Source organism: Mesoplodon densirostris, chromosome 10 (assembly GCF_025265405.1).
Source record: "Mesoplodon densirostris isolate mMesDen1 chromosome 10, mMesDen1 primary haplotype, whole genome shotgun sequence".
In the NCBI taxonomy this organism is placed as follows: domain Eukaryota; kingdom Metazoa; phylum Chordata; class Mammalia; order Artiodactyla; family Ziphiidae; genus Mesoplodon; species Mesoplodon densirostris.
The window spans coordinates 49,419,316-49,491,404 of NC_082670.1; positions in this window are offsets into that span (position 1 = coordinate 49,419,316).

A 72,089-nucleotide genomic window follows, 5' to 3' on the forward strand; every position below is an offset into this window, starting at 1 on the left:
TTAGGTTGCTTCCATTACCTGGCTATTGTAAATAGTGCTGCAATGAACATTGTGGTGAATGTGTGTTTTTGATTTATGGTTTTCTCTGGGTATATGCCCAGAAGTGGGATTGCTGGATTCTATGGTAATTCTATTTCTAGTTTCTTTAAGGAAACTCCATACTGTTCTCCATAGTGACTGTATCAATTTACCTTCCCACCAATAGTGGAAGAGGCTTCCTTTTGTCCACACCCTCCCCAGAATTTGTTGTTTGTAGATTTTCTGATGACGCCGATTCTAACAGGTGTGAGGTGATACCTCATTGTCGTTTTGATTTGCATTTCTCTAATAATTAGTGGTGTTGAGCAGCTTTTCATGTGCGTCTTGGCCGTCTCTGTGACTTCTTTGAAGAAACGTCTATTTAGATCTTCTGCCCATTTTTGTATTGGGTTGTTTGTTTTATTAATATTAAGCTGCGTGAGCTGTTTATATATATTTGAGATTAAACCTTTGTCCATTGATTCGTTTGCGAATGTTTTCGCCCATTCTGAGGGTTGCCTTTTTCCATTCCCGTTTTTTTTAACCAAAAAAGAAAGAAAGCAAAAGAAGCAGAACACTAATGTGCGTGAAATATTCCTCTTGAAACTGTCGTTTTGAAATATGGACGTCTTTTGAACTTTTTGGTCGATATATGACCCCAGGATTTGTTTTCAGGGCAGGTGTCATTTACAGGCCTGCAAGGATTTGGAATATCCACTGACCATTAGCGCTGGGATTAAAGCTGCTGTTGTGTGAAACGGCCACAAGGTGGCAGCAGTTCTCCCTTAGCAAATCTGGTTACTAGGGCAACAGAGCCTCAATGGAAGCCGTGTTCTAGATTGGAATTTAGAATGGAATGTGCCAGGAGAAAGCCCCTCAAGTTTGTCTCACTACTTCTTGTTCGTGTTTTCAATTTAATTTTTTATTTTTTATTGCAGCAAGTTTGATGACAACGTTTGGCTTGTTGTAGGTGTGCAAGATGTGGTTCTTTTAAACATATACATATGTCTGTTCTTCCTGGGACCCTTTTCCCATGTACGTTATGACAGAATGTTGAGTAGTCTTCTCTTGTCATTCTGTAGGTCTTTGGTGATTATATATTTCACCTGTGTTTGTATATGTCTCTTAACCCCAATATCATAATGATCCAATCCTCACACCTTTCCATTGGTGAACCATAAGTTTGTTTAATGAATCTGTGATTGCCCTTCTCCGTGGAAATATCTGCCCTGGTATCCGTTTTTAGGTAACACCTATAAGTGATATCCTACGATATGTGTCTTTCACTTTCTGACTTACTACAAGTCACGTGATTACGTGTAGACTCATCTACGGTGCTGCAAATGGCATTGTGCCCTTTTTTTCCTTGTCTAATATTCTGTCTTAGCGAGGTCCATTTTCTGCAATGTGATTCCCTGAGGGCTGAGGATTAGCTGACCTGGGCAGCCTGACCCTGCCGGCAAGCCCTCCCCAGGTGTGCCTGGGTTGAGGTCAAGAGAAACAGCACTCCAGGCAGCAATAGCCCCTGCAGCTGTGCCTGACTCCATATTCTCTGCCCCGTCAGCAGTCTCGGGGCTGTGCTGGTGGGAGGGTGTGAGGGTCCACGGCTTTGTTGGTGGCCCGGTGTGAGTGGGGCTCTGCTGGACTTTCTGCAGGAGTTGCCAGGCTGCCACCTGTAAAGAAGAGGATGTGTCACCCATAACCTCCGCTGGAATTTCTCTCTGGGCTGAGGTGAGGAAGGAAAACAAGGAGTGGTGGCCGGGACAGGAGGGGTATCTCAGCCAGGGAAATGGAAAGCTTCCAGAAGAGCGCCCGGGGCCAGGACCATCCTGGCTGGCCTGCAGGCACCAAGTTGGCCTGCGTGCTGTCACTGGTGTGGCTCCACGGCCCTTCCTCTAGGCTTTCAAGCCCTTGTACATATTCAGGTGTTTTACCTGGGAAGGGTGGGAACAGTTCAGCAGCAGCTGGCCTGGGGCTCAGCTCACGTTTACTCACAGAGGCCTCGGCACGGTCCCCCAGCTTTGCAATGAGGACGCTCCTTGCGTGGGGGGGGCAGGGCTGCTGGCTGTATGGGAGATGATTCCCCACCTCTGACCAATTTCAGAATTGTTTACCACTGGAGCAAGTGCCCTGATAGGGTTTTCCTCTGTATAACTGCTGGGTTCAGGTTTTTTTTTTCTTTTTTGGTTCAAGTTAGAATTTATTCATCTTTTATGTATTTATTGATATAAGCATGGAAATAATTCATTCATAGAAATACATCTGTGTGAAGGGAAGAACTTTTTTCTGTTTTATTTTTAAATTTTACTTCTAAAAATTTTGAAGTTTAATTATATTTATTTTTCTATACAGCAGGTTATTATTAGTTATCTATTTTATTCATATACATATATACAGGTCAATACCTATCTCCCAACTCATCTGACCACCAACACCCCATGGCTTCCCCGACTTGGTGTCCATACGTTTGTTCTCTACCTCTGTTTCTCTATTTCTGCCCTGCACACCTGTTCATCTGTACCATATATCTAGGTTCCACATACATGCATTAAGACAGAATATTTGTTTTGCTCATTCTGAGTTACTTCATTCTGTATGACAGTCTCTAGATCCACCGACTTCTCTACAAATAACATAGTTTCCTTCCTTTTCATGGCTGAGTCATATCCCATTTTATATATGTACCACATCTTTATCCATTCTTCTCTCTGTGGGCATTTAGGTTGCTTCCATTACCTGGCTATTGTAAATAGTGCTGCAATGAACATTGTGGTGAATGTGTGTTTTTGATTTATGGTTTTCTCTGGGTATATGCCCAGAAGTGGGATTGCTGGATTCTATGGTAATTCTATTTCTAGTTTCTTTAAGGAAACTCCATACTGTTCTCCATAGTGACTGTATCAATTTACCTTCCCACCAATAGTGGAAGAGGCTTCCTTTTGTCCACACCCTCCCCAGAATTTGTTGTTTGTAGATTTTCTGATGACGCCGATTCTAACAGGTGTGAGGTGATACCTCATTGTCGTTTTGATTTGCATTTCTCTAATAATTAGTGGTGTTGAGCAGCTTTTCATGTGCGTCTTGGCCGTCTCTGTGACTTCTTTGAAGAAACGTCTATTTAGATCTTCTGCCCATTTTTGTATTGGGTTGTTTGTTTTATTAATATTAAGCTGCGTGAGCTGTTTATATATATTTGAGATTAAACCTTTGTCCATTGATTCGTTTGCGAATCTTTTCGCCCATTCTGAGGGTTGCCTTTTTCCATTCCCGTTTTTTTTAACCAAAAATGAAAGAAAGCAAAAGAAGCAGAACACTAATGTGCGTGAAATATTCCTCTTGAAACTGTCGTTTTGAAATATGGACGTCTTTTGAACTTTTTGGTCGATATATGACCCCAGGATTTGTTTTCAGGGCAGGTGTCATTTACAGGCCTGCAAGGATTTGGAATATCCACTGACCATTAGCGCTGGGATTAAAGCTGCTGTTGTGTGAAACGGCCACAAGGTGGCAGCAGTTCTCCCTTAGCAAATCTGGTTACTAGGGCAACAGAGCCTCAATGGAAACCGTGTTCTAGATTGGAATTTAGAATGGAATGTGCCAGGAGAAAGCCCCTCAAGTTTGTCTCACTACTTCTTGTTCGTGTTTTCAATTTAATTTTTAATTTTTTATTGCAGCAAGTTTGATGACAACGTTTGGCTTGTTGTAGGTGTGCAAGATGTGGTTCTTTTAAACATATACATATGTCTGTTCTTCCTGGGACCCTTTTCCCATGTACGTTATGACAGAATGTTGAGTAGTCTTCTCTTGTCATTCTGTAGGTCTTTGGTGATTATATATTTCACCTGTGTTTGTATATGTCTCTTAACCCCAATATCATAATGATCCAATCCTCACACCTTTCCATTGGTGAACCATAAGTTTGTTTAATGAATCTGTGATTGCCCTTCTCCGTGGAAATATCTGCCCTGGTATCCGTTTTTAGGTAACACCTATAAGTGATATCCTACGATATGTGTCTTTCACTTTCTGACTTACTACAAGTCACGTGATTACGTGTAGACTCATCTACGGTGCTGCAAATGGCATTGTGCCCTTTTTTTCCTTGTCTAATATTCTGTCTTAGCGAGGTCCATTTTCTGCAATGTGATTCCCTGAGGGCTGAGGATTAGCTGACCTGGGCAGCCTGACCCTGCCGGCAAGCCCTCCCCAGGTGTGCCTGGGTTGAGGTCAATAGAAACAGCACTCCAGGCAGCAATAGCCCCTGCAGCTGTGCCTGACTCCATATTCTCTGCCCCGTCAGCAGTCTCGGGGCTGTGCTGGTGGGAGGGTGTGAGGGTCCACGGCTTTGTTGGTGGCCCGGTGTGAGTGGGGCTCTGCTGGACTTTCTGCAGGAGTTGCCAGGCTGCCACCTGTAAAGAAGAGGATGTGTCACCCATAACCTCTGCTGGAATTTCTCTCCGGGCTGAGGTGAGGAAGGAAAACAAGGAGTGGTGGCCGGGACAGGAGGGGTATCTCAGCCAGGGAAATGGAAAGCTTCCAGAAGAGCGCCCGGGGCCAGGACCATCCTGGCTGGCCTGCAGGCACCAAGTTGGCCTGCGTGCTGTCACTGGTGTGGCTCCACGGCCCTTCCTCTAGGCTTTCAAGCCCTTGTACATATTCAGGTGTTTTACCTGGGAAGGGTGGGAACAGTTCAGCAGCAGCTGGCCTGGGGCTCAGCTCACGTTTACTCACAGAGGCCTCGGCACGGTCCCCCAGCTTTGCAATGAGGACGCTCCTTGCGTGGGGGGGGCAGGGCTGCTGGCTGTATGGGAGATGATTCCCCACCTCTGACCAATTTCAGAATTGTTTACCGCTGGAGCAAGTGCCCTGATAGGGTTTTCCTCTGTATAACTGCTGGGTTCAGGTTTTTTCTTTCTTTTTTGGTTCAAGTTAGAATTTATTCATCTTTTATGTATTTATTGATATAAGCATGGAAATAATTCATTCATAGAAATACATCTGTGTGAAGGGAAGAACTTTTTTCTGTTTTATTTTTAAATTTTACTTCTAAAAATTTTGAAGTTTAATTATATTTATTTTTCTATACAGCAGGTTATTATTAGTTATCTATTTTATTCATATACATATATACAGGTCAATACCTATCTCCCAACTCATCTGACCACCAACACCCCATGGCTTCCCCGACTTGGTGTCCATACGTTTGTTCTCTACCTCTGTTTCTCTAATTCTGCCCTGCACACCTGTTCATCTGTACCATATATCTAGGTTCCACATACATGCATTAAGACAGAATATTTGTTTTGCTCATTCTGAGTTACTTCATTCTGTATGACAGTCTCTAGATCCACCGACTTCTCTACAAATAACATAGTTTCCTTCCTTTTCATGGCTGAGTCATATCCCATTTTATATATGTACCACATCTTTATCCATTCTTCTGTCTGTGGGCATTTAGGTTGCTTCCATTACCTGGCTATTGTAAATAGTGCTGCAATGAACATTGTGGTGAATGTGTGTTTTTGATTTATGGTTTTCTCTGGGTATATGCCCAGAAGTGGGATTGCTGGATTCTATGGTAATTCTATTTCTAGTTTCTTTAAGGAAACTCCATACTGTTCTCCATAGTGACTGTATCAATTTACCTTCCCACCAATAGTGGAAGAGGCTTCCTTTTGTCCACACCCTCCCCAGAATTTGTTGTTTGTAGATTTTCTGATGACGCCGATTCTAACAGGTGTGAGGTGATACCTCATTGTCGTTTTGATTTGCATTTCTCTAATAATTAGTGGTGTTGAGCAGCTTTTCATGTGCGTCTTGGCCGTCTCTGTGACTTCTTTGAAGAAACGTCTATTTAGATCTTCTGCCCATTTTTGTATTGGGTTGTTTGTTTTATTAATATTAAGCTGCGTGAGCTGTTTATATATATTTGAGATTAAACCTTTGTCCATTGATTCGTTTGCGAATCTTTTCGCCCATTCTGAGGGTTGCCTTTTTCCATTCCCGTTTTTTTTAACCAAAAAAGAAAGAAAGCAAAAGAAGCAGAACACTAATGTGCGTGAAATATTCCTCTTGAAACTGTCGTTTTGAAATATGGACGTCTTTTGAACTTTTTGGTCGATATATGACCCCAGGATTTGTTTTCAGGGCAGGTGTCATTTACAGGCCTGCAAGGATTTGGAATATCCACTGACCATTAGCGCTGGGATTAAAGCTGCTGTTGTGTGAAACGGCCACAAGGTGGCAGCAGTTCTCCCTTAGCAAATCTGGTTACTAGGGCAACAGAGCCTCAATGGAAGCCGTGTTCTAGATTGGAATTTAGAATGGAATGTGCCAGGAGAAAGCCCCTCAAGTTTGTCTCACTACTTCTTGTTCGTGTTTTCAATTTAATTTTTTATTTTTTATTGCAGCAAGTTTGATGACAACGTTTGGCTTGTTGTAGGTGTGCAAGATGTGGTTCTTTTAAACATATACATATGTCTGTTCTTCCTGGGACCCTTTTCCCATGTATGTTATGACAGAATGTTGAGTAGTCTTCTCTTGTCATTCTGTAGGTCTTTGGTGATTATATATTTCACCTGTGTTTGTATATGTCTCTTAACCCCAATATCATAATGATCCAATCCTCACACCTTTCCATTGGTGAACCATAAGTTTGTTTAATGAATCTGTGATTGCCCTTCTCCGTGGAAATATCTGCCCTGGTATCCGTTTTTAGGTAACACCTATAAGTGATATCCTACGATATGTGTCTTTCACTTTCTGACTTACTACAAGTCACGTGATTACCTGTAGACTCATCTACGGTGCTGCAAATGGCATTGTGCCGTGTTTTTCCTTGGCTAATATTCTGTCTTAGCGAGGTCCATTTTCTGCAATGTGATTCCCTGAGGGCTGAGGATTAGCTGACCTGGGCAGCCTGACCCTGCCGGCAAGCCCTCCCCAGGTGTGCCTGGGTTGAGGTCAATAGAAACAGCACTCCAGGCAGCAATAGCCCCTGCAGCTGTGCCTGACTCCATATTCTCTGCCCCGTCAGCAGTCTCGGGGCTGTGCTGGTGGGAGGGTGTGAGCGTCCACGGCTTTGTTGTGGCCCGGTGTGAGTGGGGCTCTGCTGGACTTTCTGCAGGAGTTGCCAGGCTGCCACCTGTAAAGAAGAGGATGTGTCACCCATAACCTCCGCTGGAATTTCTCTCCGGGCTGAGGTGAGGAAGGAAAACAAGGAGTGGGGGCCGGGACAGGAGGGGTATCTCAGCCAGGGAAATGGAAAGCTTCCAGAAGAGCGCCCGGGGCCAGGACCATCCTGGCTGGCCTGCAGGCACCAAGTTGGCCTGCGTGCTGTCACTGGTGTGGCTCCACGGCCCTTCCTCTAGGCTTTCAAGCCCTTGTACATATTCAGGTGTTTTACCTGGGAAGGGTGGGAACAGTTCAGCAGCAGCTGGCCTGGGGCTCAGCTCACGTTTACTCACAGAGGCCTCGGCACGGTCCCCCAGCTTTGCAATGAGGACGCTCCTTGCGTGGGGGGGGCAGGGCTGCTGGCTGTATGGGAGATGATTCCCCACCTCTGACCAATTTCAGAATTGTTTACCGCTGGAGCAAGTGCCCTGATAGGGTTTTCCTCTGTATAACTGCTGGGTTCAGGTTTTTTTTTTCTTTTTTGGTTCAAGTTAGAATTTATTCATCTTTTATGTATTTATTGATATAAGCATGGAAATAATTCATTCATAGAAATACATCTGTGTGAAGGGAAGAACTTTTTTCTGTTTTATTTTTAAATTTTACTTCTAAAAATTTTGAAGTTTAATTATATTTATTTTTCTATACAGCAGGTTATTATTAGTTATCTCTTTTATTCATATACATATATACAGGTCAATACCTATCTCCCAACTCATCTGACCACCAACACCCCATGGCTTCCCCGACTTGGTGTCCATACGTTTGTTCTCTACCTCTGTTTCTCTAATTCTGCCCTGCAAACCTGTTCATCTGTACCATATATCTAGGTTCCACATACATGCATTAAGACAGAATATTTGTTTTGCTCATTCTGAGTTACTTCATTCTGTATGACAGTCTCTAGATCCACCGACTTCTCTACAAATAACATAGTTTCCTTCCTTTTCATGGCTGAGTCATATCCCATTTTATATATGTACCACATCTTTATCCATTCTTCTGTCTGTGGGCATTTAGGTTGCTTCCATTACCTGGCTATTGTAAATAGTGCTGCAATGAACATTGTGGTGAATGTGTGTTTTTGATTTATGGTTTTCTCTGGGTATATGCCCAGAAGTGGGATTGCTGGATTCTATGGTAATTCTATTTCTAGTTTCTTTAAGGAAACTCCATACTGTTCTCCATAGTGACTGTATCAATTTACCTTCCCACCAATAGTGGAAGAGGCTTCCTTTTGTCCACACCCTCCCCAGAATTTGTTGTTTGTAGATTTTCTGATGACGCCGATTCTAACAGGTGTGAGGTGATACCTCATTGTCGTTTTGATTTGCATTTCTCTAATAATTAGTGGTGTTGAGCAGCTTTTCATGTGCGTCTTGGCCGTCTCTGTGACTTCTTTGAAGAAACGTCTATTTAGATCTTCTGCCCATTTTTGTATTGGGTTGTTTGTTTTATTAATATTAAGCTGCGTGAGCTGTTTATATATATTTGAGATTAAACCTTTGTCCATTGATTCGTTTGCGAATGTTTTCGCCCATTCTGAGGGTTGCCTTTTTCCATTCCCGTTTTTTTTAACCAAAAAAGAAAGAAAGCAAAAGAAGCAGAACACTAATGTGCGTGAAATATTCCTCTTGAAACTGTCGTTTTGAAATATGGACGTCTTTTGAACTTTTTGGTCGATATATGACCCCAGGATTTGTTTTCAGGGCAGGTGTCATTTACAGGCCTGCAAGGATTTGGAATATCCACTGACCATTAGCGCTGGGATTAAAGCTGCTGTTGTGTGAAACGGCCACAAGGTGGCAGCAGTTCTCCCTTAGCAAATCTGGTTACTAGGGCAACAGAGCCTCAATGGAAGCCGTGTTCTAGATTGGAATTTAGAATGGAATGTGCCAGGAGAAAGCCCCTCAAGTTTGTCTCACTACTTCTTGTTCGTGTTTTCAATTTAATTTTTTATTTTTTATTGCAGCAAGTTTGATGACAACGTTTGGCTTGTTGTAGGTGTGCAAGATGTGGTTCTTTTAAACATATACATATGTCTGTTCTTCCTGGGACCCTTTTCCCATGTACGTTATGACAGAATGTTGAGTAGTCTTCTCTTGTCATTCTGTAGGTCTTTGGTGATTATATATTTCACCTGTGTTTGTATATGTCTCTTAACCCCAATATCATAATGATCCAATCCTCACACCTTTCCATTGGTGAACCATAAGTTTGTTTAATGAATCTGTGATTGCCCTTCTCCGTGGAAATATCTGCCCTGGTATCCGTTTTTAGGTAACACCTATAAGTGATATCCTACGATATGTGTCTTTCACTTTCTGACTTACTACAAGTCACGTGATTACGTTTAGACTCATCTACGGTGCTGCAAATGGCATTGTGCCCTTTTTTTCCTTGTCTAATATTCTGTCTTAGCGAGGTCCATTTTCTGCAATGTGATTCCCTGAGGGCTGAGGATTAGCTGACCTGGGCAGCCTGACCCTGCCGGCAAGCCCTCCCCAGGTGTGCCTGGGTTGAGGTCAAGAGAAACAGCACTCCAGGCAGCAATAGCCCCTGCAGCTGTGCCTGACTCCATATTCTCTGCCCCGTCAGCAGTCTCGGGGCTGTGCTGGTGGGAGGGTGTGAGGGTCCACGGCTTTGTTGGTGGCCCGGTGTGAGTGGGGCTCTGCTGGACTTTCTGCAGGAGTTGCCAGGCTGCCACCTGTAAAGAAGAGGATGTGTCACCCATAACCTCTGCTGGAATTTCTCTCCGGGCTGAGGTGAGGAAGGAAAACAAGGAGTGGTGGCCGGGACAGGAGGGGTATCTCAGCCAGGGAAATGGAAAGCTTCCAGAAGAGCGCCCGGGGCCAGGACCATCCTGGCTGGCCTGCAGGCACCAAGTTGGCCTGCGTGCTGTCACTGGTGTGGCTCCACGGCCCTTCCTCTAGGCTTTCAAGCCCTTGTACATATTCAGGTGTTTTACCTGGGAAGGGTGGGAACAGTTCAGCAGCAGCTGGCCTGGGGCTCAGCTCACGTTTACTCACAGAGGCCTCGGCACGGTCCCCCAGCTTTGCAATGAGGACGCTCCTTGCGTGGGGGGGGCAGGGCTGCTGGCTGTATGGGAGATGATTCCCCACCTCTGACCAATTTCAGAATTGTTTACCGCTGGAGCAAGTGCCCTGATAGGGTTTTCCTCTGTATAACTGCTGGGTTCAGGTTTTTTTTTTCTTTTTTGGTTCAAGTTAGAATTTATTCATCTTTTATGTATTTATTGATATAAGCATGGAAATAATTCATTCATAGAAATACATCTGTGTGAAGGGAAGAACTTTTTTCTGTTTTATTTTTAAATTTTACTTCTAAAAATTTTGAAGTTTAATTATATTTATTTTTCTATACAGCAGGTTATTATTAGTTATCTATTTTATTCATATACATATATACAGGTCAATACCTATCTCCCAACTCATCTGACCACCAACACCCCATGGCTTCCCCGACTTGGTGTCCATACGTTTGTTCTCTACCTCTGTTTCTCTATTTCTGCCCTGCACACCTGTTCATCTGTACCATATATCTAGGTTCCACATACATGCATTAAGACAGAATATTTGTTTTGCTCATTCTGAGTTACTTCATTCTGTATGACAGTCTCTAGATCCACCGACTTCTCTACAAATAACATAGTTTCCTTCCTTTTCATGGCTGAGTCATATCCCATTTTATATATGTACCACATCTTTATCCATTCTTCTCTCTGTGGGCATTTAGGTTGCTTCCATTACCTGGCTATTGTAAATAGTGCTGCAATGAACATTGTGGTGAATGTGTGTTTTTGATTTATGGTTTTCTCTGGGTATATGCCCAGAAGTGGGATTGCTGGATTCTATGGTAATTCTATTTCTAGTTTCTTTAAGGAAACTCCATACTGTTCTCCATAGTGACTGTATCAATTTACCTTCCCACCAATAGTGGAAGAGGCTTCCTTTTGTCCACACCCTCCCCAGAATTTGTTGTTTGTAGATTTTCTGATGACGCCGATTCTAACAGGTGTGAGGTGATACCTCATTGTCGTTTTGATTTGCATTTCTCTAATAATTAGTGGTGTTGAGCAGCTTTTCATGTGCGTCTTGGCCGTCTCTGTGACTTCTTTGAAGAAACGTCTATTTAGATCTTCTGCCCATTTTTGTATTGGGTTGTTTGTTTTATTAATATTAAGCTGCGTGAGCTGTTTATATATATTTGAGATTAAACCTTTGTCCATTGATTCGTTTGCGAATCTTTTCGCCCATTCTGAGGGTTGCCTTTTTCCATTCCCGTTTTTTTTAACCAAAAATGAAAGAAAGCAAAAGAAGCAGAACACTAATGTGCGTGAAATATTCCTCTTGAAACTGTCGTTTTGAAATATGGACGTCTTTTGAACTTTTTGGTCGATATATGACCCCAGGATTTGTTTTCAGGGCAGGTGTCATTTACAGGCCTGCAAGGATTTGGAATATCCACTGACCATTAGCGCTGGGATTAAAGCTGCTGTTGTGTGAAACGGCCACAAGGTGGCAGCAGTTCTCCCTTAGCAAATCTGGTTACTAGGGCAACAGAGCCTCAATGGAAACCGTGTTCTAGATTGGAATTTAGAATGGAATGTGCCAGGAGAAAGCCCCTCAAGTTTGTCTCACTACTTCTTGTTCGTGTTTTCAATTTAATTTTTAATTTTTTATTGCAGCAAGTTTGATGACAACGTTTGGCTTGTTGTAGGTGTGCAAGATGTGGTTCTTTTAAACATATACATATGTCTGTTCTTCCTGGGACCCTTTTCCCATGTACGTTATGACAGAATGTTGAGTAGTCTTCTCTTGTCATTCTGTAGGTCTTTGGTGATTATATATTTCACCTGTGTTTGTATATGTCTCTTAACCCCAATATCATAATGATCCAATCCTCACACCTTTCCATTGGTGAACCATAAGTTTGTTTAATGAATCTGTGATTGCCCTTCTCCGTGGAAATATCTGCCCTGGTATCCGTTTTTAGGTAACACCTATAAGTGATATCCTACGATATGTGTCTTTCACTTTCTGACTTACTACAAGTCACGTGATTACGTGTAGACTCATCTACGGTGCTGCAAATGGCATTGTGCCCTTTTTTTCCTTGTCTAATATTCTGTCTTAGCGAGGTCCATTTTCTGCAATGTGATTCCCTGAGGGCTGAGGATTAGCTGACCTGGGCAGCCTGACCCTGCCGGCAAGCCCTCCCCAGGTGTGCCTGGGTTGAGGTCAATAGAAACAACACTCCAGGCAGCAATAGCCCCTGCAGCTGTGCCTGACTCCATATTCTCTGCCCCGTCAGCAGTCTCGGGGCTGTGCTGGTGGGAGGGTGTGAGGGTCCACGGCTTTGTTGGTGGCCCGGTGTGAGTGGGGCTCTGCTGGACTTTCTGCAGGAGTTGCCAGGCTGCCACCTGTAAAGAAGAGGATGTGTCACCCATAACCTCTGCTGGAATTTCTCTCCGGGCTGAGGTGAGGAAGGAAAACAAGGAGTGGTGGCCGGGACAGGAGGGGTATCTCAGCCAGGGAAATGGAAAGCTTCCAGAAGAGCGCCCGGGGCCAGGACCATCCTGGCTGGCCTGCAGGCACCAAGTTGGCCTGCGTGCTGTCACTGGTGTGGCTCCACGGCCCTTCCTCTAGGCTTTCAAGCCCTTGTACATATTCAGGTGTTTTACCTGGGAAGGGTGGGAACAGTTCAGCAGCAGCTGGCCTGGGGCTCAGCTCACGTTTACTCACAGAGGCCTCGGCACGGTCCCCCAGCTTTGCAATGAGGACGCTCCTTGCGTGGGGGGGGCAGGGCTGCTGGCTGTATGGGAGATGATTCCCCACCTCTGACCAATTTCAGAATTGTTTACCGCTGGAGCAAGTGCCCTGATAGGGTTTTCCTCTGTATAACTGCTGGGTTCAGGTTTTTTCTTTCTTTTTTGGTTCAAGTTAGAATTTATTCATCTTTTATGTATTTATTGATATAAGCATGGAAATAATTCATTCATAGAAATACATCTGTGTGAAGGGAAGAACTTTTTTCTGTTTTATTTTTAAATTTTACTTCTAAAAATTTTGAAGTTTAATTATATTTATTTTTCTATACAGCAGGTTATTATTAGTTATCTATTTTATTCATATACATATATACAGGTCAATACCTATCTCCCAACTCATCTGACCACCAACACCCCATGGCTTCCCCGACTTGGTGTCCATACGTTTGTTCTCTACCTCTGTTTCTCTAATTCTGCCCTGCACACCTGTTCATCTGTACCATATATCTAGGTTCCACATACATGCATTAAGACAGAATATTTGTTTTGCTCATTCTGAGTTACTTCATTCTGTATGACAGTCTCTAGATCCACCGACTTCTCTACAAATAACATAGTTTCCTTCCTTTTCATGGCTGAGTCATATCCCATTTTATATATGTACCACATCTTTATCCATTCTTCTGTCTGTGGGCATTTAGGTTGCTTCCATTACCTGGCTATTGTAAATAGTGCTGCAATGAACATTGTGGTGAATGTGTGTTTTTGATTTATGGTTTTCTCTGGGTATATGCCCAGAAGTGGGATTGCTGGATTCTATGGTAATTCTATTTCTAGTTTCTTTAAGGAAACTCCATACTGTTCTCCATAGTGACTGTATCAATTTACCTTCCCACCAATAGTGGAAGAGGCTTCCTTTTGTCCACACCCTCCCCAGAATTTGTTGTTTGTAGATTTTCTGATGACGCCGATTCTAACAGGTGTGAGGTGATACCTCATTGTCGTTTTGATTTGCATTTCTCTAATAATTAGTGGTGTTGAGCAGCTTTTCATGTGCGTCTTGGCCGTCTCTGTGACTTCTTTGAAGAAACGTCTATTTAGATCTTCTGCCCATTTTTGTATTGGGTTGTTTGTTTTATTAATATTAAGCTGCGTGAGCTGTTTATATATATTTGAGATTAAACCTTTGTCCATTGATTCGTTTGCGAATCTTTTCGCCCATTCTGAGGGTTGCCTTTTTCCATTCCCGTTTTTTTTAACCAAAAATGAAAGAAAGCAAAAGAAGCAGAACACTAATGTGCGTGAAATATTCCTCTTGAAACTGTCGTTTTGAAATATGGACGTCTTTTGAACTTTTTGGTCGATATATGACCCCAGGATTTGTTTTCAGGGCAGGTGTCATTTACAGGCCTCAATGATTTGGAATATCCACTGACCATTAGCGCTGGGATTAAAGCTGCTGTTGTGTGAAACGGCCACAAGGTGGCAGCAGTTCTCCCTTAGCAAATCTGTTTACTAGGGCAACAGAGCCTCAATGGAAGCCGTGTTCTAGATTGGAATTTAGAATGGAATGTGCCAGGAGAAAGCCCCTCAAGTTTGTCTCACTACTTCTTGTTCGTGTTTTCAATTTAATTTTTAATTTTTTATTACAGCAAGTTTGATTACAACGTTTGGCTTGTTGTAGGTGTGCAAGATGTGGTTCTTTTACACATATACATATGTCTGTTCTTCCTGGGACCCTTTTCCCATGTTCGTTATGACAGAATGTTGAGTAGTCTTCTCTTGGCGTTCTGTAGGTCTTTCGTGATTATATATTTCACCTGTGTTTGTATATGTCTCTTAACCCCAATATCATAATGATCCAATCCTCACACCTTTCCATTGGTGAACCATAAGTTTGTTTAATGAATCTGTGATTGCCCTTCTCCGTGGAAATATCTGCCGTGGTATCCGTTTTTAGGTAACACCTATAAGTGATATCCTACGATATGTGTCTTTCACTTTCTGACTTACTACAAGTCACGTGATTACCTGTAGACTCATCTACGGTGCTGCAAATGGCATTGTGCCGTTTTTTTCCTTGGCTAATATTCTGTCTTAGCGAGGTCCATTTTCTGCAATGTGATTCCCTGAGGGCTGAGGATTAGCTGACCTGGGCAGCCTGACCCTGCCGGCAAGCCCTCCCCAGGTGTGCCTGGGTTGAGGTCAATAGAAACAGCACTCCAGGCAGCAATAGCCCCTGCAGCTGTGCCTGACTCCATATTCTCTGCCCCGTCAGCAGTCTCGGGGCTGTGCTGGTGGGAGGGTGTGAGCGTCCACGGCTTTGTTGTGGCCCGGTGTGAGTGGGGCTCTGCTGGACTTTCTGCAGGAGTTGCCAGGCTGCCACCTGTAAAGAAGAGGATGTGTCACCCATAACCTCCGCTGGAATTTCTCTCCGGGCTGAGGTGAGGAAGGAAAACAAGGAGTGGGGGCCGGGACAGGAGGGGTATCTCAGCCAGGGAAATGGAAAGCTTCCAGAAGAGCGCCCGGGGCCAGGACCATCCTGGCTGGCCTGCAGGCACCAAGTTGGCCTGCGTGCTGTCACTGGTGTGGCTCCACGGCCCTTCCTCTAGGCTTTCAAGCCCTTGTACATATTCAGGTGTTTTACCTGGGAAGGGTGGGAACAGTTCAGCAGCAGCTGGCCTGGGGCTCAGCTCACGTTTACTCACAGAGGCCTCGGCACGGTCCCCCAGCTTTGCAATGAGGACGCTCCTTGCGTGGGGGGGGCAGGGCTGCTGGCTGTATGGGAGATGATTCCCCACCTCTGACCAATTTCAGAATTGTTTACCGCTGGAGCAAGTGCCCTGATAGGGTTTTCCTCTGTATAACTCCTGGGTTCAGGTTTTTTTTTTTTCTTTTTTGGTTCAAGTTAGAATTTATTCATCTTTTATGTATTTATTGATATAAGCATGGAAATAATTCATTCATAGAAATACATCTGTGTGAAGGGAAGAACTTTTTTCTGTTTTATTTTTAAATTTTACTTCTAAAAATTTTGAAGTTTAATTATATTTATTTTTCTATACAGCAGGTTATTATTAGTTATCTCTTTTATTCATATACATATATACAGGTCAATACCTATCTCCCAACTCATCTGACCACCAACACCCCATGGCTTCCCCGACTTGGTGTCCATACGTTTGTTCTCTACCTCTGTTTCTCTAATTCTGCCCTGCAAACCTGTTCATCTGTACCATATATCTAGGTTCCACATACATGCATTAAGACAGAATATTTGTTTTGCTCATTCTGAGTTACTTCATTCTGTATGACAGTCTCTAGATCCACCGACTTCTCTACAAATAACATAGTTTCCTTCCTTTTCATGGCTGAGTCATATCCCATTTTATATATGTACCACATCTTTATCCATTCTTCTGTCTGTGGGCATTTAGGTTGCTTCCATTACCTGGCTATTGTAAATAGTGCTGCAATGAACATTGTGGTGAATGTGTGTTTTTGATTTATGGTTTTCTCTGGGTATATGCCCAGAAGTGGGATTGCTGGATTCTATGGTAATTCTATTTCTAGTTTCTTTAAGGAAACTCCATACTGTTCTCCATAGTGACTGTATCAATTTACCTTCCCACCAATAGTGGAAGAGGCTTCCTTTTGTCCACACCCTCCCCAGAATTTGTTGTTTGTAGATTTTCTGATGACGCCGATTCTAACAGGTGTGAGGTGATACCTCATTGTCGTTTTGATTTGCATTTCTCTAATAATTAGTGGTGTTGAGCAGCTTTTCATGTGCGTCTTGGCCGTCTCTGTGACTTCTTTGAAGAAACGTCTATTTAGATCTTCTGCCCATTTTTGTATTGGGTTGTTTGTTTTATTAATATTAAGCTGCGTGAGCTGTTTATATATATTTGAGATTAAACCTTTGTCCATTGATTCGTTTGCGAATGTTTTCGCCCATTCTGAGGGTTGCCTTTTTCCATTCCCGTTTTTTTTAACCAAAAAAGAAAGAAAGCAAAAGAAGCAGAACACTAATGTGCGTGAAATATTCCTCTTGAAACTGTCGTTTTGAAATATGGACGTCTTTTGAACTTTTTGGTCGATATATGACCCCAAGATTTGTTTTCAGGGCAGGTGTCATTTACAGGCCTGCAAGGATTTGGAATATCCACTGACCATTAGCGCTGGGATTAAAGCTGCTGTTGTGTGAAACGGCCACAAGGTGGCAGCAGTTCTCCCTTAGCAAATCTGGTTACTAGGGCAACAGAGCCTCAATGGAAGCCGTGTTCTAGATTGGAATTTAGAATGGAATGTGCCAGGAGAAAGCCCCTCAAGTTTGTCTCACTACTTCTTGTTCGTGTTTTCAATTTAATTTTTTATTTTTTATTGCAGCAAGTTTGATGACAACGTTTGGCTTGTTGTAGGTGTGCAAGATGTGGTTCTTTTAAACATATACATATGTCTGTTCTTCCTGGGACCCTTTTCCCATGTACGTTATGACAGAATGTTGAGTAGTCTTCTCTTGTCATTCTGTAGGTCTTTGGTGATTATATATTTCACCTGTGTTTGTATATGTCTCAACCCCAATATCATAATGATCCAATCCTCACACCTTTCCATTGGTGAACCATAAGTTTGTTTAATGAATCTGTGATTGCCCTTCTCCGTGGAAATATCTGCCCTGGTATCCGTTTTTAGGTAACACCTATAAGTGATATCCTACGATATGTGTCTTTCACTTTCTGACTTACTACAAGTCACGTGATTACGTGTAGACTCATCTACGGTGCTGCAAATGGCATTGTGCCCTTTTTTTCCTTGTCTAATATTCTGTCTTAGCGAGGTCCATTTTCTGCAATGTGATTCCCTGAGGGCTGAGGATTAGCTGACCTGGGCAGCCTGACCCTGCCGGCAAGCCCTCCCCAGGTGTGCCTGGGTTGAGGTCAATAGAAACAGCACTCCAGGCAGCAATAGCCCCTGCAGCTGTGCCTGACTCCATATTCTCTGCCCCGTCAGCAGTCTCGGGGCTGTGCTGCTGGGAGGGTGTGAGGGTCCACGGCTTTGTTGGTGGCCCGGTGTGAGTGGGGCTCTGCTGGACTTTCTGCAGGAGTTGCCAGGCTGCCACCTGTAAAGAAGAGGATGTGTCACCCATAACCTCCGCTGGAATTTCTCTCCGGGCTGAGGTGAGGAAGGAAAACAAGGAGTGGGGGCCGGGACAGGAGGGGTATCTCAGCCAGGGAAATGGAAAGCTTCCAGAAGAGCGCCCGGGGCCAGGACCATCCTGGCTGGCCTGCAGGCACCAAGTTGGCCTGCGTGCTGTCACTGGTGTGGCTCCACGGCCCTTCCTCTAGGCTTTCAATCCCTTGTACATATTCAGGTGTTTTACCTGGGAAGGGTGGGAACAGTTCAGCAGCAGCTGGCCTGGGGCTCAGCTCACGTTTACTCACAGAGGCCTCGGCACGGTCCCCCAGCTTTGCAATGAGGACGCTCCTTGCGTGGGGGGGGCAGGGCTGCTGGCTGTATGGGAGATGATTCCCCACCTCTGACCAATTTCAGAATTGTTTACCGCTGGAGCAAGTGCCCTGATAGGGTTTTCCTCTGTATAACTGCTGGGTTCAGGTTTTTTTTTTCTTTTTTGGTTCAAGTTAGAATTTATTCATCTTTTATGTATTTATTGATATAAGCATGGAAATAATTCATTCATAGAAATACATCTGTGTGAAGGGAAGAACGTTTTTCTGTTTTATTTTTAAATTTTACTTCTAAAAATTTTGAAGTTTAATTATATTTATTTTTCTATACAGCAGGTTATTATTAGTTATCTCTTTTATTCATATACATATATACAGGTCAATACCTATCTCCCAACTCATCTGACCACCAACACCCCATGGCTTCCCCGACTTGGTGTCCATACGTTTGTTCTCTACCTCTGTTTCTCTAATTCTGCCCTGCAAACCTGTTCATCTGTACCATATATCTAGGTTCCACATACATGCATTAAGACAGAATATTTGTTTTGCTCATTCTGAGTTACTTCATTCTGTATGACAGTCTCTAGATCCACCGACTTCTCTACAAATAACATAGTTTCCTTCCTTTTCATGGCTGAGTCATATCCCATTTTATATATGTACCACATCTTTATCCATTCTTCTGTCTGTGGGCATTTAGGTTGCTTCCATTACCTGGCTATTGTAAATAGTGCTGCAATGAACATTGTGGTGAATGTGTGTTTTTGATTTATGGTTTTCTCTGGGTATATGCCCAGAAGTGGGATTGCTGGATTCTATGGTAATTCTATTTCTAGTTTCTTTAAGGAAACTCCATACTGTTCTCCATAGTGACTGTATCAATTTACCTTCCCACCAATAGTGGAAGAGGCTTCCTTTTGTCCACACCCTCCCCAGAATTTGTTGTTTGTAGATTTTCTGATGACGCCGATTCTAACAGGTGTGAGGTGATACCTCATTGTCGTTTTGATTTGCATTTCTCTAATAATTAGTGGTGTTGAGCAGCTTTTCATGTGCGTCTTGGCCGTCTCTGTGACTTCTTTGAAGAAACGTCTATTTAGATCTTCTGCCCATTTTTGTATTGGGTTGTTTGTTTTATTAATATTAAGCTACGTGAGCTGTTTATATATATTGGAGATTAAACCATTGTCCATTGATTCGTTTGCGAATGTTTTCGCCCATTCTGAGGGTTGCCTTTTTCCATTCCCGTTTTTTTTTAACCAAAAAAGAAAGAAAGCAAAAGAAGCAGATCACTAATGTGCGTGAAATATTCCTCTTGAAACTGTCGTTTTGAAATATGGACGTCTTTTGAACTTTTTGGTCGATATATGACCCCAGGATTTGTTTTCAGGGTAGGTGTCATTTACAGGCCTCAATGATTTGGAATATCCACTGACCATTAGCGCTGGGATTAAAGCTGCTGTTGTGTGAAACGGCCACAAGGTGGCAGCAGTTCTCCCTTAGCAAATCTGTTTACTAGGGCAACAGAGCCTCAATGGAAGCCGTGTTCTAGATTGGAATTTAGAATGGAATGTGCCAGGAGAAAGCCCCTCAAGTTTGTCTCACAAATTCTTGTTCGTGTTTTCAATTTAATTTTTAATTTTTTATTACAGCAAGTTTGATTACAACGTTGGGCTTGCTGTAGGTGTGCAAGATGTGGTTCTTTTACACATATACATATGTCTGTTCTTTCTGGGACCCTTTTCCCATGTACGTTATGACAGAATGTTGAGTAGTCTTCTCTTGGCATTCCGTAGGTCTTTGGTGATTATATATATCACCTGTGTTTGTATATCTCTCTTAACCCCAATATCGTAATGAATCCAATCCTCACACCTTTCCATTGGTGAACCATAAGTTTGTTTAATGAATCTGTGATTGCCCTTCTCCGTGGAAATATCTGCCCTGGTATCCGTTTTTAGGTAACGCCTTTAAGTGATATCCTATGATATGTGTCTTTCACTTTCTGACTTACTACAAGTCACGTGATTACCTGTAGACTCATCTACGGTGCTGCAAATGGCATTGTGCCCTTTTTTTCCTTGGCTAATATTCTGTCTTAGCGAGGTCCATTTTCTACAATGTGATTACCTGAGGGCTGAGGATTAGCTGATCTGGGCAGCCTGACCCTGCCGGCAAGCCCTCCCCAGGTGTGCCTGGGTTGAGGTCAATAGAAACAGCACTCCAGGCAGCAATAGCCCCTGCAGCTGTGCCTGACTCCATATTCTCTGCCCCGTCAGCAGTCTCGGGGCTGTGCTAGTGGGAGGGTGTGAGGGTCCACGGCTTTGTTGGTGGCCCGGTGTGAGTGGGGCTCTGCTGGACTTTCTGCAGGAGTTGCCAGGCTGCCACCTGTAAAGAAGAGGATGTGTCACCCATAACCTCCGCTGGAATTTCTCTCCGGGCTGAGGTGAGGAAGGAAAACAAGGAGTGGGGGCCGGGACAGGAGGGGTATCTCAGCCAGGGAAATGGAAAGCTTCCAGAAGAGCGCCCGGGGCCAGGACCATCCTGGCTGGCCTGCAGGCACCAAGTTGGCCTGCGTGCTGTCACTGGTGTGGCTCCACGGCCCTTCCTCTAGGCTTTCAATCCCTTGTACATATTCAGGTGTTTTACCTGGGAAGGGTGGGAACAGTTCAGCAGCAGCTGGCCTGGGGCTCAGCTCACGTTTACTCACAGAGGCCTCGGCACGGTCCCCCAGCTTTGCAATGAGGACGCTCCTTGCGTGGGTGGGGCAGGGCTGCTGGCTGTATGGGAGATGATTCCCCACCTCTGACCAATTTCAGAATTCTTTACCGCTGGAGCAAGTGCCCTGATAGGGTTTTCCTCTGTATAACTGCTGGGTTCAGGTTTTTTTTTTCTTTTTTGGTTCAAGTTAGAATTTATTCATCTTTTATGTATTTATTGATATAAGCATGGAAATAATTCATTCATAGAAATACATCTGTGTGAAGGGAAGAACTTTTTTCTGTTTTATTTTTAAATTTTATTTCTAAAATTTTGAAGTTTAATTATATTTATTTTTCTATACAGCAGGTTATTATTAGTTATCTCTTTTATTCATATACATATATACAGGTCAATACCTATCTCCCAACTCATCTGACCACCAACACCCCATGGCTTCCCCGACTTGGTGTCCATACGTTTGTTCTCTACCTCTGTTTCTCTATTTCTGCCCTGCAAACCTGTTCATCTGTACCATATATCTAGGTTCCACATACATGCATGAAGACAGAATATTTGTTTTGCTCTTTCTGACTTACTTCATTCTGTATGACAGTCTCTAGATCCACCGACTTCTCTACAAATAACATAGTTTCCTTCCTTTTCATGGCTGAGTCATATCCCATTTTATATATGTACCACATCTTTATCCATTCGTCTGTCTGTGGGCATTTAGGTTTCTTCTCTTACCTGGCTATTGTAAATAGTGCTGCAATGAACATTGTGGTGAATGTGTGTTTTTGATTTATGGTTTTCTCTGGGTATATGCCCAGAAGTGGGATTGCTAGATCCTATGGTAATTCTATTTCTAGTTTCTTTAAGGAAACTCCATACTGTTCTCCATAGTGACTGTATCAATTTACCTTCCCACCAATAGTGGAAGAGGGTTCCTTTTGTCCACACCCTCCCCAGAATTTGTTGTTTGTAGATTTTCTGATGACGCCGATGCTAACAGGTGTGAGGTGATACCTCATTGTCGTTTTGATTTGCATTTCTCTAATAATTAGTGGTGTTGTGCAGCTTTTCATGTGCGTCTTGGCCGTCTCTGTGACTTCTTTGAAGAAACGTCTATTTAGATCTTCTGCCCATTTTTGTATTGGGTTGTTTGTTTTATTAATATTAAGCTGCGTGAGCTGTTTATATATATTGGAGATTAAACCTTTGTCCATTGATTCGTTTGCGAATGTTTTCGCCCATTCTGAGGGTTGCCTTTTTCCATTCCCGTTTTTTTTTAACCAAAAAAGAAAGAAAGCAAAAGAAGCAGAACACTAATGTGCGTGAAATATTCCTCTTGAAACTGTCGTTTTGAAATATGGACGTCTTTTGAACTTTTTGGTCGATATATGACCCCAGGATTTGTTTTCAGGGCAGGTGTCATTTACAGGCCTCAATGATTTGGAATATCCTCTGACCATTAGCACTGGGATTAAAGCTGCTGTTGTGTGAAACGGCCACAAGGTGGCAGCAGTTCTCCCTTAGCAAATCTGGTTACTAGGGCAACAGAGCCTCAATGGAAGCCGTGTTCTAGATTGAAATTTAGAATGGAATGTGCCAGGAGAAAGCCCCTCAAGTTTGTCTCACTACTTCTTGTTCGTGTTTTCAATTTAATTTTTAATTTTTTATTGCAGCAAGTTTGATTACAACGTTTGGCTTGTTGTAGGTGTGCAAGATGTGGTTCTTTTAAACATATACATAAGTCTGTTCTTCCTGGGACCCTTTTCCCATGTACGTTATGACAGAATGTTGAGTAGTCTTCTCTTGGCATTCTGTAGGTCTTTGGTGATTACATATTTCACCTGTGTTTGTATATGTCTCTTAACCCCAATATCATAATGATCCAATCCTCACACCTTTCCATTGGTGAACCATAAGTTTGTTTAATGAATCTGTGATTGCCCTTCTCCGTGGAAATATCTGCCCTGGTATCCGTTTTTAGGTAACACCTATAAGTGATATCCTATGATATGTGTCTTTCACTTTCTGACTTACTACAAGTCACGTGATTACCTGTAGACTCATCTACGGTGCTGCAAATGGCATTGTGCCCTTTTTTTCCTTGGCTAATATTCTGTCTTAGCGAGGTCCATTTTCTGCAATGTGATTCCCTGAGGGCTGAGGATTAGCTGACCTGGGCAGCCTGACCCTGCCGGCAAGCCCTCCCCAGGTGTGCCTGGGTTGAGGTCAATAGAAACAGCACTCCAGGCAGCAATAGCCCCTGCAGCTGTGCCTGACTCCATATTCTCTGCCCCGTCAGCAGTCTCGGGGCTGTGCTGGTGGGAGGGTGTGAGGGTCCACGGCTTTGTTGGTGGCCCGGTGTGAGTGGGGCTCTGCTGGACTTTCTGCAGGAGTTGCCAGGCTGCCACCTGTAAAGAAGAGGATGTGTCACCCATAACCTCCGCTGGAATTTCTCTCCGGGCTGAGGTGAGGAAGGAAAACAAGGAGTGGGGGCCGGGACAGGAGGGGTATCTCAGCCAGGGAAATGGAAAGCTTCCAGAAGAGCGCCCGGGGCCAGGACCATCCTTGCTGGCCTGCAGGCACCAAGTTGGCCTGCATGCTGTCACTGGTGTGGCTCCACGGCCCTTCCTCTAGGCTTTCAATCCCTTGTACATATTCAGGTGTTTTACCTGGGAAGGGTGGGAACAGTTCAGCAGCAGCTGGCCTGGGGCTCAGCTCACGTTTACTCACAGAGGCTTCGGCACGGTCCCCCAGCTTTGCAATGAGGACGCTCCTTGCGTGGGGTGGGCAGGGCTGCTGGCTGTATGGGAGATGATTCCCCACCTCTGACCAATTTCAGAATTGTTTACCGCTGGAGCAAGTGCACTGATAGGGTTTTCCTCTGTATAACTGCTGGGTTCAGGTTTTTTTTTCTTTTTTGGTTCAAGTTAGAATTTATTCATCTTTTATGTATTTATTGATATAAGCATGGAAATAATTCATTCATAGAAATACATCTGTGTGAAGGGAAGAACTTTTTTCTGTTTTATTTTTAAATTTTATTTCTAAAATTTTGAAGTTTAATTATATTTATTTTTCTATACAGCAGGTTATTATTAGTTATCTATTTTATTCATATACATATATACAGGTCAATACCTATCTCCCAACTCATCTGACCACCAACACCCCATGGCTTCCCCGACTTGGTGTCCATACGTTTGTTCTCTACCTCTGTTTCTCTATTTCTGCCCTGCAAACCTGTTCATCTGTACCATATATCTAGGTTCCACATACATGCATGAAGACAGAATATTTGTTTTGCTCTTTCTGACTTACTTCATTCTGTATGACAGTCTCTAGATCCACCGACTTCTCTACAAATAACATAGTTTCCTTCCTTTTCATGGCTGAGTCATATCCCATTTTATATATGTACCACATCTTTATCCATTCGTCTGTCTGTGGGCATTTAGGTTTCTTCTCTTACCTGGCTATTGTAAATAGTGCTGCAATGAACATTGTGGTGAATGTGTGTTTTTGATTTATGGTTTTCTCTGGGTATATGCCCAGAAGTGGGATTGCTGGATCCTATGGTAATTCTATTTCTAGTTTCTTTAAGGAAACTCCATACTGTTCTCCATAGTGACTGTATCAATTTACCTTCCCACCAATAGTGGAAGAGGGTTCCTTTTGTCCACACCCTCCCCAGAATTTGTTGTTTGTAGATTTTCTGATGACGCCGATGCTAACAGGTGTGAGGTGATACCTCATTGTCGTTTTGATTTGCATTTCTCTAATAATTAGTGGTGTTGTGCAGCTTTTCATGTGCGTCTTGGCCGTCTCTGTGACTTCTTTGAAGAAACGTCTATTTAGATCTTCTGCCCATTTTTGTATTGGGTTGTTTGTTTTATTAATATTAAGCTGCGTGAGCTGTTTATATATATTGGAGATTAAACCTTTGTCCATTGATTCGTTTGCGAATGTTTTCGCCCATTCTGAGGGTTGCCTTTTTCCATTCCCGTTTTTTTTTAACCAAAAAAGAAAGAAAGCAAAAGAAGCAGAACACTAATGTGCGTGAAATATTCCTCTTGAAACTGTCGTTTTGAAATATGGACGTCTTTTGAACTTTTTGGTCGATATATGACCCCAGAATTTGTTTTCAGGGCAGGTGTCATTTACAGGCCTCAATGATTTGGAATATCCTCTGACCATTAGCACTGGGATTAAAGCTGCTGTTGTGTGAAACGGCCACAAGGTGGCAGCAGTTCTCCCTTAGCAAATCTGTTTACTAGGGCAACAGAGCCTCAATGGAAGCCGTGTTCTAGATTGAAATTTAGAATGGAATGTGCCAGGAGAAAGCCCCTCAAGTTTGTCTCACTACTTCTTGTTCGTGTTTTCAATTTAATTTTTAATTTTTTATTGCAGCAAGTTTGATTACAACGTTTGGCTTGTTGTAGGTGTGCAAGATGTGGTTCTTTTAAACATATACATAAGTCTGTTCTTCCTGGGACCCTTTTCCCATGTACGTTATGACAGAATGTTGAGTAGTCTTCTCTTGGCATTCTGTAGGTCTTTGGTGATTACATATTTCACCTGTGTTTGTATATGTCTCTTAACCCCAATATCATAATGATCCAATCCTCACACCTTTCCATTGGTGAACCATAAGTTTGTTTAATGAATCTGTGATTGCCCTTCTCCGTGGAAATATCTGCCCTGGTATCCGTTTTTAGGTAACACCTATAAGTGATATCCTATGATATGTGTCTTTCACTTTCTGACTTACTACAAGTCACGTGATTACCTGTAGACTCATCTACGGTGCTGCAAATGGCATTGTGCCCTTTTTTTCCTTGGCTAATATTCTGTCTTAGCGAGGTCCATTTTCTGCAATGTGATTCCCTGAGGGCTGAGGATTAGCTGACCTGGGCAGCCTGACCCTGCCGGCAAGCCCTCCCCAGGTGTGCCTGGGTTGAGGTCAATAGAAACAGCACTCCAGGCAGCAATAGCCCCTGCAGCTGTGCCTGACTCCATATTCTCTGCCCCGTCAGCAGTCTCGGGGCTGTGCTGGTGGGAGGGTGTGAGGGTCCACGGCTTTGTTGGTGGCCCGGTGTGAGTGGGGCTCTGCTGGACTTTCTGCAGGAGTTGCCAGGCTGCCACCTGTAAAGAAGAGGATGTGTCACCCATAACCTCCGCTGGAATTTCTCTCCGGGCTGAGGTGAGGAAGGAAAACAAGGAGTGGGGGCCGGGACAGGAGGGGTATCTCAGGCAGGGAAATGGAAAGCTTCCAGAAGAGCGCCCGGGGCCAGGACCATCCTGGCTGGCCTGCAGGCACCAAGTTGGCCTGCGTGCTGTCACTGGTGTGGCTCCACGGCCCTTCCTCTAGGCTTTCAATCCCTTGTACATATTCAGGTGTTTTACCTGGGAAGGGTGGGAACAGTTCAGCAGCAGCTGGCCTGGGGCTCAGCTCACGTTTACTCACAGAGGCCTCGGCACGGTCCCCCAGCTTTGCAATGAGGACGCTCCTTGCGTGGGGTGGGCAGGGCTGCTGGCTGTATGGGAGATGATTCCCCACCTCTGACCAATTTCAGAATTGTTTACCGCTGGAGCAAGTGCACTGATAGGGTTTTCCTCTGTATAACTGCTGGGTTCAGGTTTTTTTTCTTTTTTGGTTCAAGTTAGAATTTATTCATCTTTTATGTATTTATTGATATAAGCATGGAAATAATTCATTCATAGAAATACATCTGTGTGAAGGGAAGAACTTTTTTCTGTTTTATTTTTAAATTTTACTTCTAAAAATTTTGAAGTTTAATTATATTTATTTTTCTATACAGCAGGTTATTATTAGTTATCTATTTTATTCATATACATATATACAGGTCAATACCTATCTCCCAACTCATCTGACCACCAACACCCCATGGCTTCCCCGACTTGGTGTCCATACGTTTGTTCTCTACCTCTGTTTCTCTATTTCTGCCCTGCAAACCTGTTCATCTGTACCATATATCTAGGTTCCACATACATGCATTAAGACAGAATATTTGTTTTGCTCATTCTGAGTTACTTCATTCTGTATGACAGTCTCTAGATCCACCGACTTCTCTACAAATAACATAGTTTCCTTCCTTTTCATGGCTGAGTCATATCCCATTTTATATATGTACCACATCTTTATCCATTCTTCTGTCTGTGGGCATTTAGGTTGCTTCCATTACCTGGCTATTGTAAATAGTGCTGCAATGAACATTGTGGTGAATGTGTGTTTTTGATTTATGGTTTTCTCTGGGTATATGCCCAGAAGTGGGATTGCTGGATTCTATGGTAATTCTATTTCTAGTTTCTTTAAGGAAACTCCATACTGTTCTCCATAGTGACTGTATCAATTTACCTTCCCACCAATAGTGGAAGAGGGTTCCTTTTGTCCACACCCTCCCCAGAATTTGTTGTTTGTAGATTTTCTGATGACGCCGATTCTAACAGGTGTGAGGTGATACCTCATTGTCGTTTTGATTTGCATTTCTCTAATAATTAGTGGTGTTGAGCAGCTTTTCATGTGCGTCTTGGCCGTCTCTGTGACTTCTTTGAAGAAACGTCTATTTAGATCTTCTGCCCATTTTTGTATTGGGTTGTTTGTTTTATTAATATTAAGCTGCGTGAGCTGTTTATATATATTGGAGATTAAACCTTTGTCCATTGATTCGTTTGCGAATGTTTTCGCCCATTCTGAGGGTTGCCTTTTTCCATTCCCGTTTTTTTTTTTAACCAAAAAAGAAAGAAAGCAAAAGAAGCAGAACACTAATGTGCGTGAAATATTCCTCTTGAAACTGTCGTTTTGAAATATGGACGTCTTTTGAACTTTTTGGTCGATATATGACCCCAGGATTTGTTTTCAGGGCAGGTGTCATTTACAGGCCTCAATGATTTGGAATATCCACTGACCATTAGCTCTGGGATTAAAGCTGCTGTTGTGTGAAACGGCCACAAGGTGGCAGCAGTTCTCCCTTAGCAAATCTGTTTACTAGGGCAACAGAGCCTCAATGGAAGCCGTGTTCTAGATTGTAATTTAGAATGGAATGTGCCAGGAGAAAGCCCCTCAAGTTTGTCTCACTACTTCTTGTTCGTGTTTTCAATTTAATTTTTAATTTTTTATTACAGCAAGTTTGATTACAACGTTTGGCTTGTTGTAGGTGTGCAAGATGTGGTTCTTTTACACATATACATATGTCTGTTCTTCCTGGGACCCTTTTCCCATGTTCGTTATGACAGAATGTTGAGTAGTCTTCTCTTGGCGTTCTGTAGGTCTTTGGTGATTATATATTTCACCTGTGTTTGTATATGTCTCTTAACCCCAATATCATAATGATCCAATCCTCACACCTTTCCATTGGTGAACCATAAGTTTGTTTAATGAATCTGTGATTGCCCTTCTCCGTGGAAATATCTGCCGTGGTATCCGTTTTTAGGTAACACCTATAAGTGATATCCTACGATATGTGTCTTTCACTTTCTGACTTACTACAAGTCACATGATTACCTGTAGACTCATCTACGGTGCTGCAAATGGCATTGTGCCGTTTTTTTCCTTGGCTAATATTCTGTCTTAGCGAGGTCCATTTTCTGCAATGTGATTCCCTGAGGGCTGAGGATTAGCTGACCTGGGCAGCCTGACCCTGCCGGCAAGCCCTCCCCAGGTGTGCCTGGGTTGAGGTCAATAGAAACAGCACTCCAGGCAGCAATAGCCCCTGCATCTGTGCCTGACTCCATATTCTCTGCCCCGTCAGCAGTCTCGGGGCTGTGCTGGTGGGAGGGTGTGAGCGTCCACGGCTTTGTTGTGGCCCGGTGTGAGTGGGGCTCTGCTGGACTTTCTGCAGGAGTTGCCAGGCTGCCACCTGTAAAGAAGAGGATGTGTCACCCATAACCTCCACTGGAATTTCTCTCCGGGCTGAGGTGAGGAAGGAAAACAAGGAGTGGGGGCCGGGACAGGAGGGGTATCTCAGCCAGGGAAATGGAAAGCTTCCAGAAGAGCGCCCGGGGCCAGGACCATCCTGGCTGGCCTGCAGGCACCAAGTTGGCCTGCGTGCTGTCACTGGTGTGGCTCCACGGCCCTTCCTCTAGGCTTTCAAGCCCTTGTACATATTCAGGTGTTTTACCTGGGAAGGGTGGGAACAGTTCAGCAGCAGCTGGCCTGGGGCTCAGCTCACGTTTACTCACAGAGGCCTCGGCACGGTCCCCCAGCTTTGCAATGAGGACGCTCCTTGCGTGGGGGGGGCAGGGCTGCTGGCTGTATGGGAGATGATTCCCCACCTCTGACCAATTTCAGAATTGTTTACCGCTGGAGCAAGTGCCCTGATAGGGTTTTCCTCTGTATAACTGCTGGGTTCAGGTTTTTTTTTTCTTTTTTGGTTCAAGTTAGAATTTATTCATCTTTTATGTATTTATTGATATAAGCATGGAAATAATTCATTCATAGAAATACATCTGTGTGAAGGGAAGAACTTTTTTCTGTTTTATTTTTAAATTTTACTTCTAAAAATTTTGAAGTTTAATTATATTTATTTTTCTATACAGCAGGTTATTATTAGTTATCTATTTTATTCATATACATATATACAGGTCAATACCTATCTCCCAACTCATCTGACCACCAACACCCCATGGCTTCCCCGACTTGGTGTCCATACGTTTGTTCTCTACCTCTGTTTCTCTATTTCTGCCCTGCACACCTGTTCATCTGTACCATATATCTAGGTTCCACATACATGCATTAAGACAGAATATTTGTTTTGCTCATTCTGAGTTACTTCATTCTGTATGACAGTCTCTAGATCCACCGACTTCTCTACAAATAACATAGTTTCCTTCCTTTTCATGGCTGAGTCATATCCCATTTTATATATGTACCACATCTTTATCCATTCTTCTGTCTGTGGGCATTTAGGTTGCTTCCATTACCTGGCTATTGTAAATAGTGCTGCAATGAACATTGTGGTGAATGTGTGTTTTTGATTTATGGTTTTCTCTGGGTATATGCCCAGAAGTGGGATTGCTGGATTCTATGGTAATTCTATTTCTAGTTTCTTTAAGGAAACTCCATACTGTTCTCCATAGTGACTGTATCAATTTACCTTCCCACCAATAGTGGAAGAGGGTTCCTTTTGTCCACACCCTCCCCAGAATTTGTTGTTTGTAGATTTTCTGATGACGCCGATTCTAACAGGTGTGAGGTGATACCTCATTGTCGTTTTGATTTGCATTTCTCTAATAATTAGTGGTGTTGAGCAGCTTTTCATGTGCGTCTTGGCCGTCTCTGTGACTTCTTTGAAGAAACGTCTATTTAGATCTTCTGCCCATTTTTGTATTGGGTTGTTTGTTTTATTAATATTAAGCTGCGTGAGCTGTTTATATATATTGGAGATTAAACCTTTGTCCATTGATTCGTTTGCGAATGTTTTCGCCCATTCTGAGGGTTGCCTTTTTCCATTCCCGTTTTTTTTAACCAAAAAAGAAAGAAAGCAAAAGAAGCAGATCACTAATGTGCGTGAAATATTCCTCTTGAAACTGTCGTTTTGAAATATGGACGTCTTTTGAACTTTTTGGTCGATATATGACCCCAGGATTTGTTTTCAGGGTAGGTGTCATTTACAGGCCTCAATGATTTGGAATATCCACTGACCATTAGCGTTGGGATTAAAGCTGCTGTTGTGTGAAACGGCCACAAGGTGGCAGCAGTTCTCCCTTAGCAAATCTGTTTACTAGGGCAACAGAGCCTCAATGGAAGCCGTGTTCTAGATTGGAATTTAGAATGGAATGTGCCAGGAGAAAGCCCCTCAAGTTTGTCTCACAAATTCTTGTTCGTGTTTTCAATTTAATTTTTTATTTTTTATTACAGCAAGTTTGATTACAACGTTGGGCTTGTTGTAGGTGTGCAAGATGTGGTTCTTTTACACATATACATATGTCTGTTCTTTCTGGGACCCTTTTCCCATGTACGTTATGACAGAATGTTGAGTAGTCTTCTCTTGGCATTCCGTAGGTCTTTGGTGATTATATATATCACCTGTGTTTGTATATCTCTCTTAACCCCAATATCGTAATGAATCCAATCCTCACACCTTTCCATTGGTGAACCATAAGTTTGTTTAATGAATCTGTGATTGCCCTTCTCCGTGGAAATATCTGCCCTGGTATCCGTTTTTAGGTAACGCCTTTAAGTGATATCCTATGATATGTGTCTTTCACTTTCTGACTTACTACAAGTCACGTGATTACGTGTAGACTCATCTACGGTGCTGCAAATGGCATTGTGCCCTTTTTTTCCTTGGCTAATATTCTGTCTTAGCGAGGTCCATTTTCTGCAATGTGATTCCCTGAGGGCTGAGGATTAGCTGATCTGGGCAGCCTGACCCTGCCGGCAAGCCCTCCCCAGGTGTGCCTGGGTTGAGGTCAATAGAAACAGCACTCCAGGCAGCAATAGCCCCTGCAGCTGTGCCTGACTCCATATTCTCTGCCCCGTCAGCAGTCTCGGGGCTGTGCTAGTGGGAGGGTGTGAGGGTCCACGGCTTTGTTGGTGGCCCGGTGTGAGTGGGGCTCTGCTGGACTTTCTGCAGGAGTTGCCAGGCTGCCACCTGTAAAGAAGAGGATGTGTCACCCATAACCTCCGCTGGAATTTCTCTCCGGGCTGAGGTGAGGAAGGAAAACAAGGAGTGGGGGCCGGGACAGGAGGAGTATCTCAGCCAGGGAAATGGAAAGCTTCCAGAAGAGCGCCCGGGGCCAGGACCATCCTGGCTGGCCTGCAGGCACCAAGTTGGCCTGCGTGCTGTCACTGGTGTGGCTCCACGGCCCTTCCTCTAGGCTTTCAAGCCCTTGTACATATTCAGGTGTTTTACCTGGGAAGGGTGGGAACAGTTCAGCAGCAGCTGGCCTGGGGCTCAGCTCACGTTTACTCACAGAGGCCTCGGCATGGTCCCCCAGCTTTGCAATGAGGACGCTCCTTGCGTGGGGGGGGCAGGGCCGCTGGCTGTATGGGAGATGATTCCCCACCTCTGACCAATTTCAGAATTCTTTACCGCTGGAGCAAGTGCCCTGATAGGGTTTTCCTCTGTATAACTGCTGGGTTCAGGTTTTTTTTTTCTTTTTTGGTTCAAGTTAGAATTTATTCATCTTTTATGTATTTTTTGATATAAGCATGGAAATAATTCATTCATAGAAATACATCTGTGTGAAGGGAAGAACTTTTTTCTGTTTTATTTTTAAATTTTATTTCTAAAATTTTGAAGTTTAATTATATTTATTTTTCTATACAGCAGGTTATTATTAGTTATCTCTTTTATTCATATACATATATACAGGTCAATACCTATCTCCCAACTCATCTGACCACCAACACCCCATGGCTTCCCCGACTTGGTGTCCATACGTTTGTTCTCTACCTCTGTTTCTCTATTTCTGCCCTGCAAACCTGTTCATCTGTACCATATATCTAGGTTCCACATACATGCATGAAGACAGAATATTTGTTTTGCTCTTTCTGACTTACTTCATTCTGTATGACAGTCTCTAGATCCACCGACTTCTCTACAAATAACATAGTTTCCTTCCTTTTCATGGCTGAGTCATATCCCATTTTATATATGTACCACATCTTTATCCATTCGTCTGTCTGTGGGCATTTAGGTTTCTTCTCTTACCTGGCTATTGTAAATAGTGCTGCAATGAACATTGTGGTGAATGTGTGTTTTTGATTTATGGTTTTCTCTGGGTATATGCCCAGAAGTGGGATTGCTGGATCCTATGGTAATTCTATTTCTAGTTTCTTTAAGGAAACTCCATACTGTTCTCCATAGTGACTGTATCAATTTACCTTCCCACCAATAGTGGAAGAGGGTTCCTTTTGTCCACACCCTCCCCAGAATTTGTTGTTTGTAGATTTTCTGATGACGCCGATGCTAACAGGTGTGAGGTGATACCTCATTGTCGTTTTGATTTGCATTTCTCTAATAATTAGTGGTGTTGAGCAGCTTTTCATGTGCGTCTTGGCCGTCTCTGTGACTTCTTTGAAGAAACGTCTATTTAGATCTTCTGCCCATTTTTGTATTGGGTTGTTTGTTTTATTAATATTAAGCTGCGTGAGCTGTTTATATATATTGGAGATTAAACCTTTGTCCATTGATTCGTTTGCGAATGTTTTCGCCCATTCTGAGGGTTGCCTTTTTCCATTCCCGTTTTTTTTTAACCAAAAAAGAAAGAAAGCAAAAGAAGCAGAACACTAATGTGCGTGAAATATTCCTCTTGAAACTGTCGTTTTGAAATATGGACGTCTTTTGAACTTTTTGGTCGATATATGACCCCAGGATTTGTTTTCAGGGCAGGTGTCATTTACAGGCCTCAATGATTTGGAATATCCTCTGACCATTAGCACTGGGATTAAAGCTGCTGTTGTGTGAAACGGCCACAAGGTGGCAGCAGTTCTCCCTTAGCAAATCTGTTTACTAGGGCAACAGAGCCTCAATGGAAGCCGTGTTCTAGATTGAAATTTAGAATGGAATGTGCCAGGAGAAAGCCCCTCAAGTTTGTCTCACTACTTCTTGTTCGTGTTTTCAATTTAATTTTTAATTTTTTATTGCAGCAAGTTTGATTACAACGTTTGGCTTGTTGTAGGTGTGCAATATGTGGTTCTTTTAAACATATACATAAGTCTGTTCTTCCTGGGACCCTTTTCCCATGTACGTTATGACAGAATGTTGAGTAGTCTTCTCTTGGCATTCTGTAGGTCTTTGGTGATTACATATTTCACCTGTGTTTGTATATGTCTCTTAACCCCAATATCATAATGATCCAATCCTCACACCTTTCCATTGGTGAACCATAAGTTTGTTTAATGAATCTGTGATTGCCCTTCTCCGTGGAAATATCTGCCCTGGTATCCGTTTTTAGGTAACACCTATAAGTGATATCCTATGATATGTGTCTTTCACTTTCTGACTTACTACAAGTCACGTGATTACCTGTAGACTCATCTACGGTGCTGCAAATGGCATTGTGCCCTTTTTTTCCTTGGCTAATATTCTGTCTTAGCGAGGTCCATTTTCTGCAATGTGATTCCCTGAGGGCTGAGGATTAGCTGACCTGGGCAGCCTGACCCTGCCGGCAAGCCCTCCCCAGGTGTGCCTGGGTTGAGGTCAATAGAAACAGCACTCCAGGCAGCAATAGCCCCTGCAGCTGTGCCTGACTCCATATTCTCTGCCCCGTCAGCAGTCTCGGGGCTGTGCTGGTGGGAGGGTGTGAGGGTCCACGGCTTTGTTGGTGGCCCGGTGTGAGTGGGGCTCTGCTGGACTTTCTGCAGGAGTTGCCAGGCTGCCACCTGTAAAGAAGAGGATGTGTCACCCATAACCTCCGCTGGAATTTCTCTCCGGGCTGAGGTGAGGAAGGAAAACAAGGAGTGGGGGCCGGGACAGGAGGGGTATCTCAGGCAGGGAAATGGAAAGCTTCCAGAAGAGCGCCCGGGGCCAGGACCATCCTGGCTGGCCTGCAGGCACCAAGTTGGCCTGCGTGCTGTCACTGGTGTGGCTCCACGGCCCTTCCTCTAGGCTTTCAATCCCTTGTACATATTCAGGTGTTTTACCTGGGAAGGGTGGGAACAGTTCAGCAGCAGCTGGCCTGGGGCTCAGCTCACGTTTACTCACAGAGGCCTTGGCACGGTCCCCCAGCTTTGCAATGAGGACGCTCCTTGCGTGGGGTGGGCAGGGCTGCTGGCTGTATGGGAGATGATTCCCCACCTCTGACCAATTTCAGAATTGTTTACCGCTGGAGCAAGTGCCCTGATAGGGTTTTCCTCTGTATAACTGCTGGGTTCAGGTTTTTTTTCTTTTTTGGTTCAAGTTAGAATTTATTCATCTTTTATGTATTTATTGATATAAGCATGGAAATAATTCATTCATAGAAATACATCTGTGTGAAGGGAAGAACTTTTTTCTGTTTTATTTTTAAATTTTACTTCTAAAAATTTTGAAGTTTAATTATATTTATTTTTCTATACAGCAGGTTATTATTAGTTATCTATTTTATTCATATACATATATACAGGTCAATACCTATCTCCCAACTCATCTGACCACCAACACCCCATGGCTTCCCCGACTTGGTGTCCATACGTTTGTTCTCTACCTCTGTTTCTCTATTTCTGCCCTGCACACCTGTTCATCTGTACCATATATCTAGGTTCCACATACATGCATTAAGACAGAATATTTGTTTTGCTCATTCTGAGTTACTTCATTCTGTATGACAGTCTCTAGATCCACCGACTTCTCTACAAATAACATAGTTTCCTTCCTTTTCATGGCTGAGTCATATCCCATTTTATATATGTACCACATCTTTATCCATTCGTCTGTCTGTGGGCATTTAGGTTGCTTCCATTACCTGGCTATTGTAAATAGTGCTGCAATGAACATTGTGGTGAATGTGTGTTTTTGATTTATGGTTTTCTCTGGGTATATGCCCAGAAGTGGGATTGCTGGATTCTATGGTAATTCTATTTCTAGTTTCTTTAAGGAAACTCCATACTGTTCTCCATAGTGACTGTATCAATTTACCTTCCCACCAATAGTGGAAGAGGGTTCCTTTTGTCCACACCCTCCCCAGAATTTGTTGTTTGTAGATTTTCTGATGACGCCGATTCTAACAGGTGTGAGGTGATACCTCATTGTCGTTTTGATTTGCATTTCTCTAATAATTAGTGGTGTTGAGCAGCTTTTCATGTGCGTCTTGGCCGTCTCTGTGACTTCTTTGAAGAAACGTCTATTTAGATCTTCTGCCCATTTTTGTATTGGGTTGTTTGTTTTATTAATATTAAGCTGCGTGAGCTGTTTATATATATTTGAGATTAAACCTTTGTCCATTGATTCGTTTGCGAATGTTTTCGCCCATTCTGAGGGTTGCCTTTTTCCATTCCCGTTTTTTTTAACCAAAAATGAAAGAAAGCAAAAGAAGCAGAACACTAATGTGCGTGAAATATTCCTCTTGAAACTGTCGTTTTGAAATATGGACGTCTTTTGAACTTTTTGGTCGATATATGACCCCAGGATTTGTTTTCAGGGCAGGTGTCATTTACAGGCCTCAATGATTTGGAATATCCACTGACCATTAGCGCTGGGATTAAAGCTGCTGTTGTGTGAAACGGCCACAAGGTGGCAGCAGTTCTCCCTTAGCAAATCTGTTTACTAGGGCAACAGAGCCTCAATGGAAGCCGTGTTCTAGATTGGAATTTAGAATGGAATGTGCCAGGAGAAAGCCCCTCAAGTTTGTCTCACTACTTCTTGTTCGTGTTTTCAATTTAATTTTTAATTTTTTATTACAGCAAGTTTGATTACAACGTTTGGCTTGTTGTAGGTGTGCAAGATGTGGTTCTTTTACACATATACATATGTCTGTTCTTCCTGGGACCCTTTTCCCATGTTCGTTATGACAGAATGTTGAGTAGTCTTCTCTTGGCGTTCTGTAGGTCTTTGGTGATTATATATTTCACCTGTGTTTGTATATGTCTCTTAACCCCAATATCATAATGATCCAATCCTCACACCTTTCCATTGGTGAACCATAAGTTTGTTTAATGAATCTGTGATTGCCCTTCTCCGTGGAAATATCTGCCCTGGTATCCGTTTTTAGGTAACACCTATAAGTGATATCCTACGATATGTGTCTTTCACTTTCTGACTTACTACAAGTCACGTGATTACGTGAAGACTCATCTACGGTGCTGCAAATGGCATTGTGCCCTTTTTTTCCTTGTCTAATATTCTGTCTTAGCGAGGTCCATTTTCTGCAATGTGATTCCCTGAGGGCTGAGGATTAGCTGACCTGGGCAGCCTGACCCTGCCGGCAAGCCCTCCCCAGGTGTGCCTGGGTTGAGGTCAATAGAAACAGCACTCCAGGCAGCAATAGCCCCTGCAGCTGTGCCTGACTCCATATTCTCTGCCCCGTCAGCAGTCTCGGGGCTGTGCTGGTGGGAGGGTGTGAGGGTCCACGGCTTTGTTGGTGGCCCGGTGTGAGTGGGGCTCTGCTGGACTTTCTGCAGGAGTTGCCAGGCTGCCACCTGTAAAGAAGAGGATGTGTCACCCATAACCTCTGCTGGAATTTCTCTCCGGGCTGAGGTGAGGAAGGAAAACAAGGAGTGGTGGCCGGGACAGGAGGGGTATCTCAGCCAGGGAAATGGAAAGCTTCCAGAAGAGCGCCCGGGGCCAGGACCATCCTGGCTGGCCTGCAGGCACCAAGTTGGCCTGCGTGCTGTCACTGGTGTGGCTCCACGGCCCTTCCTCTAGGCTTTCAAGCCCTTGTACATATTCAGGTGTTTTACCTGGGAAGGGTGGGAACAGTTCAGCAGCAGCTGGCCTGGGGCTCAGCTCACGTTTACTCACAGAGGCCTCGGCACGGTCCCCCAGCTTTGCAATGAGGACGCTCCTTGCGTGGGGGGGGCAGGGCTGCTGGCTGTATGGGAGATGATTCCCCACCTCTGACCAATTTCAGAATTGTTTACCGCTGGAGCAAGTGCCCTGATAGGGTTTTCCTCTGTATAACTGCTGGGTTCAGGTTTTTTTTTTCTTTTTTGGTTCAAGTTAGAATTTATTCATCTTTTATGTATTTATTGATATAAGCATGGAAATAATTCATTCATAGAAATACATCTGTGTGAAGGGAAGAACTTTTTTCTGTTTTATTTTTAAATTTTACTTCTAAAAATTTTGAAGTTTAATTATATTTATTTTTCTATACAGCAGGTTATTATTAGTTATCTATTTTATTCATATACATATATACAGGTCAATACCTATCTCCCAACTCATCTGACCACCAACACCCCATGGCTTCCCCGACTTGGTGTCCATACGTTTGTTCTCTACCTCTGTTTCTCTATTTCTGCCCTGCACACCTGTTCATCTGTACCATATATCTAGGTTCCACATACATGCATTAAGACAGAATATTTGTTTTGCTCATTCTGAGTTACTTCATTCTGTATGACAGTCTCTAGATCCACCGACTTCTCTACAAATAACATAGTTTCCTTCCTTTTCATGGCTGAGTCATATCCCATTTTATATATGTACCACATCTTTATCCATTCTTCTGTCTGTGGGCATTTAGGTTGCTTCCATTACCTGGCTATTGTAAATAGTGCTGCAATGAACATTGTGGTGAATGTGTGTTTTTGATTTATGGTTTTCTCTGGGTATATGCCCAGAAGTGGGATTGCTGGATTCTATGGTAATTCTATTTCTAGTTTCTTTAAGGAAACTCCATACTGTTCTCCATAGTGACTGTATCAATTTACCTTCCCACCAATAGTGGAAGAGGGTTCCATTTGTCCACACCCTCCCCAGAATTTGTTGTTTGTAGATTTTCTGATGACGCCGATTCTAACAGGTGTGAGGTGATACCTCATTGTCGTTTTGATTTGCATTTCTCTAATAATTAGTGGTGTTGAGCAGCTTTTCATGTGCGTCTTGGCCGTCTCTGTGACTTCTTTGAAGAAACGTCTATTTAGATCTTCTGCCCATTTTTGTATTGGGTTGTTTGTTTTATTAATATTAAGCTGCGTGAGCTGTTTATATATATTGGAGATTAAACCTTTGTCCATTGATTCGTTTGCGAATGTTTTCTCCCATTCTGAGGGTTGCCTTTTTCCATTCCCGTTTTTTTTTAACCAAAAAAGAAAGAAAGCAAAAGAAGCAGAGCACTAATGTGCGTGAAATATTCCTCTTGAAACTGTCGTTTTGAAATATGGACGTCTTTTGAACTTTTTGGTCGATATATGACCCCAGGATTTGTTTTCAGGGCAGGTGTCATTTACAGGCCTCAATGATTTGGAATATCCACTGACCATTAGCGCTGGGATTAAAGCTGCTGTTGTGTGAAACGGCCACAAGGTGGCAGCAGTTCTCCCTTAGCAAATCTGTTTACTAGGGCAACAGAGCCTCAATGGAAGCCGTGTTCTAGATTGGAATTTAGAATGGAATGTGCCAGGAGAAAGCCCCTCAAGTTTGTCTCACAACTTCTTGTTCGTGTTTTCAATTTAATTTTTAATTTTTTATTACAGCAAGTTTGATTACAACGTTTGGCTTGTTGTAGGTGTGCAAGATGTGGTTCTTTTACACATATACATATGTCTGTTCTTTCTGGGACCCTTTTCCCATGTACGTTATGACAGAATGTTGAGTAGTCTTCTCTTGGCATTCCGTAGGTCTTTGGTGATTATATATATCACCTGTGTTTGTATATCTCTCTTAACCACAATATCGTAATGAATCCAATCCTCACACCTTTCCATTGGTGAACCATAAGTTTGTTTAATGAATCTGTGATTGCCCTTCTCCGTGGAAATATCTGCCCTGGTATCCGTTTTTAGGTAACGCCTTTAAGTGATATCCTATGATATGTGTCTTTCACTTTCTGACTTACTACAAGTCACGTGATTACCTGTAGACTCATCTACGGTGCTGCAAATGGCATTGTGCCCTTTTTTTCCTTGGCTAATATTCTGTCTTAGCGAGGTCCATTTTCTGCAATGTGATTCCCTGAGGGCTGAGGATTAGCTGATCTGGGCAGCCTGACCCTGCCGGCAAGCCCTCCCCAGGTGTGCCTGGGTTGAGGTCAATAGAAACAGCACTCCAGGCAGCAATAGCCCCTGCAGCTGTGCCTGACTCCATATTCTCTGCCCCGTCAGCAGTCTCGGTGCTGTGCTAGTGGGCGGGTGTGAGGGTCCACGGCTTTGTTGGTGGCCCGGTGTGAGTGGGGCTCTGCTGGACTTTCTGCAGGAGTTGCCAGGCTGCCACCTGTAAAGAAGAGGATGTGTCACCCATAACCTCCGCTGGAATTTCTCTCCGGACTGAGGTGAGGAAGGAAAAAAAGGAGTGGTGGCCGGGAAAGGAGGCGTATCTCAGCCAGGGAAATGGAAAGCTTCCAGAAGAGCGCCCGGGGCCAGGACCATCCTGGCTGGCCTGCAGGCACCAAGTTGGCCTGCGTGCTGTCACTGGTGTGGCTCCACGGCCCTTCCTCTAGGCTTTCAAGCCCTTGTACATATTCAGGTGTTTTACCTGGGAAAGGTGGGAACAGTTCAGCAGCAGCTGGCCTGGGGCTCAGCTCACGTTTACTCACAGAGGCCTCGGCACGGTCCCCCAGCTTTGCAATGAGGACGCTCCTTGCGTGGGGGGGGCAGGGCTGCTGGCTGTATGGGAGATGATTCCCCACCTCTGACCAATTTCAGAATTGTTTACCGCTGGAGCAAGTGCCCTGATAGGGTTTTCCTCTGTATAACTGCTGGGTTCAGGTTTTTTTTTTCTTTTTTGGTTCAAGTTAGAATTTATTCATCTTTTATGTATTTATTGATATAAGCATGGAAATAATTCATTCATAGAAATACATCTGTGTGAAGGGAAGAACTTTTTTCTGTTTTATTTTTAAATTTTACTTCTAAAAATTTTGAAGTTTAATTATATTTATTTTTCTATACAGCAGGTTATTATTAGTTATCTATTTTATTCATATACATATATACAGGTCAATACCTATCTCCCAACTCATCTGACCACCAACACCCCATGCTTTCCCCGACTTGGTGTCCATACGTTTGTTCTCTACCTCTGTTTCTCTATTTCTGCCCTGCAAACCTGTTCATCTGTACCATATATCTAGGTTCCACATACATGCATTAAGACAGAATATTTGTTTTGCTCATTCTGAGTTACTTCATTCTGTATGACAGTCTCTAGATCCACTGACTTCTCTACAAATAACATAGTTTCCTTCCTTTTCATGGCTGAGTCATATCCCATTTTATATATGTACCACATCTTTATCCATTCGTCTGTCTGTGGGCATTTAGGTTGCTTCCATTACCTGGCTATTGTAAATAGTGCTGCAATGAACATTGTGGTGAATGTGTGTTTTTGATTTATGGTTTTCTCTGGGTATATGCCCAGAAGTGGGATTGCTGGATTCTATGGTAATTCTATTTCTAGTTTCTTTAAGGAAACTCCATACTGTTCTCCATAGTGACTGTATCAATTTACCTTCCCACCAATAGTGGAAGAGGGTTCCTTTTGTCCACACCCTCCCCAGAATGTGTTGTTTGTAGATTTTCTGATGACGCCGATTCTAAGAGGTGTGAGGTGATACCTCATTGTCGTTTTGATTTGCATTTCTCTAATAATTAGTGGTGTTGAGCAGCTTTTCATGTGCGTCTTGGCCGTCTCTGTGACTTCTTTGAAGAAACGTCTATTTAGATCTTCTGCCCATTTTTGTATTGGGTTGTTTGTTTTTTTAATATTAAGCTGCATGAGCTGTTTATATATATTGGAGATTAAACCTTTTTCCATTGATTCGTTTGCGAATGTTTTCGCCCATTCTGAGGGTTGCCTTTTTCCATTCCCGTTTTTTTTAACCAAAAAAGAAAGAAAGCAAAAGAAGCAGAACACTAATGTGCGTGAAATATTCCTCTTGAAACTGTCGTTTTGAAATATGGACGTCTTTTGAACTTTTTGGTCGATATATGACCCCAGGATTTGTTTTCAGGGCAGGTGTCATTTACAGGCCTCAATGATTTGGAATATCCACTGACCATTAGCGCTGGGATTAAAGCTGCTGTTGTGTGAAACGGCCACAAGGTGGCAGCAGTTCTCCCTTAGCAAATCTGTTTACTAGGGCAACAGAGCCTCAATGGAAGCCGTGTTCTAGATTGGAATTTAGAATGGAATGTGCCAGGAGAAAGCCCCTCAAGTTTGTCTCACTACTTCTTGTTCGTGTTTTCAATTTAATTTTTAATTTTTTATTACAGCAAGTTTGATTACAACGTTTGGCTTGTTGTAGGTGTGCAAGATGTGGTTCTTTTACACATATACATATGTCTGTTCTTTCTGGGACCCTTTTCCCATGTACGTTATGACAGAATGTTGAGTAGTCTTCTCTTGGCATTCCGTAGGTCTTTGGTGATTATATATTTCACCTGTGTTTGTATATGTCTCTTAACCCCAATATCGTAATGAATCCAATCCTCACACCTTTCCATTGGTGAACCATAAGTTTGTTTAATGAATCTGTGATTGCCCTTCTCCGTGGAAATATCTGCCCTGGTATCCGTTTTTAGGTAACACCTTTAAGTGATATCCTAGGATATGTGTCTTTCACTTTCTGACTTACTACAAGTCACGTGATTACCTGTAGACTCATCTACGGTGCTGCAAATGGCATTGTGCCCTTTTTTTCCTTGGCTAATATTCTGTCTTAGCGAGGTCCATTTTCTGCAATGTGATTCCCTGAGGGCTGAGGATTAGCTGACCTGGGCAGCCTGACCCTGCCGGCAAGCCCTCCCCAGGTGTGCCTGGGTTGAGGTCAATAGAAACAGCACTCCAGGCAGCAATAGCCCCTGCAGCTGTGCCTGACTCCATATTCTCTGCCCCGTCAGCAGTCTCGGTGCTGTGCTAGTGGGAGGGTGTGAGGGTCCACGGCTTTGTTAGTGGCCCGGTGTGAGTGGGGCTCTGCTGGACTTTCTGCAGGAGTTGCCAGGCTGCCACCTGTAAAGAAGAGGATGTGTCACCCATAACCTCCGCTGGAATTTCTCTCCGGGCTGAGGTGAGGAAGGAAAAAAAGGAGTGGGGTCCAGGACAGGAGGGGTATCTCAGCCAGGGAAATGGAAAACTTCCAGAAGAGCGCCCGGGGCCAGGACCATCCTGGCTGGCCTGCAGGCACCAAGTTGGCCTGCGTGCTGTCGCTGGTGTGGCTCCACGGCCCTTCCTCTAGGCTTTCAAGCCCTTGTACATATTCAGGTGTTTTACCTGGGAAGTGTTGGAAGAGTTAAGCAGCAGCTGGCCTGGGGCTCAGCTCACGTTTACTCACAGAGTCCTCGGCACGGTCCCCCAGCTTTGCAATGTGGACACTCCTTGCGTGGGGGTGCCGGGCTGCTGGCTGTATGGGAGATGATTCCCCACCTCTGACCAATTTCAGAATTGTTTACCGCTGGAGCAAGTGCCCTGATAGGGTTTTCCTCTATATAACTGCTGGGTTCAGGTTTTTTTTTCTTTTTTGGTTCAAGTTAGAATTTATTCATCTTTTATGTATTTATTGATATAAGCATGGAAATAATTCATTCATAGAAATACATCTGTATGAAGGGAAGAACTTTTTTCTGTTTTATTTTTAAATTTTACTTCTAAAAATTTTGAAGTTTAATTATATTTATTTTTCTATACAGCATGTTATTATTAGTTATCTATTTTATTCATATACATATATACAGGTCAATACCTATCTCCCAACTCATCTGACCACCAACACCCCATGGCTTCCCCGACTTGGTGTCCATACGTTTGTTCTCTACCTCTGTTTCTCTATTTCTGCCCTGCAAACCTGTTCATCTGTACCATATATCTAGGTTCCACATACATGCATGAAGACAGAATATTTGTTTTGCTCATTCTGACTTACTTCATTCTGTATGACAGTCTCTAGATCCACCGACTTCTCTACAAATAACATAGTTTCCTTCCTTTTCATGGCTGAGTCATATCCCATTTTATATATGTACCACATCTTTATCCATTCTTCTGTCTGTGGGCATTTAGGTTGCTTCCATTACCTGGCTATTGTAAATAGTGCTGCAATGAACATTGTGGTGAATGTGTGTTTTTGATTTATGGTTTTCTCTGGGTATATGCCCAGAAGTGGGATTGCTGGATTCTATGGTAATTCTATTTCTAGTTTCTTTAAGGAAACTCCATACTGTTCTCCATAGTGACTGTATCAGTTTACCTTCCCACCAATAGTGGAAGAGGCTTCCTTTTGTCCACACCCTCCCCAGAATTTGTTGTTTGTAGATTTTCTGATGACGCAGATTCTAACAGGTGTGACGTGATACCTCATTGTCATTGTGATTTGCATTTCTCTAATAATTAGTGGTGTTGAGCAGCTTTTCATGTGCGTCTTGGCCGTCTCTGTGACTTCTTTGAAGAAACGTCTATTTAGATCTTCTGCCCATTTTTGTATTGGGTTGTTTGTTTTATTAATATTAAGCTGCGTGAGCTGTTTCTATATATTGGAGATTAAACCTTTGTCCATTGATTCGTTTGCGAACGTTTTCGCCCATTCTGAGGGTTGCCTGTTTCCATTCCCGTTTTTTTTTTAACCAAAAAAGAAAGAAAGCAAAAGAAGCAGAACACTAATGTGCGTGAAATATGCCTCTTGAAACTGTCGTTTTGAAATAAGGACGTCTTTTGAACTTTTTGGTCGATATATGACCCAAGGATTTGTTTTCAGGGCAGGTGTCATTTACAGGCCTGCAATGATTTGGAATATCCACTGAGTATTAGCGCTGGGATTAAAGCTGCTGTTGTGTGAAACGGCCACAAGGTGGCAGCAGTTCTCCCTTAGCAAATCTGGTTACTAAGGCAACAGAGCCTCAATGGAAGCCGTGTTCTAGATTGGAATTTAGAATGGAATGTGCCAGGAGAAAGCCCCTCAAGTTTGTCTCACAACTTCTTGTTCGTGTTTTCAATTTAATTTTTAATTTTTTATTACAGCAAGTTTGATTACAACGTTTGGCTTGTTGTAGGTGTGCAAGATGTGGTTCTTTTACACATATACATATGTCTGTTCTTTCTGGGACCCTTTTCCCATGTACGTTATGACAGAATGTTGAGTAGTCTTCTCTTGGCATTCCGTAGGTCTTTGGTGATTATATATTTCACCTGTGTTTGTATATGTCTCTTAACCCCAATATCGTAATGAATCCAATCCTCACACCTTTCCATTGGTGAACCATAAGTTTGTTTAATGAATCTGTGATTGCCCTTCTCCGTGGAAATATCTGCCCTGGTATCCGTTTTTAGGTAACACTTTTAAGTGATATCCTAGGATATGTGTCTTTCACTTTCTGACTTACTACAAGTCACGTGATTACCTGTAGACTCATCTACGGTGCTGCAAATGGCATTGTGCCCTTTTTTTCCTTGGCTAATATTCTGTCTTAGCGAGGTCCATTTTCTGCAATGTGATTCCCTGAGGGCTGAGGATTAGCTGATCTGGGCAGCCTGACGCTGCCGGCAAGCCCTCCCCAGGTGTGCCTGGGTTGAGGTCAATAGAAACAGCACTCCAGGCAGCAATAGCCCCTGCAGCTGTGCCTGACTCCATATTCTCTGCCCCATCAGCAGTCTCGGGGCTGTGCTGGTGGGAGGGTGTGAGGGTCCACGGCTTTGTTGGTGGCCCGGTGTGAGTGGGGCTCTGCTGGACTTTCTGCAGGAGTTGCCAGGCTGCCACCTGTAAAGAAGAGGATGTGTCACCCATAACCTCCGCTGGAATTTCTCTCCGGGCTGAGGTGAGGAAGGAAAACAAGGAGTGGGGGCCGGGACAGGAGGGGTATCTCAGCCAGGGAAATGGAAAGCTTCCAGAAGAGCGCCCGGGGCCAGGACCATCCTGGCTGGCCTGCAGGCACAAAGTTGGCCTGCGTGCTGTCACTGGTGTGGCTCCACGGCCCTTCCTCTAGGCTTTCAAGCCCTTGTACATATTCAGGTGTTTTACCTGGGAAGGGTGGGAACAGTTCAGCAGCAGCTGGCCTGGGGCTCAGCTCACGTTTACTCACAGAGGCCTCGGCACGGTCCCCCAGCTTTGCAATGAGGACGCTCCTTGCGTGGGGGGCGCAGGGCTGCTGGCTGTATGGGAGATGATTCCCCACCTCTGACCAATTTCAGAATTCTTTACCGCTGGAGCAAGTGCCCTGATAGGGTTTTCCTCTGTATAACTGCTGGGTTCAGGTTTTTTTTTTCTTTTTTGGTTCAAGTTAGAATTTATTCATCTTTAAGTATTTATTGATATAAGCCTGGAAATAATTCATTCATAGAAATACATCTGTGTGAAGGGAAGAACTTTTTTCTGTTTTATTTTTAAATTTTATTTCTAAAAATTTTGAAGTTTAATTATATTTATTTTTCTATACAGCAGGTTATTATTAGTTATCTATTTTATTCATATACATATATACAGGTCAATACCTATCTCCCAACTCATCTGACCACCAACACCCCATGGCTTCCCCGACTTGGTGTCCATACGTTTGTTCTCTACCTCTGTTTCTCTATTTCTTCCCTGCAAACCTGTTCATTTGTACCATATATCTAGGTTCCTCATACATGCATTAAGACAGAATATTTGTTTTGCTCATTCTGAGTTACTTCATTCTGTATGACAGTCTCCAGATCCACCGACTTCTCTACAAATAACATAGTTTCCTTCCTTTTCATGGCTGAGTCATATCCCATTTTATATATGTACCACATCTTTATCCATTCTTCTGTCTGTGGGCATTTAGGTTGCTTCCATTACCTGGCTATTGTAAATAGTGCTGCAATGAACATTGTGGTGAATGTGTGTTTTTGATTTATGGTTTTCTCTGGGTATATGCCCAGAAGTGGGATTGCTGGATTCTATGGTAATTCTATTTCTAGTTTCTTTAAGGAAACTCCATACTGTTCTCCATAGTGACTGTATCAATTTACCTTCCCACCAATAGTGGAAGAGGCTTCCTTTTGTCCACACCCTCCCCAGAATTTGTTGTTTGTAGATTTTCTGATGACGCCGATTCTAACAGGTGTGAGGTGATACCTCATTGTCGTTTTGATTTGCATTTCTCTAATAATTAGTGGTGTTGAGCAGCTTTGCATGTGCGTCTTGGCCGTCTCTGTGACTTCTTTGAAGAAACGTCTATTTAGATCTTCTGCCCATTTTTGTATTGGGTTGTTTGTTTTATTAATATTAAGCTGCGTGAGCTGTTTATATATATTGGAGATTAAACCTTTGTCCATTGATTCGTTTGCGAATGTTTTCGCCCATTCTGAGGGTTGCCTTTTTCCATTCCCGTTTTTTTTTAACCAAAAAAGAAAGAAAGCAAAAGAAGCAGAACACTAATGTGCGTGAAATATTCCTCTTGAAACTGTCGTTTTGAAATATGGACGTCTTTTGAACTTTTTGGTCGATATATGACCCCAGGATTTGTTTTCAGGGCAGGTGTCATTTACAGGCCTCAATGATTTGGAATATCCACTGACCATTAGCGCTGGGATTAAAGCTGCTGTTGTGTGAAACGGCCACAAGGTGGCAGCAGTTCTCCCTTAGCAAATCTGTTTACTAGGGCAACAGAGCCTCAATGGAAGCCGTGTTCTAGATTGGAATTTAGAATGGAATGTGCCAGGAGAAAGCCCCTCAAGTTTGTCTCACTACTTCTTGTTCGTGTTTTCAATTTAATTTTTAATTTTTTATTGCAGCAAGTTTGATGACAACGTTTGGCTTGTTGTAGGTGTGCAAGATGTGGTTCTTTTAAACATATACATATGTCTGTTCTTCCTGGGACCCTTTTCCCATGTACGTTATGACAGAATGTTGAGTAGTCTTCTCTTGGCATTCTGTAGGTCTTTGGTGATTATATATTTCACCTGTGTTTGTATATGTCTCTTAACCCCAATATCATAATGATCCAATCCTCACACCTTTCCATTGGTGAACCATAAGTTTGTTTAATGAATCTGTGATTGCCCTTCTCCGTGGAAATATCTGCCCTGGTATCCGTTTTTAGGTAACACCTATAAGTGATATCCTACGATATGTGTCTTTCACTTTCTGACTTACTACAAGTCACGTGATTACGCGTAGACTCATCTACGGTGCTGCAAATGGCATTGTGCCCTTTTTTTCCTTGTCTAATATTCTGTCTTAGCGAGGTCCATTTTCTGCAATGTGATTCCCTGAGGGCTGAGGATTAGCTGACCTGGGCAGCCTGACCCTGCCGGCAAGCCCTCCCCAGGTGTGCCTGGGTTGAGGTCAATAGAAACAGCACTCCAGGCAGCAATAGCCCCTGCAGCTGTGCCTGACTCCATATTCTCTGCCCCGTCAGCAGTCTCGGGGCTGTGCTGGTGGGAGGGTGTGAGGGTCCACGGCTTTGTTGGTGGCCCGGTGTGAGTGGGGCTCTGCTGGACTTTCTGCAGGAGTTGCCAGGCTGCCACCTGTAAAGAAGAGGATGTGTCACCCATAACCTCCGCTGGAATTTCTCTCCGGGCTGAGGTGAGGAAGGAAAACAAGGAGTGGGGGCCGGGACAGGAGGGGTATCTCAGCCAGGGAAATGGAAAGCTTCCAGAAGAGCGCCCGGGGCCAGGACCATCCTGGCTGGCCTGCAGGCACCAAGTTGGCCTGCGTGCTGTCACTGGTGTGGCTCCACGGCCCTTCCTCTAGGCTTTCAAGCCCTTGTACATATTCAGGTGTTTTACCTGGGAAGGGTGGGAACAGTTCAGCAGCAGCTGGCCTGGGGCTCAGCTCACGTTTACTCACAGAGGCCTCGGCACGGTCCCCCAGCTTTGCAATGAGGACGCTCCTTGCGTGGGGGGGGCAGGGCTGCTGGCTGTATGGGAGATGATTCCCCACCTCTGACCAATTTCAGAATTCTTTACCGCTGGAGCAAGTGCCCTGATAGGGTTTTCCTCTGTATAACTGCTGGGTTCAGGTATTTTTTTTCTTTTTTGGTTCAAGTTAGAATTTATTCATCTTTTATGTATTTATTGATATAAGCATGGAAATAATTCATTCATATAAATACAACTGTGTGAAGGGAAGAACTTTTTGGGTTTTATTTTTAAATTTTATTTCTAAAATTTTGAAGTTTAATTATATTTATTTTTCTATACAGCAGGTTATTATTAGTTATCTATTTTATTCATATACATATATACAGGTCAATACCTATCTCCCAACTCATCTGACCACCAACACCCCATGGCTTCCCCGACTTGGTGTCCATACGTTTGTTCTCTACCTCTGTTTCTCTATTTCTGCCCTGCAAACCTGTTCATCTGTACCATATATCTAGGTTCCACATACATGCATGAAGACAGAATATTTGTTTTGCTCTTTCTGACTTACTTCATTCTGTATGACAGTCTCTAGATCCACCGACTTCTCTACAAATAACATAGTTTCCTTCCTTTTCATGGCTGAGTCATATCCCATTTTATATATGTACCACATCTTTATCCATTCGTCTGTCTGTGGGCATTTAGGTTGCTTCCATTACCTGGCTATTGTAAATAGTGCTGCAATGAACATTGTGGTGAATGTGTGTTTTTGATTTATGGTTTTCTCTGGGTATATGCCCAGAAGTGGGATTGCTGGATTCTATGGTAATTCTATTTCTAGTTTCTTTAAGGAAACTCCATACTGTTCTCCATAGTGACTGTATCAATTTACCTTCCCACCAATAGTGGAAGAGGCTTCCTTTTGTCCACACCCTCCCCAGAATTTGTTGTTTGTAGATTTTCTGATGACGCCGATGCTAACAGGTGTGAGGTGATACCTCATTGTCGTTTTGATTTGCATTTCTCTAATAATTAGTGGTGTTGAGCAGCTTTGCATGTGCGTCTTGGCCGTCTCTGTGACTTTTTTGAAGAAACGTCTATTTAGATCTTCAGCCCATTTTTGTATTGGGTTGTTTGTTTTATTAATATTAAGCTGCGTGAGCTGTTTATATATATTGGAGATTAAACCTTTGTCCATTGATTCGTGTGCGAACGTTTTCGCCCATTCTGAGGGTTGCCTTTTTCCATTCCCGTTATTTTTTAACCAAAAAAGAAAGAAAGCAAAAGAAGCAGAACACTAATATGCGTGAAATATGCCTCTTAAAACTGTCGTTTTGAAATAAGGACGTCTTTTGAACTATTTGGTCGATATATGACCCCAGGATTTGTTTTCAGGGCAGGTGTCATTTACAGGCCTCAATGATTTGGAATATCCACTGACCATTAGCGCTGGGATTAAAGCTGCTGTTGTGTGAAACGGCCACAAGGTGGCAGCAGTTCTCCCTTAGCAAATCTGTTTACTAGGGCAACAGAGCCTCAATGGAAGCCCTGTACTAGATTGGAATTTAGAATGGAATGTGCCAGGAGAAAGCCCCTCAAGTTTGTCTCACTACTTCTTGTTCGTGTTTTCAATTTAATTTTTTATTTTTTATTGCAGCAAGTTTGATTACAACGTTTGGCTTGTTGTAGGTGTGCAAGATGTGGTTCTTTTACACATATACATATGTCTGTTCTTTCTGGGACCCTTTTCCCATGTACGTTATGACAGAATGTTGAGTAGTCTTCTCTTGGCATTCCGTACGTCTTTGGTGATTATATATTTCACCTGTGTTTGTATATGTCTCTTAACCCCAATATCGTAATGAATCCAATCCTCACACCTTTCCATTGGTGAACCATAAGTTTGTTTAATGAATCTGTGATTGCCCTTCTCCGTGGAAATATCTGCCCTGGTATCCGTTTTTAGGTAACACCTATAAGTGATATCCTACGATATGTGTCTTTCACTTTCTGACTTACTACAAGTCACGTGATTACGTGTAGACTCATCTACGGTGCTGCAAATGGCATTGTGCCATTTTTTTCCTTGTCTAATATTCTGTCTTAGCGAGGTCCATTTTCTGCAATGTGATTCCCTGAGGGCTGAGGATTAGCTGACCTGGGCAGCCTGACCCTGCCGGCAAGCCCTCCCCAGGTGTGCCTGGGTTGAGGTCAATAGAAACAGCACTCCAGGCAGCAATAGCCCCTGCAGCTCTGCCTGACTCCATATTCTCTGCCCCGTCAGCAGTCTCGGGGCTGTGCTGGTGGGAGGGTGTGAGCGTCCACGGCTTTGTTGTGGCCCGGTGTGAGTGGGGCTCTGCTGGACTTTCTGCAGGAGTTGCCAGGCTGCCACCTGTAAAGAAGAGGATGTGTCACCCATAACCTCCGCTGGAATTTCTCTCCGGGCTGAGGTGAGGAAGGAAAACAAGGAGTGGGGGCCGGGACAGCAGGGGTATCTCAGCCAGGGAAATGGAAAGCTTCCAGAAGAGCGCCCGGGGCCGGGACCATCCTGGCAGGCCTGCAGGCACCAAGTTGGCCTGCGTGCTGTCACTGGTGTGGCTCCACGGCCCTTCCTCTAGGCTTTCAAGCCCTTGTACATATTCAGGTGTTTTACCTGGGAAGGGTGGGAACAGTTCAGCAGCAGCTGGCCTGGGGCTCAGCTCACGTTTACTCACAGAGGCCTCGGCACGGTCCCCCAGCTTTGCAATGAGGACGCTCCTTGAGTGGGGGGGGCAGGGCTGCTGGCTGTATGGGAGATGATTCCCCACCTCTGACCAATTTCAGAATTGTTTACCGCTGGAGCAAGTGCCCTGATAGGGTTTTCCTCTGTATAACTGCTGGGTTCAGGGTTTTTTTTTTCTTTTTTGTTTCAAGTTAGAATTTATTCATATTTTATGTATTTATTGATATAAGCATGGAAATAATTCATTCATAGAAATACATCTGTGTGAAGGGAAGAACTTTTTTCTGTTTTATTTTTAAATTTTACTTCTAAAAATTTTGAAGTTTAATTATATTTATTTTTCTATACAGCAGGTTATTATTAGTTATCTATTTTATTCATATATATATATACAGGTCAATACCTATCTCCCAACTCATCTGACCACCAACACCCCATGGCTTCCCCGACTTGGTGTCCATACGTTTGTTCTCTACCTCTGTTTCTCTATTTCTGCCCTGCAAACCTGTTCATCTGTACCATATATCAAGGTTCCACATACATGCATGAAGACAGAATATTTGTTTTGCTCTTTCTGACTTACTTCATTCTGTATGACAGTCTCTAGATCCACCGACTTCTCTACAAATAACATAGTTTCCTTCCTTTTCATGGCTGAGTCATATCCCATTTTATATATGTACCACATCTTTATCCATTCGTTTGTCTGTGGGCATTTAGGTTGCTTCCATTACCTGGCTATTGTAAATAGTGCTGCAATGAACATTGTGGTGAATGTGTGTTTTTGATTTATGGTTTTCTCTGGGTATATGCCCAGAAGTGGGATTGCTGGATTCTATGGTAATTCTATTTCTAGTTTCTTTAAGGAAACTCCATACTGTTCTCCATAGTGACTGTATCAATTTACCTTCCCACCAATAGTGGAAGAGGCTTCCTTTTGTCCACACCCTCCCCAGAATTTGTTGTTTGTAGATTTTCTGATGACGCCGATGCTAACAGGTGTGAGGTGATACCTCATTGTCGTTTTGATTTGCATTTCTCTAATAATTAGTGGTGTTGAGCAGCTTTGCATGTGTGTCTTGGCCGTCTCTGTGACTTATTTGAAGAAACGTCTATTTAGATCTTCAGCCCATTTTTGTATTGGGTTGTTTGTTTTATTAATATTAAGCTGCGTGAGCTGTTTATATATATTGGAGATTAAACCTTTGTCCATCGATTCGTGTGCGAACGTTTTCGCCCATTCTGAGGGTTGCCTTTTTCCATTCCCGTTATTTTTTAAACAAAAAAGAAAGAAAGCAAAAGAAGCAGAACACTAATATGCGTGAAATATGCCTCTTAAAACTGTCGTTTTGAAATAAGGACGTCTTTTGAACTATTTGGTCGATATATGACCCCAGGATTTGTTTTCAGGGCAGGTGTCATTTACAGGCCTCAATGATTTGGAATATCCACTGACCATTAGCGCTGGGATTAAAGCTGCTGTTGTGTGAAACGGCCACAAGGTGGCAGCAGTTCTCCCTTAGCAAATCTGTTTACTAGGGCAACAGAGCCTCAATGGAAGCCGTGTTCTAGATTGGAATTTAGAATGGAATGTGCCAGGAGAAAGCCCCTCAAGTTTGTCTCACTACTTCTTGTTCGTGTTTTCAATTTAATTTTTTATTTTTTATTGCAGCAAGTTTGATTACAACGTTTGGCTTGTTGTAGGTGTGCAAGATGTGGTTCTTTTACACATATACATATGTCTGTTCTTTCTGGGACCCTTTTCCCATGTACGTTATGACAGAATGTTGAGTAGTCTTCTCTTGGCATTCCGTACGTCTTTGGTGATTATATATTTCACCTGTGTTTGTATATGTCTCTTAACCCCAATATCGTAATGAATCCAATCCTCACACCTTTCCATTGGTGAACCATAAGTTTGTTTAATGAATCTGTGATTGCCCTTCTCCGTGGAAATATCTGCCCTGGTATCCGTTTTTAGGTAACACCTATAAGTGATATCCTAGGATATGTGTCTTTCACTTTCTGACTTACTACAAATCACGTGATTACCTGTAGACTCATCTATGGTGCTGCAAATGGCATTGTGCCCTTTTTTTCCTTGGCTAATATTCTGTCTTAGCGAGGTCCATTTTCTGCAATGTGATTCCCTGAGGGCTGAGGATTAGCTGACCTGGGCAGCCTGACCCTGCCGGCAAGCCCTCCCCAGGTGTGCCTGGGTTGAGGTCAATAGAAACAGCACTCCAGGCAGCAATAGCCCCTGCAGCTGTGCCTGACTCCATATTCTATGCCCCGTCAGCAGTCTCGGGGCTGTGCTAGTGGGAGGGTGTGAGGGTCCACGGCTTTGTTGGTGGCCCGGTGTGAGTGGGGCTCTGCTGGACTTTCTGCAGGAGTTGCCAGGCTGCCACCTGTAAAGAAGAGGATGTGTCACCCATAACTTCCGCTGGAATTTCTCTCCGGGCTGAGGTGAGGAAGGAAAACAAGGAGTGGGGGCCAGGACAGGAGGGGTATCTCAGCCAGGGATATGGAAACCTTCCAGAAAAGCTCCCGGGGCCAGGACCATCCTGGCTGGCCTGCAGGCACCAAGTTGGCCTGCGTGCTGTCGCTGGTGTGGCTCCACGGCCCTTCCTCTAGGCTTTCAAGCATTTGTATATATTCATGTGTTTTACCTGGGAAGGGTGGGAACAGTTCAGCAGCAGCTGGCCTGGGGCTCAGCTCACGTTTACTCACAGAGGCCTCGGCACGGTCCCCCAGCTTTGCAATGTGGATGCTCCTTGCGTGGGGGGGCCGGGCTGCTGGCTGTATGGGAGATGATTCCCCACCTCTGACCAATTTCAGAATTGTTTACCGCTGGAGCAAGTGCCCTGATAGGGTTTTCCTCTGTATAACTGCTGGGTTCAGGTTTTTTTTCTTTCTTTTTTGGTTCAAGTTAGAATTTATTCATCTTTTATGTATTTATTGATATAAGCATGGAAATAATTCATTCATAGAAATACATCTGTGTGAAGGGAAGAACTTTTTTCTGTTTTATTTTTAAATTTTACTTCTAAAAATTTTGAAGTTTAATTATATTTATTTTTCTATACAGCAGGTTATTATTAGTTATCTATTTTATTCATATACATATATACAGGTCAATACCTATCTCCCAACTCATCTGACCACCAACACCCCATGGCTTCCCCGACTTGGTGTCCATACGTTTGTTCTCTACCTCTGTTTCTCTATTTCTGCCCTGCAAACCTGTTCATCTGTACCATATATCTAGGTTCCACATACATGCATTAAGACAGAATATTTGTTTTGCTCATTCTGACTTACTTCATTCTGTATGACAGTCTCTAGATCCACCGACTTCTCTACAAATAACATAGTTTCCTTCCTTTTCATGGCTGAGTCATATCCCATTTTATATATGTACCACATCTTTATCCATTCTTCTGTCTGTGGGCATTTAGGTTGCTTCCATTACCTGGCTATTGTAAATAGTGCTGCAATGAACATTGTGGTGAATGTGTGTTTTTGATTTATGGTTTTCTCTGGGTATATGCCCAGAAGTGGGATTGCTGGATTCTATGGTAATTCTATTTCTAGTTTCTTTAAGGAAACTCCATACTGTTCTCCATAGTGACTGTATCAATTTACCTTCCCACCAATAGTGGAAGAGGGTTCCTTTTGTCCACACCCTCCCCAGAATTTGTTGTTTGTAGATTTTCTGATGACGCCAATTCTAACAGGTGTGAGGTGATACCTCATTGTCGTTTTGATTTGCATTTCTCTAATAATTAGTGGTGTTGTGCAGCTTTTCATGTGCGTCTTGGCCGTCTCTGTGACTTCTTTGAAGAAACGTCTATTTAGATCTTCTGCCCATTTTTGTATTGGGTTGTTTGTTTTATTAATATTAAGCTGCGTGAGCTATTTATATATATTGGAGATTAAACCTTTGTCCATTGATTCGTTTGCGAATGTTTTCGCCCATTCTGAGGGTTGCCTTTTTCCATTCCCGTTTTTTTTTTAACCAAAAAAGAAAGAAAGCAAAAGAAGCAGAACACTAATGTGCGTGAAATATTCCTCTTGAAACTGTCGTTTTGAAATATGGACGTCCTTTGAACTTTTTGGTCGATATACGACCCCAGGATTTGTTTTCAGGGCAGGTGTCATTTACAGGCCTGCAAGGATTTGGAATATCCACTGACCATTAGCGCTGGGATTAAAGCTGCTGTTGTGTGAAACGGCCACAAGGTGGCAGCAGTTCTCCCTTAGCAAATCTGTTTACTAGGGCAACAGAGCCTCAATGGAAGCCCTGTACTAGATTGGAATTTAGAATGGAATGTGCCAGGAGAAAGCCCCTCAAGTTTGTCTCACTACTTCTTGTTCGTGTTTTCAATTTAATTTTTAATTTTTTATTGCAGCAAGTTTGATTACAACGTTTGGCTTGTTGTAGGTGTGCAAGATGTGGTTCTTTTAAACATATACATATGTCTGTTCTTCCTGGGACCCTTTTCCCATGTACGTTATGACAGAATGTTGAGTAGTCTTCTCTTGGCATTCTGTAGGTCTTTGGTGATTACATATTTCACCTGTGTTTGTATATGTCTCTTAACCGCAATATCATAATGATCCAATCCTCACACCTTTCCATTGGTGAACCATAAGTTTGTTTAATGAATCTGTGATTGCCCTTCTCCGTGGAAATATCTGCCCTGGTATCCGTTTTTAGGTAACACCTATAAGTGATATCCTATGATATGTGTCTTTCACTTTCTGACTTACTACAAGTCACGTGATTACCTGTAGACTCATCTACGGTGCTGCAAATGGCATTGTGCCCTTTTTTTCCTTGTCTAATATTCTGTCTTAGCGAGGTCCATTTTCTGCAATGTGATTCCCTGAGGGCTGAGGATTAGCTGACCTGGGCAGCCTGACCCTGCCGGCAAGCCCTCCCCAGGTGTGCCTGGGTTGAGGTCAATAGAAACAGCACTCCAGGCAGCAATAGCCCCTGCAGCTGTGCCTGACTCCATATTCTCTGCCCCGTCAGCAGTCTCGGGGCTGTGCTGGTGGGAGGGTGTGAGGGTCCACGGCTTTGTTGGTGGCCCGGTGTGAGTGGGGCTCTGCTGGACTTTCTGCAGGAGTTGCCAGGCTGCCACCTGTAAAGAAGAGGATGTGTCACCCATAACCTCCGCTGGAATTTCTCTCCGGGCTGAGGTGAGGAAGGAAAACAAGGAGTGGGGGCCGGGACAGGAGGGGTATCTCAGCCAGGGAAATGGAAAGCTTCCAGAAGAGCGCCCGGGGCCAGGACCATCCTGGCTGGCCTGCAGGCACCAAGTTGGCCTGCGTGCTGTCACTGGTGTGGCTCCACGGCCCTTCCTCTAGGCTTTCAATCCCTTGTACATATTCAGGTGTTTTACCTGGGAAGGGTGGGAACAGTTCAGCAGCAGCTGGCCTGGGGCTCAGCTCACGTTTACTCACAGAGGCCTCGGCACGGTCCCCCAGCTTTGCAATGAGGACGCTCCTTGCGTGGGGGGGCCGGGCTGCTGGCTGTATGGGAGATGATTCCCCACCTCTGACCAATTTCAGAATTGTTTACCGCTGGAGCAAGTGCCCTGATAGGGTTTTCCTCTGTATAACTGCTGGGTTCAGTTTTTTTTTTTCTTTTTTGGTTCAAGTTAGAATTTATTCATCTTTTATGTATTTATTGATATAAGCATGGAAATAATTCATTCATAGAAATACATCTGTGTGAAGGGAAGAACTTTTTTGTGTTTTATTTTTAAATTTTATTTCTAAAATTTTGAAGTTTAATTATATTTATTTTTCTATACAGCAGGTTATTATTAGTTATCTATTTTATTCATATACATATATACAGGTCAATACCTATCTCCCAACTCATCTGACCACCAACACCCCATGGCTTCCCCGACTTGGTGTCCATACGTTTGTTCTCTACCTCTGTTTCTCTATTTCTGCCCTGCAAACCTGTTCATCTGTACCATATATCTAGGTTCCACATACATGCATGAAGACAGAATATTTGTTTTGCTCTTTCTGACTTACTTCATTCTGTATGACAGTCTCTAGATCCACCGACTTCTCTACAAATAACATAGTTTCCTTCCTTTTCATGGCTGAGTCATATCCCATTTTATATATGTACCACATCTTTATCCATTCGTCTGTCTGTGGGCATTTAGGTTTCTTCTCTTACCTGGCTATTGTAAATAGTGCTGCAATGAACATTGTGGTGAATGTGTGTTTTTGATTTATGGTTTTCTCTGGGTATATGCCCAGAAGTGGGATTGCTGGATCCTATGGTAATTCTATTTCTAGTTTCTTTAAGGAAACTCCATACTGTTCTCCATAGTGACTGTATCAATTTACCTTCCCACCAATAGTGGAAGAGGGTTCCTTTTGTCCACACCCTCCCCAGAATTTGTTGTTTGTAGATTTTCTGATGACGCCGATGCTAACAGGTGTGAGGTGATACCTCATTGTCGTTTTGATTTGCATTTCTCTAATAATTAGTGGTGTTGTGCAGCTTTTCATGTGCGTCTTGGCCGTCTCTGTGACTTCTTTGAAGAAACGTCTATTTAGATCTTCTGCCCATTTTTGTATTGGGTTGTTTGTTTTATTAATATTAAGCTGCGTGAGCTGTTTATATATATTGGAGATTAAACCTTTGTCCATTGATTCGTTTGCGAATGTTTTCGCCCATTCTGAGGGTTGCCTTTTTCCATTCCCGTTTTTTTTTAACCAAAAAAGAAAGAAAGCAAAAGAAGCAGAACACTAATGTGCGTGAAATATTCCTCTTGAAACTGTCGTTTTGAAATATGGACGTCTTTTGAACTTTTTGGTCGATATATGACCCCAGGATTTGTTTTCAGGGCAGGTGTCATTTACAGGCCTCAATGATTTGGAATATCCACTGACCATTAGCACTGGGATTAAAGCTGCTGTTGTGTGAAACGGCCACAAGTTGGCAGCAGTTCTCCCTTAGCAAATCTGTTTACTAGGGCAACAGAGCCTCAATGGAAGCCGTGTTCTAGATTGAAATTTAGAATGGAATTTGCCAGGAGAAAGCCCCTCAAGTTTGTCTCACTACTTCTTGTTCGTGTTTTCAATTTAATTTTTAATTTTTTATTTCAGCAAGTTTGATTACAACGTTTGGCTTGTTGTAGGTGTGCAAGATGTGGTTCTTTTAAACATATACATAAGTCTGTTCTTCCTGGGACCCTTTTCCCATGTACGTTATGACAGAATGTTGAGTAGTCTTCTCTTGGCATTCCGTAGGTCTTTGGTGATTATATATTTCACCTGTGTTTGTATATGTCTCTTAACACCAATATCGTAATGAATCCAATCCTCACATCTTTCCATTGGTGAACCATAAGTTTGTTTAATGAATCTGTGATTGCCCTTCTCCGTGGAAATATCTGCCCTGGTATCCGTTTTTAGGTAACACCTTTAAGTGATATCCTAGGATATGTGTCTTTCACTTTCTGACTTACTACAAGTCACGTGATTACCTGTAGACTCATCTACGGTGCTGCAAATGGCATTGTGCCCTTTTTTTCCTTGGCTAATATTCTGTCTTAGCGAGGTCCATTTTCTGCAATGTGATTCCCTGAGGGCTGAGGATTAGCTGATCTGGGCAGCCTGACCCTGCCGGCAAGCCCTCCCCAGGTGTGCCTGGGTTGAGGTCAATAGAAACAGCACTCCAGGCAGCAATAGCCCCTGCAGCTGTGCCTGACTCCATATTCTCTGCCCCGTCAGCAGTCTCGGTGCTGTGCTAGTGGGAGGGTGTGAGGGTCCACGGCTTTGTTGGTGGCCCGGTGTGAGTGGGGCTCTGCTGGACTTTCTGCAGGAGTTGCCAGGCTGCCACCTGTAAAGAAGAGGATGTGTCACCCATAACCTCCGCTGGAATTTCTCTCCGGGCTGAGGTGAGGAAGGAAAAAAAGGAGTGGTGGCCGGGAAAGGAGGCGTATCTCAGCCAGGGAAATGGAAAGCTTCCAGAAGAGCGCCCGGGGCCAGGACCATCCTGGCTGGCCTGCAGGCACCAAGTTGGCCTGCGTGCTGTCACTGGTGTGGCTCCACGGCCCTTCCTCTAGGCTTTCAAGCCCTTGTACATATTCAGGTGTTTTACCTGGGAAGGGTGGGAACAGTTCAGCAGCAGCTGGCCTGGGGCTCAGCTCACGTTTACTCACAGAGGCCTCGGCACGGTCCCCCAGCTTTGCAATGAGGACGCTCCTTGCGTGGGGGGGGCAGGGCTGCTGGCTGTATGGGAGATGATTCCCCACCTCTGACCAATTTCAGAATTCTTTACTGCTGGAGCAAGTGCCCTGATAGGGTTTTCCTCTGTATAACTGCTGGGTTCAGGTATTTTTTTCTTTTTTGGTTCAAGTTAGAATTTATTCATCTTTTATGTATTTATTGATATAAGCATGGAAATAATTCATTCATAGAAATACATCTGTGTGAAGGGAAGAACTTTTTTCTGTTTTATTTTTAAATTTTACTTCTAAAAATTTTGAAGTTTAATTATATTTATTTTTCTATACAGCAGGTTATTATTAGTTATCTATTTTATTCATATACATATATACAGGTCAATACCTATCTCCCAACTCATCTGACCACCAACACCCCATGGCTTCCCCGACTTGGTGTCCATACGTTTGTTCTCTACCTCTGTTTCTCTATTTCTGCCCTGCAAACCTGTTCATCTGTACCATATATCTAGGTTCCACATACATGCATTAAGACAGAATATTTGTTTTGCTCATTCTGACTTACTTCATTCTGTATGACAGTCTCTAGATCCACCGACTTCTCTACAAATAACATAGTTTCCTTCCTTTTCATGGCTGAGTCATATCCCATTTTATATATGTACCACATCTTTATCCATTCTTCTGTCTGTGGGCATTTAGGTTGCTTCCATTACCTGGCTATTGTAAATAGTGCTGCAATGAACATTGTGGTGAATGTGTGTTTTTGATTTATGGTTTTCTCTGGGTATATGCCCAGAAGTGGGATTGCTGGATTCTATGGTAATTCTATTTCTAGTTTCTTTAAGGAAACTCCATACTGTTCTCCATAGTGACTGTATCAATTTACCTTCCCACCAATAGTGGAAGAGGGTTCCTTTTGTCCACACCCTCCCCAGAATTTGTTGTTTGTAGATTTTCTGATGACGCCGATTCTAACAGGTGTGAGGTGATACCTCATTGTCGTTTTGATTTGCATTTCTCTAATAATTAGTGGTGTTGAGCAGCTTTTCATGTGCGTCTTGGCCGTCTCTGTGACTTCTTTGAAGAAACGTCTATTTACATCTTCTGCCCATTTTTGTATTGGGTTGTTTGTTTTATTAATATTAAGCTGCATGAGCTGTTTATATATATTGGAGATTAAACCTTTGTCCATTGATTCGTTTGCGAATGTTTTCGCCCATTCTGAGGGTTGCCTTTTTCCATTCCCGTTTTTTTTAACCAAAAAAGAAAGAAAGCAAAAGAAGCAGAACACTAATGTGCGTGAAATATTCCTCTTGAAACTGTCGTTTTGAAATATGGACGTCTTTTGAACTTTTTGGTCGATATATGACCCCAGGATTTGTTTTCAGGGCAGGTGTCATTTACAGGCCTCAATGATTTGGAATATCCACTGACCATTAGCGCTGGGATTAAAGCTGCTGTTGTGTGAAACGGCCACAAGGTGGCAGCAGTTCTCCCTTAGCAAATCTGTTTACTAGGGCAACAGAGCCTCAATGGAAGCCGTGTTCTAGATTGGAATTTAGAATGGAATGTGCCAGGAGAAAGCCCCTCAAGTTTGTCTCACTACTTCTTGTTCGTGTTTTCAATTTAATTTTTAATTTTTTATTACAGCAATTTTGATTACAACGTTTGGCTTGTTGTAGGTGTGCAAGATGTGGTTCTTTTACACATATACATATGTCTGTTCTTTCTGGGACCCTTTTCCCATGTACGTTATGACAGAATGTTGAGTAGTCTTCTCTTGGCATTCCGTAGGTCTTTGGTGATTATATATTTCACCTGTGTTTGTATATGTCTCTTAACCCCAATATCGTAATGAATCCAATCCTCACACCTTTCCATTGGTGAACCATAAGTTTGTTTAATGAATCTGTGATTGCCCTTCTCCGTGGAAATATCTGCCCTGGTATCCGTTTTTAGGTAACACCTTTAAGTGATATCCTAGGATATGTGTCTTTCACTTTCTGACTTACTACAAGTCACATGATTACCTGTAGACTCATCTACGGTGCTGCAAATGGCATTGTGCCGTTTTTTTCCTTGGCTAATATTCTGTCTTAGCGAGGTCCATTTTCTGCAATGTGATTCCCTGAGGGCTGAGGATTAGCTGACCTGGGCAGCCTGACCCTGCCGGCAAGCCCTCCCCAGGTGTGCCTGGGTTGAGGTCAATAGAAACAGCACTCCAGGCAGCAATAGCCCCTGCAGCTGTGCCTGACTCCATATTCTCTGCCCCGTCAGCAGTCTCGGGGCTGTGCTGGTGGGAGGGTGTGAGCGTCCACGGCTTTGTTGTGGCCCGGTGTGAGTGGGGCTCTGCTGGACTTTCTGCAGGAGTTGCCAGGCTGCCACCTGTAAAGAAGAGGATGTGTCACCCATAACCTCCGCTGGAATTTCTCTCCGGGCTGAGGTGAGGAAGGAAAACAAGGAGTGGGGGCCGGGACAGGAGGGGTATCTCAGCCAGGGAAATGGAAAGCTTCCAGAAGAGCGCCCGGGGCCAGGACCATCCTGGCTGGCCTGCAGGCACCAAGTTGGCCTGCGTGCTGTCACTGGTGTGGCTCCACGGCCCTTCCTCTAGGCTTTCAAGCCCTTGTACATATTCAGGTGTTTTACCTGGGAAGGGTGGGAACAGTTCAGCAGCAGCTGGCCTGGGGCTCAGCTCACGTTTACTCACAGAGGCCTCGGCACGGTCCCCCAACTTTGCAATGAGGACGCTCCTTGCATGGGGGGGGCAGGGCTGCTGGCTGTATGGGAGATGATTCCCCACCTCTGACCAATTTCAGAATTGTTTACCGCTGGAGCAAGTGCCCTGATAGGGTTTTCCTCTGTATAACTGCTGGGTTCAGGTTTTTTTTTTCTTTTTTGGTTCAAGTTAGAATTTATTCATCTTTTATGTATTTATTGATATAAGCATGGAAATAATTCATTCATAGAAATACATCTGTGTGAAGGGAAGAACTTTTTTCTGTTTGATTTTTAAATTTTATTTCTAAAAATTTTGAAGTTTAATTATATTTATTTTTCTATACAGCAGGTTATTATTAGTTATCTATTTTATTCATATACATATATACAGGTCAATACCTATCTCCCAACTCATCTGACCACCAACACCCCATGGCTTCCCCGACTTGGTGTCCATACGTTTGTTCTCTACCTCTGTTTCTCTATTTCTGCCCTGCAAACCTGTTTATCTGTACCATATATCTAGGTTCCACATACATGCATTAAGACAGAATATTTGTTTTGCTCATTCTGAGTTACTTCATTCTGTATGACAGTCTCTAGATCCACCGACTTCTCTACAAATAACATAGTTTCCTTCCTTTTCATGGCTGAGTCATATCCCATTTTATATATGTACCACATCTTTATCCATTCTTCTGTCTGTGGGCATTTAGGTTGCTTCCATTACCTGGCTATTGTAAATAGTGCTGCAATGAACATTGTGGTGAATGTGTGTTTTTGATTTATGGTTTTCTCTGGGTATATGCCCAGAAGTGGGATTGCTGGATCCTATGGTAATTCTATTTCTAGTTTCTTTAAGGAAACTCCATACTGTTCTCCATAGTGACTGTATCAATTTACCTTCCCACCAATAGTGGAAGAGGCTTCCTTTTGTCCACACCCTCCCCAGAATTTGTTGTTTGTAGATTTTCTGATGACGCCGATCCTAACAGGTGTGACGTGATACCTCATTGTCATTGTGATTTGCATTTCTCAAATAATTAGTGGTGTTGAGCAGCTTTTCATGTGCGTCTTGGCCGTCTCTGTGACTTCTTTGAAGAAACGTCTATTTAGATCTTCTGCCCATTTTTGTATTGGGTTGTTTGTTTTATTAATATTAAGCTGCGTGAGCTGTTTATATATATTGGAGATTAAACCTTTGTCCATTGATTCGTTTGCGAACGTTTTCCTCCATTCTGAGGGTTTCCTGTTTCCATTCCTGTTTTTTTTTTAACCAAAAAAGAAAGAAAGCAAAAGAAGCAGAACACTAATGTGCGTGAAATATGCCTCTTGAAACTGTCGTTTTGAAATAAGGACGTCTTTTGAACTTTTTGGTCGATATATGACCCAAGGATTTGTTTTCAGGGCAGGTGTCATTTACAGGCCTGCAATGATTTGGAATATCCAATGACTATTAGCGCTGGGATTAAAGCTGCTGTTGTGTGAAACGTCCACAAGGTGGCAGCAGTTCTCCCTTAGCAAATCTGGTTACTAAGGCAACAGAGCCTCAATGGAAGCCGTGTTCTAGATTGGAATTTAGAATGGAATGTGCCAGGAGAAAGCCCCTCAAGTTTGTCTCACTACTTCTTGTTCGTGTTTTCAATTTAATTTTTAATTTTTTATTACAGCAAGTTTGATTACAACGTTTGGCTTGTTGTAGGTGTGCAAGATATGGTTCTTTTACACATATACATAAGTCTGTTCTTTCTGGGACTCTTTTCCCATGTACGTTATGACAGAATGTTGAGTAGTCTTCTCTTGGCATTCTGTAGGTCTTTGGTGATTATATATTTCACCTGTGTTTGTATATGTCTCTTAACCCCAATATCGTAATGAATCCAATCCTCACACCTTTCCATTGGTGAACCATAAGTTTGTTTAATGAATCTGTGATTGCCCTTCTCCGTGGAAATATCTGCCCTGGTATCCGTTTTTAGGTAACACCTATAAGTGATATCCTACGATATGTGTCTTTCACTTTCTGACTTACTACAAGTCACGTGATTACGTGTAGACTCATCAACGGTGCTGTTAATGGCATTGTGCCCTTTTTTTCCTTGTCTAATATTCTGTCTTAGCGAGGTCCATTTTCTGCAATGTGATTCCCTGAGGGCTGAGGATTAGCTGACCTGGGCAGCCTGACCCTGCCGGCAAGCCCTCCCCAGGTGTGCCTGGGTTGAGGTCAATAGAAACAGCACTCCAGGCAGCAATAGCCCCTGCAGCTGTGCCTGACTCCATATTCTCTGCCCCGTCAGCAGTCTCGGGGCTGTGCTGGTGGGAGGGTGTGAGGGTCCATGGCTTTGTTGGTGGCCCGGTGTGAGTGGGGCTCTGCTGGACTTTCTGCAGGAGTTGCCAGGCTGCCACCTGTAAAGAAGAGGATGTGTCACCCATAACCTCCGCTGGAATTTCTCTCCGGGCTGAGGTGAGGAAGGAAAACAAGGAGTGGGGGCCGGGACAGGAGGGGTATCTCAGCCAGGGAAATGGAAAGCTTCCAGAAGAGCGCCCGGGGCCAGGACCATCCTGGCTGGCCTGCAGGCACCAAGTTGGCCTGCGTGCTGTCACTGGTGTGGCTCCACGGCCCTTCCTCTAGGCTTTCAAGCCCTTGTACATATTCAGGTGTTTTACCTGGGAAGGGTGGGAACAGTTCAGCAGCAGCTGGCCTGGGGCTCAGCTCACGTTTACTCACAGAGGCCTCGGCACGGTCCCCCAGCTTTGCAATGAGGACGCTCCTTGCGTGGGGGGGGCAGGGCTGCTGGCTGTATGGGAGATGATTCCCCACCTCTGACCAATTTCAGAATTCTTTACCGCTGGAGCAAGTGCCCTGATAGGGTTTTCCTCTGTATAACTGCTGGGTTCAGGTTTTTTTTTTTCTTTTTTGGTTCAAGTTAGAATTTATTCATCTTTTATGTATTTATTGATATAAGCATGGAAATAATTCATTCATAGAAATACATCTGTGTGAAGTAAGAACTTTTTTCTGTTTTATTTTTAAATTTTATTTCTAAAAATTTTGAAGTTTAATGACATTTATTTTTCTATACAGCAGGTTATTATTAGTTATCTATTTTATTCATATACATATATACAGGTCAATACCTATCTCCCAACTCATCTGACCACCAACACCCCATGGCTTCCCCGACTTGGTGTCCATACGTTTGTTCTCTACCTCTGTTTCTCTATTTCTGCCCTGCAAACCTGTTCATCTGTACCATATATCTAGGTTCCACATACATGCATTAAGACAGAATATTTGTTTTGCTCATTCTGAGTTACTTCATTCTGTATGACAGTCTCTAGATCCACCGACTTCTCTACAAATAACATAGTTTCCTTCCTTTTCATGGCTGAGTCATATCCCATTTTATATATGTACCACATCTTTATCCATTCTTCTGTCTGTGGGCATTTAGGTTGCTTCCATTACCTGGCTATTGTAAATAGTGCTGCAATGAACATTGTGGTGAATGTGTGTTTTTGATTTATGGTTTTCTCTGGGTATATGCCCAGAAGTGGGATTGCTGGATCCTATGGTAATTCTATTTCTAGTTTCTTTAAGGAAACTCCATACTGTTCTCCATAGTGACTTTATCAATTTACCTTCCCACCAATAGTGGAAGAGGCTTCCTTTTGTCCACACCCTCCCCAGAATTTGTTGTTTGTAGATTTTCTGATGACGCCGATTCTAACAGGTGTGAGGTGATACCTCATTGTCATTGTGATTTGCATTTCTCTAATAATTAGTGGTGTTGAGCAGCTTTTCATGTGCGTCTTGGCCGTCTCTGTGACTTCTTTGAAGAAACGTCTATTTAGATCTTCTGCCCATTTTTGTATTGGGTTGTTTGTTTTATTAATATTAAGCTGCGTGAGCTGTTTATATATATTGGAGATTAAACCATTGTCCATTGATTCGTTTGCGAACGTTTTCGACCATTCTGAGGGTTGCCTGTTTCCATTCCCGTTTTTTTTTTAACCAAAAAAGAAAGAAAGCAAAAGAAGCAGAACACTAATGTGCGTGAAATATTCCTCTTGAAACTGTCGTTTTGAAATATGGACGTCTTTTGAACTTTTTCGTCGATATATGACCGAAGGATTTGTTTTCAGGGTAGGTGTCATTTACAGGCCTCAATGATTTGGAATATCCACTGACCATTAGCGCTGGGATTAAAGCTGCTGTTGTGTGAAACGGCCACAAGGTGGCAGCAGTTCTCCCTTAGCAAATCTGTTTACTAGGGCAACAGAGCCTCAATGGAAGCCGTGTTCTAGATTGGAATTTAGAATGGAATGTGCCAGGAGAAAGCCCCTCAAGTTTGTCTCACAAATTCTTGTTCGTGTTTTCAATTTAATTTTTAATTTTTTATTACAGCAAGTTTGATTACAACGTTTGGCTTGTTGTAGGTGTGCAAGATGTGGTTCTTTTACACATATACATATGTCTGTTCTTTCTGGGACCCTTTTCCCATGTACGTTATGACAGAATGTTGAGTAGTCTTCTCTTGGCATTCCGTAGGTCTTTGGTGATTATATATTTCACCTGTGTTTGTATATCTCTCTTAACCCCAATATCGTAATGAATCCAATCCTCACACCTTTCCATTGGTGAACCATAAGTTTGTTTAATGAATCTGTGATTGCCCTTCTCCGTGGAAATATCTGCCCTGGTATCCGTTTTTAGGTAACGCCTTTAAGTGATATCCTAGGATATGTGTCTTTCACTTTCTGACTTACTACAAGTCACGTGATTACCTGTAGACTCATCTACGGTGCTGCAAATGGCATTGTGCCCTTTTTTTCCTTGGCTAATATTCTTTCTTAGCGAGGTCCATTTTCTGCAATGTGATTCCCTGAGGGCTGAGGATTAGCTGACCTGGGCAGCCTGACCCTGCCGGCAAGCCCTCCCCAGGTGTGCCTGGGTTGAGGTCAATAGAAACAGCACTCCAGGCAGCAATAGCCCCTGAAGCTGTGCCTGACTCCATATTCTCTGCCCCGTCAGCAGTCTCGGTGCTGTGCTAGTGGGAGGGTGTGAGGGTCCATGGCTTTGTTGGTGGCCCGGTGTGAGTGGGGCTCTGCTGGACTTTCTGCAGGAGTTGCCAGGCTGCCACCTGTAAAGAAGAGGATGTGTCACCCATAACCTCCGCTGGAATTTCTCTCCGGGCTGAGGTGAGGAAGGAAAACAAGGAGTGGTGGCCGGGACAGGAGGGGTATCTCAGGCATGGAAATGGAAAGCTTCCAGAAGAGCGCCCGGGGCCAGGACCATCCTGGCTGGCCTGCAGGCACCAAGTTGGCCTGCGTGCTGTCACTGGTGTGGCTCCACGGCCCTTCCTCTAGGCTTTCAATCCCTTGTACATATTCAGGTGTTTTACCTGGGAAGGGTGGGAACAGTTCAGCAGCAGCTGGCCTGGGGCTCAGCTCACGTTTACTCACAGAGGCCTCGGCACGGTCCCCCAGCTTTGCAATGAGGACGCTCCTTGCGTGGGTGGGGCAGGTCTGCTGGCTGTATGGGAGATGATTCCCCACCTCTGACCAATTTCAGAATTGTTTACCGCTGGAGCAAGTGCCCTGATAGGGTTTTCCTCTGTATAACTGCTGGGTTCAGGTTTTTTTTTTTCATTTTTGGTTCAAGTTAGAATTTATTCATCTTTTATGTATTTATTGATATAAGCATGGAAATAATTCATTCATAGAAATACATCTGTGTGAAGGGAAGAACTTTTTTCTGTTTTATTTTTAAATTTTACTTCTAAAAATTTTGAAGTTTAATTATATTTATTTTTCTATACAGCAGGTTATTATTAGTTATCTATTTTATTCATATACATATATACAGGTCAATACCTATCTCCCAACTCATCTGACCACCAACACCCCATGGCTTCCCCGACTTGGTGTCCATACGTTTGTTCTCTACCTCTGTTTCTCTATTTCTGCCCTGCAAACCTGTTCATCTGTACCATATATCTAGGTTCCACATACATGCATTAAGACAGAATATTTGTTTTGCTCATTCTGAGTTACTTCATTCTGTATGACAGTCTCTAGATCCACCGACTTCTCTACAAATAACATAGTTTCCTTCCTTTTCATGGCTGAGTCATATCCCATTTTATATATGTACCACATCTTTATCCATTCTTCTGTCTGTGGGCATTTAGGTTGCTTCCATTACCTGGCTATTGTAAATAGTGCTGCAATGAACATTGTGGTGAATGTGTGTTTTTGATTTATGGTTTTCTCTGGGTATATGCCCAGAAGTGGGATTGCTGGATTCTATGGTAATTCTATTTCTAGTTTCTTTAAGGAAAGTCCATACTGTTCTCCATAGTGACTGTATCAATTTACCTTCCCACCAATAGTGGAAGAGGGTTCCTTTTGTCCACACCCTCCCCAGAATTTGTTGTTTGTAGATTTTCTGATGACGCCGATTCTAACAGGTGTGAGGTGATACCTCATTGTCGTTTTGATTTGCATTTCTCTAATAATTAGTGGTGTTGAGCAGCTTTTCATGTGCGTCTTGGCCGTCTCTGTGACTTCTTTGAAGAAACGTCTATTTAGATCTTCTGCCCATTTTTGTATTGGGTTGTTTGTTTTATTAATATTAAGCTGCGTGAGCTGTTTATATATATTGGAGATTAAACCTTTGTCCATTGATTCGTTTGCGAATGTTTTCGCCCATTCTGAGGGTTGCCTTTTTCCATTCCCGTTTTTTTTAACCAAAAAAGAAAGAAAGCAAAAGAAGCAGAACACTAATGTGCGTGAAATATGCCTCTTGAAACTGTCGTTTTGAAATATGGACGTCTTTTGAACTTTTTGGTCGATATATGACCCCAGGATTTGTTTTCAGGGCAGGTGTCATTTACAGGCCTCAATGATTTGGAATATCCACTGACCATTAGCGCTGGGATTAAAGCCGCTGTTGTGTGAAACGGCCACAAGGTGGCAGCAGTTCTCCCTTAGCAAATCTGTTTACTAGGGCAACAGAGCCTCAATGGAAGCCGTGTTCTAGATTGGAATTTAGAATGGAATGTGCCAGGAGAAAGCCCCTCAAGTTTGTCTCACTACTTCTTGTTCGTGTTTTCAATTTAATTTTTAATTTTTTATTACAGCAAGTTTGATGACAACGTTTGGCTTGTTGTAGGTGTGCAAGATGTGGTTCTTTTAAACATATACATAAGTCTGTTCTTCCTGGGACCCTTTTCCCATGTACTTTATGACAGAATGTTGAGTAGTCTTCTCTTGGCATTCTGTAGGTCTTTGGTGATTATATATTTCACCTGTGTTTGTATATGTCTCTTAACCCCAATATCATAATGATCCAATCCTCACACCTTTCCATTGGTGAACCATAAGTTTGTTTAATGAATCTGTGATTGCCCTTCTCCGTGGAAATATCTGCCCTGGTATCCGTTTTTAGGTAACACCTATAAGTGATATCCTACGATATGTGTCTTTCACTTTCTGACTTACTACAAGTCACATGATTACCTGTAGACTCATCTACGGTGCTGCAAATGGCATTGTGCCCTTTTTTTCCTTGGCTAATATTCTGTCTTAGCGAGGTCCATTTTCTGCAATGTGATTCCTTGAGGGCTGAGGATTAGCTGACCTGGGCAGCCTGACCCTGCCAGCAAGCCTTCCCCAGGGGTGCCTGGGTTGAGGTCAATAGAAACAGCACTCCAGGCAGCAATAGCCCCTGCAGCTGTGCCTGACTCCATATTCTCTGCCCCGTCAGCAGTCTCGGGGCTGTGCTGGTGGGAGGGTGTGAGGGTCCACGGCTTTGTTGTGGCCCGGTGTGAGTGGGGCTCTGCTGGACTTTCTGCAGGAGTTGCCAGGCTGCCACCTGTAAGGAAGAGGATGTGTCACCCATAACCTCCGCTGGAATTTCTCTCCGGGCTGAGGTGAGGAAGGAAAACAAGGAGTGGGGGCCGGGATAGGAGGGGTATCTCAGCCAGGGAAATGGAAAGCTTCCAGAAGAGCGCCCGGGGCCAGGACCATCCTGGCTGGCCTGCAGGCACCAAGTTGGCCTGCGTGCTGTCACTGGTGTGGCTCCACGGCCCTTCCTCTAGGCTTTCAAGCCCTTGTACATATTCAGGTGTTTTACCTGGGAAGGGTGGGAACAGTTCAGCAGCAGCTGGCCTGGGGCTCAGCTCACGTTTACTCACAGAGGCCTCGGCACGGTCCCCCAGCTTTGCAATGAGGACGCTCCTTGCGTGGGGGGGCCGGGCTGCTGGCTGTATGGGAGATGATTCCCCACCTCTGACCAATTTCAGAATTCTTTACTGCTGGAGCAAGTGCCCTGATAGGGTTTTCCTCTGTATAACTGCTGGTTTCAGGTTTTTTTTTTTTTCATTTTTGGTTCAAGTTAGAATTTATTCATCTTTTATGTATTTATTGATATAAGCATGGAAATAATTCATTCATAGAAATACATCTGTGTGAAGGGAAGAACTTTTTTCTGTTTTATTTTTAAATTTTACTTCTAAAAATTTTGAAGTTTAATTATATTTATTTTTCTATACAGCAGGTTATTATTAGTTATCTATTTTATTCATATACATATATACAGGTCAATACCTATCTCCCAACTCATCTGACCACCAACACCCCATGGCTTCCCCGACTTGGTGTCCATACGTTTGTTCTCTACCTCTGTTTCTCTATTTCTGCCCTGCAAACCTGTTCATCTGTACCATATATCTAGGTTCCACATACATGCATTAAGACCGAATATTTGTTTTGCTCATTCTGAGTTACTTCATTCTGTATGACAGTCTCTAGATCCACCGACTTCTCTACAAATAACATAGTTTCCTTCCTTTTCATGGCTGAGTCATATCCCATTTTATATATGTACCACATCTTTATCCATTCTTCTGTCTGTGGGCATTTAGGTTGCTTCCATTACCTGGCTATTGTAAATAGTGCTGCAATGAGCATTGTGGTGAATGTGTGTTTTTGATTTATGGTTTTCTCTGGGTATATGCCCAGAAGTGGGATTGCTGGATTCTATGGTAATTCTATTTCTAGTTTCTTTAAGGAAACTCCATACTGTTCTCCATAGTGACTGTATCAATTTACCTTCCCACCAATAGTGGAAGAGGGTTCCTTTTGTCCACACCCTCCCCAGAATTTGTTGTTTGTAGATTTTCTGATGACGCCGATTCTAACAGGTGTGAGGTGATACCTCATTGTCGTTTTGATTTGCATTTTTCTAATAATTAGTGGTGTTGAGCAGCTTTTCATGTGCGTCTTGGCCGTCTCTGTGACTTCTTTGAAGAAACGTCTATTTAGATCTTCTGCCCATTTTTGTATTGGGTTGTTTGTTTTATTAATATTAAGCTGCATGAGCTGTTTATATATATTGGAGATTAAACCTTTGTCCATTGATTCGTTTGCGAATGTATTCGCCCATTCTGAGGGTTGCCTTTTTCCATTCCCGTTTTTTTTAACCAAAAAAGAAAGAAAGCAAAAGAAGCAGAACACTAATGTGCGTGAAATATTCCTCTTGAAACTGTCATTTTGAAATATGGACGTCTTTTGAACTTTTTGGTCGATATATGACCCCAGGATTTGTTTTCAGGGCAGGTGTCATTTACAGGCCTCAATGATTTGGAATATCCACTGACCATTAGCGCTGGGATTAAAGCTGCTGTTGTGTGAAACGGCCACAAGGTGGCAGCAGTTCTCCCTTAGCAAATCTGTTTACTAGGCCAACAGAGCCTCAATGGAAGCCGTGTTCTAGATTGGAATTTAGAATGGAATGTGCCAGGAGAAAGCCCCTCAAGTTTGTCTCACTACTTCTTGTTCGTGTTTTCAATTTAATTTTTAATTTTTTATTACAGC